General features: G+C 44.3%; 2 protein-coding genes and 1 long non-coding RNA gene across 3 annotated transcripts in view; all 3 read right to left on the bottom strand.

Annotated features, from left to right (window-relative positions):
* Window positions 1-5,069, bottom strand: part of LOC136525157 (uncharacterized) — a 12,650-nt gene extending 7,581 nt beyond the window's left edge. The window contains exons 1-2 of the long non-coding RNA XR_010776440.1: window positions 4,772-5,069; window positions 3,858-3,963 (exon numbers count right to left, since the gene is read on the bottom strand). This is a non-coding gene — a long non-coding RNA (uncharacterized lncRNA). The remainder of the gene's footprint in view (window positions 1-3,857; window positions 3,964-4,771) is intronic.
* Window positions 5,070-9,061: 3,992 nt separating this feature from the next.
* Window positions 9,062-12,777, bottom strand: LOC136526349 (uncharacterized). The gene is made up of 4 exons (XM_066519043.1): window positions 10,112-12,777; window positions 9,916-10,036; window positions 9,528-9,848; window positions 9,062-9,472 (listed from the first exon to the last, which is right to left on the bottom strand). Exons 1-4 carry the CDS (start codon window positions 12,646-12,648, stop codon window positions 9,062-9,064), a joined length of 3,390 nt encoding a protein of 1,129 aa, XP_066375140.1. The 5' UTR covers window positions 12,649-12,777.
* A 25,345-nt stretch (window positions 12,778-38,122) lies between these two features.
* On the bottom strand, window positions 38,123-59,896 carry LOC136528975 (two-component response regulator ORR24-like). The gene is made up of 6 exons (XM_066521987.1): window positions 59,823-59,896; window positions 59,605-59,715; window positions 59,344-59,508; window positions 39,874-40,336; window positions 38,623-39,483; window positions 38,123-38,507 (listed from the first exon to the last, which is right to left on the bottom strand). Exons 2-4 carry the CDS (start codon window positions 59,711-59,713, stop codon window positions 39,978-39,980), a joined length of 633 nt encoding a protein of 210 aa, XP_066378084.1. The 5' UTR covers window positions 59,714-59,715; window positions 59,823-59,896; the 3' UTR covers window positions 38,123-38,507; window positions 38,623-39,483; window positions 39,874-39,977.
* Between the last annotated feature and the right edge of the window lie 12,193 nt (window positions 59,897-72,089).

Here is a 72,089-nt window from a genome sequence, read left to right as displayed (position 1 = left end):
GGGTAGGAAGGAGTTTTACCATATGATAATAAACAAAAAGACAGGTGGTAGTGCACCCCCATGGAGCCCCCGAGCAACCCGGGCCGAAAGGGTTCGGGTCGGGGCGCTTTCATAGGAGCAAACATTAAGTAAACAATGGAAAGACTAAATTGTAGGGTGAAGAAACGACGTAGTTGTTCGCTGTTCCAAGTGTTGGTGAGAACATTGCCGTTGTCATCCTTCAGTCGGTAGGCGTCCGGTTGGATCACCTCGATCGCTGTATAGGGACCTTCAGTCATCTGGATCCTTGCCCGCTACACCCCCTTTCTTGGTCGTTGCTTCTTTGCCTTTTCCTTCCTTCGACCTGCCGGCCTATCGCAGAAGGCGCTTGAGGAGCTCGCAGTCCTTGTAGAGATGTTTGACGGGGTAGGAGTGGTTGGTGCATGGGCTCTCCATGAGCTCGTGGAAGTGTTGGGGCTGCTTGCCCGTGTGATCAGCCACGGTGACCAACGCGGAGTTGGTTGGTCAGCGATGATTTTTCTTGTTCTTTTTGCCCCTCTGCTTGGAGGGGCCCTTGTCCTATTCATCACGCTTGGCCTTGCCTTTGTCACGGCCTCCATTGAAGCATTGTGGGAACGGCGCTCTCTGAATGCGCCGGTGAAAGGCCCGTGGTCCCAAGCCATTCAGGCTGGGACTCTGGTCGTCAGGTCGGCGACCGCGCCTAGGGCACGTTTCACCATTCTTCGTGATGGTCCGACTAGGGTCTATGTCGCCTACCGTCGCTGCCGCTCGATGGGCAGCATCAATCATGCCCGGGACTGATGCCGGTTGCTGATGACGCTACGAGCGTCTTGGTTCGACCCAAGCCACTCACGCATAGGCGGCCAGTGCGGAAGCGGGGCCGCCAGGTCATGCTGAGGCATAGATGCGGCCTCCTGTGCCACGTTGGTGGCTGTAGCGATAAGCAGGTGGAGTGGATTCGTCTAGTTGGGCGTCCCCGCTCCCCCGGTGGGGAGAGGAGGCCCGCGAGTCGGTGTCCTATGATGTGGAGCTCTCTGCCTGTTGAATGGACGGGGGTTTCCACCAGTGCTCGGAGGTTCCGGTGGATCGCCCTGTTCCTAGGGGTTGTTTGGCTCGGGAAGGCCACGCAGAAGCATTGCCTGCAAGCGGCGATGGTTCTGGGCAGCCCGAGCAACGATGGGGGAATCATTCCCCCTATCCATGATGTTGCGTCGTCAGGCCGGTTATGCACACGGGGCACAGTGTGGTGCGTCGAGCGCATTGGTGCGGGTGGTGGCTAGTTCTGCCACCATTGTTGTAGCTCCTCGCCATGCTCTCGGGTGGGCGCGAGGGTCCCCGCACGCGGGTCCGGAGGGGTGTGAGTCTACAAGGACTCCGCTACCACCGGTGGCCGTCCCAGAGCATCCGCCATATCGCACTCTTGGGATGGACGGTGGCTAGGCACCACATCTCTGATGCTGGAGCCATCACTCTCAACATCGTCATCCATGAGGTCGAGGAAACTGGTGGGAGCATAGCTCGCCATCCCCATGAATTCGGACGTGAGAGGGGGCAGCGTCGGCATCCTTTGTAGCCCCCAGGCGTATGCGTTCGTGGGGGACGTGAGGTCGTAGGGGAACCGGTTGCATGGCGGTCGTAGCAAGGATAATGTGGTCCCTTCGGATAATCGGCGGAGGATAGTAAATAGCGAGTAAATAACAGTATGCATATTACTCACAGTGGGGTTTGAGCAGAGAGTTTGCTCAGAATGAAGTGCAGACGCCTCATCGTTGAAGTCGTCGTGCGTCCCGGAGCCCATGGAGGGCGGCCCTCCGATGGGCGCCGGAACAAGTGCCTCCTCGCGGAGGAGTAGTACGCCGAGCTGGTCGGCGATGAAATCCAGGCTTCCGAAGAGGAAGGCCTGGGATGGATCGAAGATAGGTGGGACCCACATCCCAATAGGTGGGAGTCTGGGAAACTCTAGTGAGCGAAGCGAGTCGTATCGCTTGAGCCCGCCGTGGAGAGGGTGGTGAAAAAGTGGGCCATCCGATGACCAAAATGTGTTGAACGTACAACATCTTCCCCATGGACAGTGTCAACTGTCGGTGCAGAAAGTGACCAACACATAAATATTTGTAGGTTTGCTGTACGTTTTGATCGGAGGTGGCCTAGCACTCAATGACACAGGGTTTATACTAGTTCAGGCAACGTGCCCTACGTCCAGTTTGAGTCGGTCGGTGACTTTATTCCTAAGCCTAGGTGCTCGAAGTTTACAGTGGGGTTACAAATGAGAAGGAGAAAGATGAGAGGTACAAGAGGTCTAGTCGGACTCTGGTCTGAAGGGCCAAGAGTGACGGGAGCCCCGCTATGTGCTATGTGTTCAAGCGTGTGCTCGGTATAACTTTAGAGTGTCTAAAGTTACAGAGGGTGAATCAATGTAGGTGAACTGAGGGGTATCGCTAGTGGAAGAGAGCGCATCCCCTTTTATAGATGAAGGGGATGGCCTTACAAGTGAGGGGGAGAGAGTACGTATGCTACTAAGTCTTGTTGCCCACGCCATCGGGTATAAGATGATTGTAGGCACCCACAATACTGTTTAATGTCAGATGCACGTGGGAGGTTGCGTTGTCTTCTTTTGGTATTGCAGACGTCGGTGCCCGCCATACTATTGATGCCTAGAGGCATGCAAGGGGTTTTACCGTGCTTGTCTGGTATGGTAGTTGTTGCGGGCGCCCACAACACTGTAGGTCAAATGTTGGTGCCTACAACACTGTTCTGACATGCCTGGAAGTTTATAGGGCAATCCTCTGATATATCCTATCGGTACTATCCCGTAGGTGTACAGGGTATGGCCCCTAGTCTTGCAGTTGACTTGAGTGTCCTGCCTTACCTGCTCCGTCCGATTCCTGGTCCTTACCGAGCGGGCGTCCCCGGTCGTTTGGTCCCAGTCGGCTCTGATTGCGCCAATTGGAGAGGAGCTGTAAGCAGGGGTTCAGCGCATTCCCGGTCGGAGATGCGGGTCGGAGCCGGAAGTGGTGTTTTGGCCAGGCCTTTCATTCGAAGGGGCCGTCCGGAGGCAGGCCGGAGTCGAAAGCGAGGCCTTCTGGTCGGAGAGGCGGGCCAGAGTCAGAAGCGGGCGCTGTTCCTCCTTGGCCAGGCCTTTCGGTTGGAGATTGGATCGTCCTTCTGTCCTGTTTGTTAGGTTTTTTGGCCGGCCTAGGAGTTGCGCGTCATTCGCAACGTTATCTGCTGGGCCGAGCTCTTGCTGGGAAGCCGGTCCATGAGGTATCCCGGGTTTATGAACCCGATAGTAGGGTTCACTATGATGTCTTTCAAAGGTTCGTCTAACAAGTGTAGCCCGCTAAGGATTCCCCATCAACTAGTAAGATCCCTCGCCCAAGGTGTGACTAACAAAAAGACAATGAAACCAAAGTGCACTCCCTTGGTCGGTCTCAGGATCAAACCAATCGAAGCCCCTCTTGCGCCTTTCGGTAAGCTACTATGAGTTAGAAAAGGTCCACATACTTGACTAAAGCCAGAGCCATGTAACACTCATGGTTGTACTATAAGTCCCAAATGATCGCTTACAGATAAGTACTTAGGGAGAGAAACTAAAGCATTTGGAAAGTAGTCAAATACTCTAGCCCCCTTTATCCAAATTGCTAAAAAGCATGTTTTAACGTTTATTGCATATATCATTAGTCAAGTTACAGATCATGGTTATTGAATTAGAGCACTAGCATCATACTACCCAATGCAAATATCCCACAAGTGTCAAGGTACAAGATACAAAAGTTAGGATGTCCTTACGGTGACTAGGTAGACACATGCACATTAATTAAGTGACATTAAAGTGAATGGGTAACAAAGACGATCACATGTTATACTTGGCTTAAAATTCAGATCATCAACAGGTCCTAGCCTTCAAAGAACTTTCTTCTTGATCACCAACTTCTTCTAAATCACCAACGCAAAGCTCATCGACTGGACTTGATCATATAACACCACACAAGCATCCATTCAATCATACACGAAGCAAAACAATAAAACTAAATTAGAATAGTACACCAAACATATTAAACAACAAGTAAAAAAGTTTTAAAGATGTTCTACACGTTGCTACGAATACACAGGCATGAAGAGCACGCTAATCGAAGCTACGGTTCGATCTAAACGACTACCGAAAGATTACTCTATAAGAGAATAAAGAAAACAACTGGCTACATTTATTTGAACTATATAAAAGCATATAGAAGACATTTCAAAGAAATATCCATTTCGAATTAAGTCAATTTACATTTGAAGTTAGAAAACTAAAGTAAATTTAATTATATTTTATTTACATATTTGTTGCGTATTCATGAGCTAGCGATATATTAAACATTGTTACTAACGCGTAGATCTTATCGTTATGAATTAAACGTAACTTGAACGGGTCAAAACGAAATTAAAACGAAGAAACGGTGGAGATCGATCGCTAATTATGGGTGATGTATTTTTATAAAATATTTGGATTTGTTTTTAAAAGAAAACGGCCATAATGCGTGTGTGACGTGACGATGATGAGCAACACTGGGCACGCATGGCCCGGTTGCTCTGCTGGCTCCGCTCGCGCGATGTCGCGCGTTTGCGCGCGTGCGTGCGCGCCGGGGGGCGGGATGCAGGGGCTGGCGTGGTCGTTCAGCAGACTTGGGTCCTGGTGCAGGTGGCGGCGCCATGGACGGGAGCTCGAATCGGACATCGTCGAAAGCATGCATGGGGAGAGACGAGGAAGCTAGCACGGAGAACTCACCTAGGCCCCCCACGAGGACAAGGAGAGACTCGACGACGACGGCGTCTCAGCGGGTGGCAACGGTTGTTGACGACGGAGAACGAACGACGAGGGCATCGGGCTCGGTGAAGCGTAGTTGCGGCGATGGCGTGAGAAAAACAGAGGGCGCGAGATAACGAGAAAACGGCTCCTGCAGCTTCTTCACCTTGGTGGGGGCTCGACAGCGGGCTAGGCAACGGCGGGAAAGCGGCAGGCAGTGCCAACGGCGGCGGCGGCTTTCCTCTGCTTCCGGCGAGATCCCGAGCGATGCTAGGGCTAGCGGGGGCCTGTACGGAGGCGCGTCGGGGTCCACATCTTCTTATAGGAGTGGCTCGGCTTGCGATCCGAGAGAACCGGGATTGGATGCGGTGGATTTCCAACGACGGAGTCCTGTTCCTCCACAGCGAGAGGAAGAAAGCGATGAGCGGCTGACCGGCGGGCTCAGGGTGTCAGCGGGTGAAGGAGCGGGTTCTGGCTGGCAGCGACTGGAGACGTGGGAAGGGAGCGGCTCGGTGGCCTGCTTGGCTGGGCCGAGTAGGCGGAGCTGGGGGGGCCTGCTGCGCGTGCAAGTAAAGGAGGGAGAAGTGGGCCGCTGCGCTGAGAAGCTGACAGAGAGAGTTTAAAAGAAATTCCTTTTCTTCTCTTTTATTTAGAAATCATTTTCAAATCCAAATCAAATAGTTTTGAATTTGCAAGACCACTCATACCATAAACTCATATGCAACAACATGAATGCACAACCAAGTTTCTAAACCCTATGATGAATTTTAATTTAATAAAGTTGTTATTTTTCCTATGTTTCATGAGCATAAAAATATATAATTAAATCATTTTTACTCTATTTCCAAAGGAGCAAAATTTAGGGTGTTACATGCAACGTTCTCTCTACTGATGCCGTCTACGTTCATCACTTCGAGTATTTTCTTTGGAACAGCCTCTGAAATTATATCAACAAAAGATTTATTATTAGAAACAAACTTAACATATTAATTAAGATTCATGTTGATATTAAAAACAATTAAAAGTGAGATCTTACTGTTCATGCCAATATGATTGATGGCATCCACAAACTTGGAGTGTAGATGACTAGACCAACTGGACGCAGGGTCTTTGCCGAGGGACTGAAGCCCTCGGCAAAGGCTCTTCAGCCGTCGGCGAAGGATTTGCCGAGGGCAGCCCTCGGTGAAGAACCCTCGGGAAAAAAACGTCGGCGAAGGACTCTTTGCCGAGGGCCTTTTATCGGGCACTCAGCATAGTATTTGCCGAGGGCTAACGGCGGCCCTCGGCAAAGTAAAGTAGCCGTTAGGTTCGCGGTTATTTTCCACGGTGTCTTTGCCGAGGGCTGACATACAGGCCCTCGGCAAAGAGCTTTTTTTGGAATTTATTTGCCGAGAGCTATACCGCAGGGCCCTCGGCAAAGACCTACTTTTTAATTTTTCCTGGGAATTTCTTTGCCGAGGGCTATGGTGAAGGCCCTCGGCAAAGACCTGTTTTTAATTTTTCCTGGGATTTTCTTTGCCAAGGGCTATGGTCAAGGCCATCGGCAAAGACCAGTGAAAATTTTCAACATTCCACCTGTTTCTTGCTTTCCATGCAGACAAATATATATATATATATATATATATATATATATATATATATATATATATATATATATATATATATATATATATATATATATATATATATATATATTCAACAGCAGAAATATCCCACAAATATCACAATCATCACATATATCTCACAAATATCACATATATCTCACAGATATCACATAGATCATCACATGTATCATCACAAGTCCAAATTCAACAATTCCATAAGTCCACAATCTAACTCAAGTGTCAAGTCCACAAGTTCAAATCCGACTGAGGCTGGCCAACCTCTCCAACCGTCTGGCCTCTGCGTCACCAACCTTCCCAACCGTCTGGCCTCTGCGTCGAGGGTGGTGTAACGAAGCCTCCAGAATCAGGTGACGCACGAGGGGGGTTATTGGAACCCGCCGACTGAGGCTGCACAAACAATTATATGCTTATGTGAGATTGCAGTAATTATTCTAGGACTACAGTTTTAGTATTTAGACAGAAACCTATCAAATTTTTTATAGCTAGTGTTGTCTGGGTTTCTATGTCATACAAGCAAATCAGTAGCTAGTGTTCTCTGGGTTTCTATGTCACACAAGCGAGAAGTGAACTTTAACGCTTACAGGAGTAGCTGCAAACGCGTGCGGCACCTGAGGCGGAGGAGCTGACATCTGCACAGGCACACCCGTCTTCTGCCCAAGAGCTTGCATGATTTGCATCATTTCTGCAATCCTGACCTCCTGGGCCTCCCGAGCGGCCTGCTCAGCCTCCAGCCGAGCAGTGAGGGCCGTGATCTGCGCCGTCTTCTCGTTGTTCTGGGCCTGCAATATTGCACTCCAATATTTCAGTAATGCAAAACTAACTCAAGTGTGAGAATATTAATTTACGACGAGTAAAACAAGAATTACCTCGAGCGCATCGACCCGCTGCAGTGTCGGAGTAGGCCGTGAGCGTATGGGCTGGCTGGAACTCGTGCTCTGTGCTCGGAGCTGGCTCAGAGTGGGAACAGTGGTGGGGTCGATGGCGGCGTTCGCAATCCACGTCCGGCCGTGCTTCCTGCCGCCACCGAGCCTCATGATGGCCTCGGCATCAATGGGCTCGGTGCGGACGTCGTACTCTGGCCCGTGCCGCTGCTGTACCGCCGACGTGTACTCCTGGACTTTAGTGTACACGTTAGGGTCGGAGTATGCCTCGCGAGGGGCAGCCGGGTCCCAGGTGACGTCGCCGGCCACCCTGGTCTGGTGGGACATAGCCCACGCCGTGAACATCGAGACATCCTCGTCCGGGTGCGCAGCCTCCTGCGAGAAAGGCGGCAGGTGGTGAGCAATCAGGCATACGTTAAGCGTGAAACTAAATAGAAGAAAAATCACTTACATATGCCGATTTGAATCCGGGGAGACTCCTGCTGCCTTGATGGTGAGTGGCAGCTGGCCTGAGCATACGCAGTGCCCGCTGAGACTCGTGCTTCTCTATGTAGGCCGGCGTGAACCACCTAGCCACGATCATTGTCCAGGCGTCGGCATGCGCTCGGCACCACCAGGGAATCACCTACATGTCAACGAGTGTTTGACATATATGAAGATGAAATTGAACATATTTAATTCAAAAACAAAACAATATCAATGTTATTCATGTACCTCAAGGTACTGCTCCTGGGTCAGCGTCATCTGTCGAGCCTCCCTCTTGGTGACTGTCATTCTACGAGCCGACGCGTAGTAGTCTATGTGGGCCTGGACGCGCGCCTCGTGAAACATGTCGGTGACATACTTCCTACAGGCTGCATGCGCCACACGATCAGCGAGGCCCTCGGTTCCTTCTTCGGCCCTGAAAAACCTCTGCATAAAAGATGATATATCCAATCGTTATTTGAAAAAAATAGAATTCAATGTGAAGGATTGATTAATGTTGTGCGAGAGGAACTTACCCAAAACTCAGCAAGTATCCGCTCCTGCTTGTTGCGGTACTGGTCGTCCTCGCCCAGGGCGTACCTGTCCCACGTGTAGGCTGGCTCTCGGGCCTCCGACGGCAACTCCACAATGCCGGGGAACCACTTCCGACACAACACACCCAAGACGGTCGCGGGAGAGCGCAGAGGAGTACCTGACAACACCTCCCAAGCCCTGCACAAGTAAGAAGAAAATTTATCAGTTTCTCTTTCGATTTCAAACATATCATATGAAGTAGTTGTGATATCATTTATATTTACTTACTTGGGCGGCACAGGGCGAAGCACTAGACGGTTCTGAGGAAGCGGAAACGAAGGGAGCGTCGCCGGGCCTCGCTGGTAGACACCCGACGCCTCGCCTCCCTCGTCCTCGGGCGCCGCACCCTGCTCCTCCTCGACCTCCTCCTCCTCCTCCGTCGGTGGCACGGGCTCAGGGGGCTGAGTCCGCTGCCTCCTACCACTGCCTCCTGTCGTCTGCCTCCCCCTCCTCCCGCGGCCTCTTGCCGTTGTCCCTCGTCCTCCCGCTGCCTCCTGCAACTGTCCCTCGCCTGCCTCCCCCTCCTCCGGCGGCCTCCTCGCGTAAGTCGAGGGTGTGTCACGTCGTGGCCGGCTACTCGCCATCTTTGATCAATCACCTGCACGCACGAAGAATGAACAAGACTTGTTAGTACACATATTAGAGACTGAAAATAAATAAACAAAATATAAATGAAAATAAATAAACAAGACATAGTATTACATGTATTACGAATAATCTTCATGATTGGGATTATAGGTCTCGTCATCACTGTCAACATTATCCAAATAGGCAACACTATCCGAAGGTTCTATGTTATCGTCCTCGTCACTTGCTACAAGTAATCGCTCAAGCATTTGTATGTCCTTGGCATTTTGCACCACATCTCCATCGTCCTCGTCATCAACTGTTTCGTTGTCTACTTCCATTTCGAGGGCCTCGGGTAGGACTATCTGAAGCGTCCCCGGTAGCCCATCTTCCTGATAGAACTCTCCATCATATGTGTTTGTGTTAAAGTTGTAATCGTCATCGTTAGGGGTTGGTAGTTTGCCGTGTGGAGAAACCTGGTGCACAATAGCCCAACCCTGAAGCTCCTGTTTGGCTTGGTTGGCATATCTCGTGTAATACACCTGCACGGCCTGTTGAGCCACAATGTAGATGTCTTTTCCCTGGATAAACGGAATCTTCTCGCACCTCGACTAGCCCAAGATGAGGGGTCAGTCTCGTTTCGCGAGGATTGAACCAATGGCATTTGAACATGACAGGTTTAAGAGGTTTGTCACCATCAAATTCTAGTTGGTAGATCTCCTCAACTCTTCCATGGTAGTCGAGACCATCAGTGCCAGGCGTACAAACTCCGCTATTTGTGGTTTTCCGATTGGGCCGGGTTTGCTCGTATCTTGTTGTGTGGAAACGATAACCATTCACGTCATATCCGGTAAATGACTTCACCCTAGCTTGGCAGCCGTTCGCAACTTGTTTCAACTCATCACTCATGGACGAATCGGTCTGGGCCTGCAAGCTCAAACATGATAGATCGTTATATTCGAATATCGAATGTACAAGCTAAATTGGACATTACCTTTCGTTTAAACCAAGAAATGAAATCAGGCCTATCCGCTCCCGCGCCCCGCGATAGAAGGGTGTCTTGTTCCTGCGGGGTAGGATCCCTAGGTTCATGCCAGGATTCACGAACAAATTCCCTGTTGGAGCGAGAATCAATAGGGTTGGACGTTGAATAGTAACGGCGTATTGAAACAAGATCATTGAGAACTTACTTGATGAAAGGTTGCACCTCAGTAAGGTTATTCAACACGTATAACATGATACTGCGCCACTCTTTATTTGTCAAGATCATAACGGTCGATCCACTTGTGCTACCGAGTTGTCCTTGGAAAAGGCCGAGGGTCGATTCATTTTCATCAGCATTGTAACGAGGGAGTGGATTTTGATTGCTAGGAAGGTTCGGCTTGTAGTACAGCGTTGTGAAGTTTGCCACCTCCTCCCGCAGGTATGCCTCTGCAACGGAAGCCTCAATTCTGGCTTTATTTGTACATTTCTTGCGAACAGTCTTTAGTCCTCTCTCGACTGGAAAGCACCAACGAAACTGCACAGGCCCCCCCAAACGTACTTCAGTGGGAAGGTGCACGATCAGATGCTGCATCGGCAAGAAAAAGCCGGGTGGGAAGATCTTCTCCAGCTTACAGACCAACACAGGTGCCACCTTTTCCAATTCCATAGCGATGTTCCGAGATATCTCCTTAGCACACAGCAGGCGAAAGAAATAGCTCAACTCTGCCAACACTTTCCAGACATGCTCAGGGACGTAGCCTCGGACCATTGCAGGGAGAAGCCGCTCAATCCATATATGGTAGTCATGACTCTTCATCCCGTTGACTCGCAAAGTGCCTAAGTTCACTCCCCTGCTCAGATTAGCGGCATAGCCATCTGGGAACATCAAGTTCTTGATCCATTGAAGTACTTCCCTCCTGGCATCTATTTTCAAGACGAAATCCACCTTAGGCTTTTTCCACTTCTTGTTTCGACCACTAGGAGGTTGCATCTCTTGTTTTTTCCTATCGCACAACGTCGCCAGGTCCACTCTAGCCTTAACATTGTCCTTAGATTTCTCTGTATTCATGAGAGTTGCCCAAAGTGCCTCGGCGATATTCTTTTCGGTGTGCATTACATCAATGTTATGTGGCAGAAGAAGGTCATCGAAATAGGGTAGCCTGGTCAAGCCGGACTTATGAGTCCACATATGTTCCTCACCATAACCCACAAAACCACCTCCTTCGTTGGGCACGAGAGCATCTATCTGAGCATGAACCTCGGCACCACTCCTAATGTGGGGTTTAGGGTCTGTCACTGCAACACCTTTTGTAAAGTTCTTGATGTCTTGTCTGAATGGATGTTCAGAAGGGAGGAATTGACGATGCTTGTCGAACGACGAATACTTGCCACCCTTTTTCAACCAAATAAACCTCACAGCTTTCTTGCATACTGGGCACGGGAACTTCCCGTGAACACACCAGGCGCAGAATAACCCATACGCCAGGAAATCATGCAGAGAGTAGTGATACCAAACGTACATTTTGAAGCTTGACCTTGTAGCTCGGTCGTATGTCCATACCCCTCCCCAAGCTTTTATCAATTCGTCAATCACAGGCTCCATGAACACTCCCATATTACTTCCTGGGTGTCCAGGAATTATCAACGACAAAAATACGTTCTGTCGTTGGAAGGCGATGCCAGGGGGGAGGTTGAGAGGGATAGTGAACACAGGCCAACATGTGTATGGGGAAGACATCAATCCATAAGGATTGAATCCATCTGTTGCGAAGGCGACACGTACATTCCGAGCCTCAGCTGCTTTCTCAGGATGTCGATCATTAAAGTACTGCCATGCTTCAGCATCGGATGGATGAACCATCTTGTCTGGATTGTACCGCTTGCCATTCTTGTGCCATGTCATCTGTTTCGCAGTTTCCTCGGTCATGAAAAGTCGTTGGATCCTCGCTATGAAAGGAAGGTGACGTAAGACTCTCGCGGGGATCGTAAGCTGCACCTTTTGGCCATCACCAGATACTACCTCTAGGTATCTGGAGGATCCACACTTCGGACAGTACTTTGCATGCTCGTGTTCTTTCCAAAATAGGACACACCCTTTTGGACAACAATGTATCTTATCATATGGCATCTTGAGCGCACGAAGGAGTTTTTCTGACTCGTACAAGTTGGGGGGCAGAATGTGGTTCTTCGGTAGCATGGTGCCAAACACAGTCAACATCTTATCGAAGCCTTCTCGACTCAGGTTTAACTCGGCCTTCAGCCCCATCACACGCCCAATGGCATCCAGCTGAGAAATATTTGTATGCTCGTGAAGGGGTTTAGACGCCGAGTCCAACATTTTGTAGAAGGCTTCTACGTTTGCCTCCATCTCCTCCTTGTCACGTCCTTCAGCGAACTGAGCTTGGTGAGCGTCATCTATCATGTCTGCTACCCCAGCATCATCATCAAAAGGCTCGAGACGTGGTCTCACCACCTCCTCTCTGATACGATCGGCTTCACCATGGTAGATCCACCGGTGGTAGCCCGGCGTATAACCATGGTACACAAGATGTTTACCCATGGTCTGCTTGTCCACCCTTCTCCTGTTGTCACAGTGGCTGCACGGACACCAAACTAGAGAATGCCCTTTAGCTACACCCTCGCCAAATGCATGTTTCAAGAAGTCATCTGTCCTCTTCACCCAATCCACGTCGTAATCGTTTCGACTTCTTCGCCCCGTGTACATCCACTGACGGTCCTCCATCCTTTGACAAATACATCACCGAGTAACGTAACCATCAACTGCACCTAGCCGGTGTTCCTACTGTCTAATAGGTGAGGATAGATCCTAATCCCACCCGCGTATGCGTAGATGAGGTCAGTTTCCATGCTCCGCTCCTATCCGAGACAGAATTTCGGCAGCACCTCTCCGATGTTCTCCCAATACACGTCCTGCAAAGAAGTTTGTGTATTCGGAGAACAATGGGGAGGTGCTGCCGAAATTCTGGCTCGGATCGGAGCGGAGCATGGAAACTGACCTCATCTACGCATACGCGGGCTGTCCAAAAAACGTGGACAATCCGAAACAGATACGGTCAGATACACACAGTGATCTGCATGCCTCCAACCGTATCTCTTTCGGACGGGAGACGCCTAACTGGTTTACGCAGTCTACGACAAAGATACAGGAGTAGAGGTTGTTTATACCTAAGGTGGCGGTGGAGACAGGGTAGCGGGGCAGTGGCGAGTCGGGGCAGTGGAGAGTCGCAGCGCCGACGAGGACAATCGACTACTCTGAAGCTCCTTTGACGTCCTTTGCTCTGCAAAAAAAAAGGGTATAAGTTAAAAATTTCGGCAGAACCTCCCCTGTACGGGGAGGTTTCCAAAACCTGCAAAAAAAATCGGCTCGATGGCCAACACCCACATTCACGACCCAATGACCTACAAGGAGTAGAGTTATAGATTATGCACTCTGCAAAAATAAGATATTATCTTTATACACAAGGCAGCCAGATCAGTACTTGCAGGACACAACTATAAAATCTGTACAGACCTCTTGCACTCGTTTTGATGTAAATTAGAGACAAATAGGAACAAACAACATGAGGGACGGTATGTGTACTTGCAGTTCCCAGTTAGCTACTACAGAATGTATTTGGAATAAAGGGAAATGGAAAGAAATTCAAAGGAATTGAATGTAGCAAGAGACAACTACTTGTAAAATCCACCAAGAGACATTGTCAGTGTGGTCTGCTTAGTCTGGACTATGGAAAACAGACATTGGCCCATTATTTTACTTCGAACTCTTTTCATTTCACTTCAAGTCTGATACTTCTTAGATAAAGATATGTTGGTACAGATATTTTTGCAAGTCATTCATTTTTCATTCCTTTCTTTCCTTGTTAAATTGATCAGATACTACCTTAACTTGTTAAGATCTTTTGCTATCTTAAGATTGGTAACAGGAAAAAGAAAAAAACAGTTGCACAAATGACTTTTTTTCATCCTATTTGATTATCTGTTAACAACACTAGTGTTAGTGTGACCAGCATCTGTAAATCCTACAAAAGGAGCAACTACTTTTGTTTCTTGTAGTTCAAGAGCCAACTGAGTAAGATATCGAAGTACTACTATAGCTGCTGCTTTAGCTGAGCACAAGCATATCCATAATATTGCATAAATGATAGATGCAAATATTTGCACACAATTACCCTTGCGATACTTCCCTGCAAGCATATTAGGAACCGTTGCTGTAAATTGGAGTGTATGGAGCAAAAAAGGGAGTTTTGTAATTAACAATGTGCCGTTACTCGCAAAAAAAGGGAGGGAAAAGCTACACATAACATCAGTCTGAAATTAGACTGGCCGGGCAAGCAGTAACGTGAGGAAACACAAAAAAACAGGAGCAACTAAAGGCTATTGCTGCACAATAGAAGCATGCACAAATGAGACGCAAAGGCAAAGCAAGATATACCTACAAAAGGGAGAAACCTGAACTGTTGGCCCCCATCTGTAGGTACAGTAGCAGCACCTGAAATCTGAGGGCAGGAGGATGGTGAAGATGACAATGAAGTTTTGACACGCTCACAATTGCAGATTCTACCTACTTGGCCAACAGCTAAAAAGCCAAATGAAAAATATCAGACTTACTTTTTAAAAAAAGGGCCCGCCCTTCATCAGACTTACTTTTTAAGATAGAACAAATTAATTTATGCCACTATAACAGTAATTAAGAAAACAAAAACAAAGAGGAGGGCAAATAAAATGCAGTTGGCTGCTGCTTCAGGTCACAAGCATGTGCTAATATGCAGTTGGCTGCTGCTTCAAGTCACAAGCATGTGCGGCAGGGTAACAGGTATATGTGAAAGTTTGTTAAATACTCGACAGCGGAGAACGGTCAGCTGCCAAGCATAGAACCAGAGATGATGCACAATTAAGTTGATAAGTATGTCATCGCCGTGATGTAATCACAAGCTATTGGTGAGTCGTGCAAGCAATACATGAAAGGGAAAGCTAGCAGTCATAATTTGCAGCATGGAAGACACAATGAAGGTGAACAGAGTTCGGACCAAATAATCACAGCAGGAAGCTTATACTACCTGAATAAGGCGAAGGGGACAGGGGGTCTCAGATCCAGCCAACAGACATGGATGGTATGGAAGATTCGGGCATGATCTGAAATTTGTGAGGAGCATGGTTAGACTAAGAAGAACCTTTGTGTGTAGCAGAAGGGTAAATAGGCAAACTGGACCCGTTATGAACAGGCGGCTCACCGTGGAGTCGATGTACTCCACGAACGGCTCCCAGTACCTGTGGTAGAGCTGCTGCGACCAGTCGTGCGGCGGCCTCGGCGTGCACACGCTGTATATCTTCCTGCGTCAAGGGGACGAGAAATGTAGATCAGAGCCGGATCGAGATGGGAAACCCTAGAGCTGCCGCGAAGGAGATGGCGGAGGCGAGGAGACGCCGGTTGACGCACCGAGGACGGCGGCACCGTGCGCGTAGAGCACTGCGAGGAGCAAGATCCGGGAGGGAGAGGGTGCGGAGGGCGAGATACTGCGGTGGGGCGAGCGGAGGCGGCGATGCGGCTGTGGGGCGACGGGCCGCCGCCGTCCGCGCCGAGCACTGTGAGGGTCGCGAGGCTCCGCGCCCAGGACGATGTGCCGGCCCGTGGGCTGCAAAGGCGGACGTGGTGCTTGGCAGCAGTAACCTCGCCGGGGGCGGGGGCGGCTGCGGCGCTCGGTGGGGGTGGGCACGGTGCGGAGGAGGGACGAGAAGCGTCGGAGAAGGAGCAGAGAGTGGGGAAGGAAAAGCAGAAGCTGGAGTATTTTTTTTAATTTTCTTTGCCGAGGGCCATTGGCCCCATGCCCTCGGCAAAGATCCCCTTTGCCGAGGGCCAGGCTAAGCCCTCGGCAAATTTTTTTTTTTTGGTTTTTTGAACTCAGTTTTTTGGTGGTGCTATAATACATTATTTAAAACTCAATTTTAAAATTTGGGTCAATTTTGACTTTTTTTTGATATATTTCCCTAATTTATTTCTTTTCGTTGATTTTTTTTGAATATTTCAAATTTGAACTGCAGGTGGATGGAATAATGCAATTTAGTGATTCAAAAAATGTTATTCATGGTATTTGGTGTATGTTGAGTCCCTATCCACGAACTCGCATCAAATTTCGGGCATCTTCTTCACGTAACATGACGAGAAACTTGTCGAAAAAGTGTTTTTAAATTATATAAAATACATACGAAGTCCAAAAATCACGAAACTTGTCGAGGTGTCATGTTATCGCATGTGTAGGCTGTGGTAAAAAATTGAGAAGATTTCGAGCGAGTTGCGACGTCGGATGCCTGAAACCCAGACATCTCCACATGAGGGGGACTAAATGTGATGTGGATATGTCTGGGTTTCAGGCATCCGACGTCGCAACTCGCTCGAAACCTTCTCAATTTTTTACCACAGCCTACACATGTGATAACATGACATCTCGCCAAGTTTCGTGATTTTCGGACTTCGTATGGATTTTATATAATTTTAAAACACTTTCCCGGCAAGTCGGTCGCCATGTTACGCGAACAAGATGCATGAAAATTTGATGCGAGCTCGTGGATAGGGACTCAACATGCACCAATTAACATGAATAACATTTTTCGAAACACTACATTGCAATATTCCATGCACCTGCAGTTCAAATTTGACATATTCAAAAAAAATCAAAGAATCGAAATAAATTAAGGAAATATACAAAACAAAATCAAAATTGGCCTAAATTTTAAAATTGAGTTCAAAACAATGTATTGTAGCACCACAAAAAAACTGGGCTAAAAAAACCAAAAAAAAAATTGCCGAGGGCTCTTTGCCGAGGGCCTGACCCGTGGCCCTCGGCAAAGAATTTTAAAAATAAAAATAAAAAATCTTTGCCGAGGGCCTGGTCTAGGGGCCCTCGGCAAAGACTTAAAAAAAAATTGCCGAACCTTTGCCGAGGGCCTAACGGGTGGCCCTCGGCAAAGTTTGACGGGAAATGGCCGCCGTGACCAAACGGGCCTACTTTGCCGAGGGCATCTTTGCCGAGGGCCTAGGCCCTCGGCAAAGATTTGATTTGCCGTGGGCCTGTCTTTGCCGAGGGCCGTACCCTCGGCAAAGACCTCTTTGCCGAGGGCCGTTCTTTGCCGAGGGCTCCTGTGTCTGGCCCTCGGCAAAGAGTCTCTTTGCCGAGTGCCCGATATTTGGCCCTCGGTAAAGCCTCAGGCCCTCGGCAAAGTACGTGTTTCCAGTAGTGACTCGACCCTTTGCTTTTTCTGGGTCGATTTGTCCTCATCTATTCAGCACCATCTCCATCTTTTTTGTTCTTCTTCCAATCTTCCTAGTGTGCTTTGCATCATCCTTTTCACCATTCTCATCATCCACATACTGCACCATTTGACAAGGATTATCACTTTCACCGCTGACTTTGTTCCTTGGATTACTCTTGCTCTTCCTCACCACATGCATCCATATGTTCCTGACCTTTTCAGGACATACTGGCTTTACCATATAGTCACAAAGCTCCATGCTTTATCGCCTTCACCATAGTCTCCATCTCATCATTCACAGATAGCACTACATGACATGAGGTGAACATAAAATATTAGTTATGAAATGCACATGTCAATAAGCTTGATAAACTAGACATCAAATACTTATGTATCCTTCATGTAATTCATTGGACACATTGTTCTCTTTTCATTTTCATTAACTTATTTTTGAAAAAAAAATGTATGACACACATGTTTCAATCATGGTCACATTTTTTCAAATAATTTGATAAGAGAAACTTAACAAATCTATTATGTAATAGTTATTCTCTTGATCACCAACAGTTTGATGACCAACAGTACCACCTTTAGGGAGATTTCTAGTTGTACCCCCACCATTTGGCATTTGGGTTAGTCTGACAAAATTACATGTCTTAAGGTTAGACAATGTAGGTCTAGTGCTTAAAGAACTACCTGGAGCAAAGTTGTTAATTGGCATCACTGTAGAGCTTCTGTTGCTTCCAAAGTTGAATGGTGCTAGGGTTGCCTGCTCATTTACCATTGGTGTTGTTGTCCCAATGACTCCTGCCATTTGGTTTAATACTCATTTCTAGAAGTTGGAACACTGTGAGAAGAGGCTACTAGTCTTGGCAACTAGTTCATGAAGATCACTACCGGACAACCTCTCTTTGCCGAGTGCCTACGACACTCGGCAAAGCCCGAAATACACTCGGCAAAGGCTTTGTCGAGTGCCGCACTCGGCAAAAAATTAATCGGCAAAAAAGCCTTTGCCGAGTGCTTTTTGTCGGGCACTCGGCAAGCCTTTGCCGAGTGCCGGAAAAGCACTCGGCAAAGATTTACACTCAGCAAAATGAAAATGCAAAAAAACCCCAAAAATAATAGCAAATTTTTTTTGGGGGGGGGGGGGGGAGGCCGCCACCGGCCAGTGCCCCGTCCGTCTCCATCGAAGTCGCTGCATTTTTTGCGCAAAATTCAAGGCTAACGCGGCCGGTGGGATTCGAACTCACGACCTCTCCCTCGCGTGTCAGCTACTCTACCACTGCACTACACTGTCACTTATGACTAGATTCCGTTATCTATCCTCATATATTATACTAAACCGAGAGTAAATTGCTTGTTTGAGGCCATAACGAATTCAAATCAAAACGTGGTCAACTACAAAGTTTCATAACTTTTTGAGATCTACAATTTTCATTTAGGAAGTTTTTCCATCCAAGGTCGTTTGAAAAATTCAAATTTCAAATTTGAGAGATTCAAATGTAGTTTTGCATGATAAGATGATTTCAAATCAAAAAGTTGTCAACTACATAGTTTCATAACTTTTGGAGATCTACAATTTTTATTTAGGAAGTTTTTCTATCCGAGGCCTTTTGAAAAATTCAAATTTTCAAATTTTCAAATTCAAACGACGTTTTTGCATGACAAGATGATTTCAAATCAAAATGTTGCCAACTACAAAATTTCATAACTTCTCAAGATATACAAAGTTTATTTTGGTCATTTATTCATCCGACATAGTGGTAGTAATATTGTTCACAAATCTTATATATCTCTCTTCTACTTTCATGAAACTAATATAAGAGATATGAGAGAGATGTAGATTTTATGAACAACGTTATTGTCACTTTGTCAAATGAAGAAATGACCAAAATAAACTTTGTAGATCTTGAGAAGTTATACAACTTTGTAGTTGAAAAGTTTTTCATTTGAATTCATTTAGGGCCTCAAAAATTGCTTTGAAAAAATGATTTGCCGAGGGCCAAAAAATGGCAGTCGGCAAAATACATTTTTGCCGAGTGCCAGAAAATGGCAGTCGGCAAAATACATCTTTGCCGAGTGCCAGAAAAAAGGCACTCGGCAAAGACGTATTTTGCCGAGTACCGAAAAATGGCACTCGGCAAAATACATCTTTGCCGAGTGCCGAAAAAAACACTCGGCAAAGCCATCTTTATCAAGTGTTTTTTTTTTGCCGAGTGTATTTTATTTGGCACTCGGCAAAGACCTTCTTTGCCGAGTGCCCGATAAAATACACTCGGCAAAGCTTCCGGCACTCGGCAAAGTGCCGGTTTCGGTGGTGGATGTTGTTTCTTTCCGATGGACCAATAGACATTCCAACATTTTGACCAATTTCATGGAAACTGGACGACACACCAGTTGTCCAAGAGTTGCAAGAGTTTCTAAATCTGGTAAACTAGTGAGGCTCCCTGGCAACTTGGTTGAACATGCCAACAAAAGATGACTGAATCTGAATTGAAGGTTGGTTCATCAACTCAGGTGACTATAATGGTAAGGACTCGAAGGAGCCACTTGGTCAGTAGACGATGATTGAATTTGAACTGAAGGGTGGTTTGCCAACTCAGGAGACTACAATGGTACATGACAAGCTGACATCTCACCACCTGGTATTTCTTCAAAGAAGTTGTCAGGGATCAAATGGAATACCTTTGTTTGACCCCAAAATACTGGCACGCAATTTGCTTGCATAGGAGATGCCAGAACGAGATGAAGGAAAGCTCATGCTTGTGCCAATGGTGGATGCTCATTTGAAATGTTTGTAGATGAACATTATATTCTAGTACACTCATGTTGCTATCAACGCCATTCAGCCATGCTTGTTGTTCATCCACAAATGCTGAGTACTTGAGTGTGCCCTCTTTCCAGTTTTTCAAGTACATACGATACTTCTGAAATCACAAGATAGACAAGTACATTTGTTAAGGAAAAAATGACACAAACAAAAGCTGAAAATGTTTTGTTGTTTGATTAACTCTTGAAATGTAGGTTTGTGGTTCTCCACACATGCCAAAACTCAACATATGTGTGTATGGCAGTAGAACTATTTATGTGGTGCACACAAAAGTTCCATGAGAATGTTGCAAAAACAAGTTCTGGTGACAAACGTAAATATTAAGTTTGAGACGGCAATTGGGCAGGAGCGAGTGTTATACAAATATATTTAATAATAAGATAGTGGATAAGAACTCAAACATAGGAATCAAGCATAAGAGTATAAACAAAACCTGCAGATGACTTGCAACATTCTGTCTACTGATACCGTCCACATTCATTGCTTCAAATATTTTCTTGGGAACAGCCTCTAAAATTATATCAACAAAAGATTTATTACTCGAAACAAACTTAACATATTAATTAAGCTTCATGGTGATAGAAAAATAATGAAAAGTAAGATCTTACTATCCATGCTAATGTGATTGATGGCATCCACAATCTTGGAGTGTAGCTGACTAGACCACTTGACCCTTTACTTTTTCTGGGTTGATATGTCCTCATCCTTTTCAGCACCATCTCCATCTTTTTTGTTCTTCTTCCAATGCTTCCTGGTGTGCTTTGCATCATCCTTTTCACCATTCTCATCATCCACAGATTGCACCATTTGACTAGGATTATCATTTCTGCTATTGACTTTGTTCCTTGGATTACTCTTGCTCTTCCTCACCACATGCATCCATATGTTCCTGACCATTTCAGGGCATACTAGCTTTACCATATAATCACAAGCTCCATTCTTTATCGCCGTCACCATAGTCTCCATCTCATCATTCGCAAATAGCACCACATGACATGAGGTGAACATAAAATATTAGTTATGAAATGCACATGTCAATATGCTTGGTAGAGTAGACGCCAAATACTTATGTATCCTTGGTGTTATTCATGTGACACATTGTCCTCTTTTCATTTGATAAGAGAAATTTGACAAATCTATTATGTAATAGTTATTCCCCTCATCCTCATCATGAAATCAAAATTACCTGTTACAAACCAACAGAGTAATGAGTGGAGCTATAAACCAAAATGTGTAACATACATAAGTACGGAATGATAAAACTCAGTAGAATTTATGAAAGAACTGTAGTGTATGACAAGTACAAACTAGAAAATTAAGTAGACAGCTCGAGAAATAGGTAGTTCATTGTTGTTCTCTTGATCACCAACAGCTTGTTGACAAACCGTGCCAGCTTTTGGGAGATTGCCAATTGCATCACCACCATTTGGCATCTAGGTCGACATGATAGAATTGCATATGTTAAGGTTGGACAGATTAGTTTTGATGCTTGAAGAACTACCAAGAGCAGAGTTGCCAGTTGGCATCATGGTAGAGCTTATGTTGCTTCCAAAGTTGAATGGTGCCACTATTGTCTGCTCACTTAAACTTACCATTAGTGCGGTTGTCCCCTCCAGTCGGTTAGAATGAGGCCAACCAACTTCTATTGAAAGGCCCAAATGGGCAATATATAGGTGTGTACATATATGCAAAGAAGCCCTCCAAGTAGAGGGAAAATAGAAATACATCTATACATCTAACACTCCCCCTCAAACTCATGGTGTTTCTACAACACTGAGTGCCATCAGCGGTTTGAACAAAAATGAGTGGATTGGGAGAAGACATAGAGGAGAAGTGGGTCAAATCGGGTGCCATATGAAAAGAGGCACCAGAGTCAAGGAACCATGGGAATGATATACATAACGGAGGAGGAGGAGGAGCGGAACTAGAAGCCTGAGCAGTAGTCCCATGAGCGGAGGTCTGAGCTACAGTAGTAAGGCGACGAAACAGGGCGAGAACCTCCTGTTCCACTGTGGACACAGAACGAGTGCCCTGCTAAGTAGAGGAAAGCAGAGCCATGAGAGTAGCACCTACCATGACACCCTAGTCGGTCGCGCTGCTTCTTGCAACAATCCTTCTCATGGCCATAGAGCTTGCAGTAGCCACACTGAACACCTGAAGGTGCCCCTATCACCACAAGAGAGGGCTAGGATGGAGGTAGGGAGACCTGGGGAGGTGTGGCCACCAGGACATGACTCACACCTTCAGCTCGAAGACGTGTCTCCTCGGCTCATAGCTCACGCATCACCTCTGAGAGTGATCACTACTACAGAAAGATAATCACTGTCGGTTCTAGAACCCCCTTTACCGATGGTTTTGGCCTCCGTTGGAGTAAGTCAACAATGATAGTCAGACTTATCACCGTCGGTTGCTCGCTGACGGAGGTATTATTCATCGCTACCGGATCAGCATACGATCCGACGGTGCTGGCATTTTCTTCACTGTTGTGTTAGATCACGGTCCGGTGGCACTTGGTCATGTACAACCATCGGTGTTATGGATGATTCTATGGTGATGACATGGACACCAACATTGGTTTGGCATGCCACCCAGCGAAGATGACCGAGGCATCATCGTCGGCCAGTGTTATTATCCGGCGCTGATGTAGGTAGGAGCAATCCGGTCACCCGTTCGATTCGGCGGTGTTGATGTGGACAACAACATTGGTTTGGCGTACCACCCGGCGAAGATGACCAAGGCATCACCGTCGGTCGGTGTTATGATCTGGCACTGGTGTACTAAGGAGCACAGTTGGTCGCCCATTCGATCCAGCGGTGTTGATGGCGGTACCAATGCCGGTCTGGCGTACTATGCGGCGGTGAAGCCCTCTCCATCACCACCGTGCTATACAGCGGTGTTGTTACTATCATCACCACTGGTTGATTCCATATCACCAACGATTTTGATAGGTTCACTGGTACTGCATTTTCTAGAATAAATTGTAATAATAATAGAAATATTATTTTGATTATACGAGACCCCAGGTCGTATACATATATACATCACTACCAAGACAGTTCCATAAAACACATCCATCCACAAGAATGACATAGTTCCACCATAAAACACATACGACATTGGTCTCCATCAAGATTCACAACTAGGTCCATAATGAAACTACCAAGGTGTTCTTGCAACCCAAGTGTAGTCAGTCAACACCGTTGTACCTTGACTAGAGTTTATGCAATACAAGAAACACAATTAAGACATGCATTTGCTATAGATTCAAAATTAGGTCAGTGAATTGACTAAGGGGGAACAAGATAAGAGCCGGAGTAGCCATATATATCTTGGATGAGGGTGGTAATGTAATGCAGGACATACCATATTAATCCAGCGCCCAAGTGTTGTGTTGCGATCAAATAGGCATCCTATGCATGCATAGTGAAGAAAAAATTCTAAAGCGATCAATATTGCTTTGCTCTTTTTGTTGTAATTCTCAAAGGCCCTGTGTGACAAGCTCATCATGAGAGTGACATATAATGATCAGAGCTAATAATAATCTAACATTTGGCCCAACATGGGATAGTAGTAGCTACCTAGCTTGTCTTACTCATTCAGCGTGACAAATGTTGGATATTGGTCTCGTGGTATCCTTGGAGAGCCAAAAACGGTGAGAGTGCATTCCTATAAGATTATGTCAAAATGGACATATATAATGGTTCCTGCATTAACAATGTCCCATGGAAAATAGCTGGGCTAAACCACTCAACATGTAATGTGTACTACAAAATGGGGCATTTGCAAAAAAACTTACATGGCATTTTGTTGGCTACAAGTATGGAGGATTTCTGACTTGTTAAATAGCAAGCCCTTTGTCAATTCATCAAAAACAACAATCACTGACCCGATTTAAGAACCCCATCTCAACCTGCATTTGAGTATGTTGAACCTATAAAACAATTAAATGTGTAGCTAGACACATTCACCTTGGTGTTCACATAAATGCATCTATATATACTAAGAAACTAAAATGGTCGATCCATCACCTAATATTCCTGCCAAGGGTGAACATTTTGTAAAATTGTTACAACTTCTACTAGATCCATGACACCAATTGCCTCCACGGGTTATCTGACATTGTGTTCACTAACCATGGGCGCTTGCACAACACTCAGGATATAAGATTATTCCCAGAAATAGCTGCTACGGATATGCACATGGATTACCATCCTTGTCATTTGACTCTAGGTTGAGTGTGATGATTCCAGCAAAACCATCAGCCACTGCTACTTCATTCGCAATGTACATCGTCCCCTAATTCGGTAGAATAAGTACTAACAAAAAACAATGTGCACGGGGTCAACATGTTCCGTGTATGAACTCTCTCTGTCGACGAACAAGCTAAGTACTACAACAGACCATATATACAGTTTTAGAATACACCACCTACATGTACTGAAGTTTTTAACCCAAAATTAACAACAATTAGAGAACATCCACAACATTCAAAAGGGAAATTAAAATAAAATCCACAATTCCAAAGATAATTAATTTTGATTTCATCAGAGGTACACTGCAGGACATCGGGTGGGTATCCGGACGTGACTGCCATGAGGTCACGCCAGCGGATGGGAGGACCCCAGCGAGAGGTGAGGTCGATGCCTCGTGGCCTCAGGTTCTACATGCTCTTGTCCACTGCTCACCATCGAGCTACCCCTCCACCCCACCCGCTCTCTGCAATCCCTCACGCTCATAGCACTGTTCATCGGAGGCCCTTCCACAGCGGATGGGAGGACCCCTAGAGAGAGAAGAGGTCAACGCCCCACGCCCTTAGGTTCTAGATGCTCCTGTCCACCGCTCGTCGTCGAGTTGCCCCTCCACCCCGCTCGCTCTCCACCATCCTTTGCGCTCGTAGCACAGGTCACTGAAGGCCCTTGTGACAACAGATAGGAGGACCCCTAGCGAGAGCCGAGGTCGATGCCCCATGGCCTTAGGGGTAGCTCGACGGTGAGCGGGGATGGGAGCATCTCAAACCTAAGGAGAGCATTTCTCCTAAGGGTAGGACAGGGAAAGGAAATTTTGGGGGAGGCATTTCCCCACCCACCCGAGTGTTATTTTATACCTGCTGAATATCACCGCCAGTGCGTCAGAGTAGCCGGCATAGGTAGTTTATCATCACCACCGTTTCGTAGCTGCTCGGCGGTGTTGTTTCATTTCCATGGCCGCCGAATGCAACATATAATTGCATCAAGAACCGTATGATCTAGCGAAGACGATAGACATGGAAGAGCATACACCATAGCATAGACACGGTGCTAGGTCTGTTTTGATGTTGGAGCATGAGAAAAGACAAAAATGTCCTTCCAGTTTGCAATGGTACAATACAACAGTAAAATCGGTTATTGGTTGTTATTCTATAATAGTCGTGGCTTTCTTCCCCTTTGTGCTAGGGTATCTTGCCCCTAACACCAAGCACTGCTCTTGTCCCCCTGCTCCTCTCCTCTTTGTTCCCCTACTTCTGGTAACACCATGTCTCGTCAGATGGATTGCTCGTCATCACAGAGCCGACATCCTCGGAGGCCACCGTATGCAGAAGAAGATGTTGTGGGAAGAGATGGGCCTCCCTCTAATTATTTGCGACAAGTGTTGGATGGAGAGGGTGATTGAGCTTCAGTCGAAGACTGACACTAATCCAGGTTGTATGTTCTTCAAATGCCTAAGGAACAATCCTTGGGTAAGCATCTGCTCATATCTTGTTTTGGTTGGATGCAGTCACAGATTGGATCTAGATTTTTTAGTGCATCTATTTTTTTTTGTTTCCCTTGATTTTGTACAGGTTTGACCAATATGCAAGTTTTATGAATGGCAATGAGACTATCTAATTGTTTCCCTTGATTTTGTACAGGTCTGACCTATATGCAAGTTTTATGAATGGCAATGAGACTATCTAAAAAAACTGGTGAAAATGGGTAGGGTTGTGATTCAACCAGAATTTGGACAAGCAGATTCTCTAGATTCTCATGTGGGAATTAGGGAAAATGAAGAAGCAAATTCAACAATACAGAGATTGGTGCCTACTGAGGCAAACATAGTGCAATCCTTGCTTATAATTGTTAGGCTTTTCACACTAGTAGTTGGTGCTGCTGTTGTGGTTGCAGAAATGTATCTTTTCAAATAGTGTTATATTTGTACTTGTTATGATCTTCATCTATGGTTACAGAGGAGCAAAACTTAGTAGTTGAACCATGTTTATTCATGATTAATGTATTATTTCTGGGTCTAGGCTAATTAACTCAACCTTGTTTGTTGATGTTCATTTTGTTGTGCTCAAGGATTGATGTAATCTCAAGGCATGTTGTTTGTTGGTGTTCAATGTGTTGTGCTCAAGGATTGATGTAATCTCAAGGCGCTGCTTGTTGATGTTCAATGTGTTGCATTGAAGGATTGATGTAATCTCATGGGCAAATAGTGTGTTGAAGGATATATGGATCCTGTGGACCGATAGCTTCCAAGAGAAGTTTGTTTGTTTTTTTAGTAAATAGGAGCGGCTTGCACCCCTACTGAACTTTCCTGTTTGGTTGCTAGCTACACTTTGCCACACTTCACCTTAGCCAAGTTTGACCAAGTTGGCAATTGTTGGTTTTGAACTAAGGTTAGGCATGATTCTTTTGGGCTCCACGTGTCATAGAGTAAATAAGTGTGGCAAGATTCCCTTAGGCATGGCAAAGTGTGGCAATCAATTTGCTAGCCACACTTTTTGTGGCTTGCCACACTTGGCTAAGGTTAGTTGTGGTAGACTATGGCTAAGAACCAAACATGCCTAATTACAAAAAGGTGAAAATCAGGGAAGGGGGGTTAAGACACAAAGAAGCAAACAAAAAAGATCAGTTCAATTACAATCTTTTCTCTAGCCATGAGTTAATAAAAGAAAACTTTGCTGACAAAGATGACTTCATTTCGTTCATTTTAGAAAATCCAAGCCATTAACATGAACAAATCCATGAATTCAACACATTGTTATCAAATATGTCTTCATTTCATTCTTTCCAAAAGCTCCAAGCTACTAGATTACAAAAGTAGCACACATTGGTATTAGATTACCAAGTAATTACACTAAACTCACTAGATTTAGTATTTTTTTCCTTCTAGCAACTACATTAAGGTCTTTCCAAAATGCTCCAGCCACTAATCCACGAAGTTAAGACATTGATTGGGGATTTTTTTCCACCCTCCAAGCTTACTAGATTAGACTGTATTTAGAACTAACTTATTAGATTAGACTGCACAAAAGTACCAAACATAACTACTTCATTTCGAACTAATTAAAACTAACTTACAGATTAGACTACACAGTAGGACTACCTATATCAAACTAATCCAAATCCTTGGCACTGGAGGATCAGCATTCCTTCTTGTGCCTCTTTGGTGGAGGCACGGCCTCATCACCACTGTCCCCACCGTCGTTGTTATCCCCAATGTCGTCGTTGTCATCACCACCACTATTGTCCCCTCTGCTGCCATTGTCGGCGGGGATGCTGTTATCGATGGTGCCGCTGTTGTTGTTGCCTTCATCATCATCGTCCTCATCCTCGTCCTCATCCTCTCCCTCTTCCTCCTCTTCATCCTTCTCCTTGTCCTCCTCCATCATCTCTAGCTCTTCACCAAAGAGGGAGTAGAGTTCGTCGTTCGACCACCCCTTGTCAGAGTCGTAGTAGCTTCTTATGTCACTCTCTGATGAGAGGAGCGGCGGCGGTGAGTGTTCCTCACTAGAGGAGTCATCCCACGGTGGCAAAAAGTCAGTCGTCGCTGGTGGAGTGTCAGTGAAGAAGATTGTGTGGAGGAGATTGGGGTTTCCTCTACACTATGACAGAGGAGTTTTGGGTTTTCACAGTGGTGTGTGGTGGAAGATGAGTGATGCCAATTAAATAATCAGGTGAACATTGAAGGGAAGCAATGCACCTTGTGAACTGCAATTGCCCCCTCCTCGGCTAGTGTCACCTACGAAACCCAAGCATGTCGAATTGGGCTCCACCGTTAAGATCGAGTTGAACGTACCACACACAGTGGTATAGTGTGCTTACAAGCCATATTATACGTCTCTCACTATATAGTAGCACCGGATCACTTTGTCAAAGCAATCTGAAGCAGGACGACATGATCACCGGACGGTACGCACTGGGAAAGTGAAACGGTGAATACAACGATGAATGTTCTGAGGACGTTTTGCATACAACCTTGGTAAATTCAACTTACTGCACCATCTTTGGATCAAAACATATTCCATGGTGTACAATCATTTTTATGCGTCCATTAATGTGAATGTACAATGGTTGTTGTCCGTCATGTAACGAGCAGCGGGACACGACCAATTCAACTTGCATGTATAATTCAACTTGGATTGAACTCCTTATTCTCCTATGAAACATACTATATCCAACATGTATGAGTCAAGGACAATGCAGCTATAAGAACTACGTTATGTGCAAAGCAATGTGGAAAGCAAAGACAATGATGATGCCAAAGGTAGCTAAACATTCATTCCAGTGGGAATTGAGTGAAGCTCATACCGGATAATACTCCGATGAGTTAGCACTTCATCACCATATCATATGGCAGAGAAGTCCTTTGTATTTCCCTAGGAACACGTGTAGGCTGGAACTAGCATGGAGGCATGAAATATGGCAGGCACCCTGTCGTACTACAAGCACGTGCTCATAGCGACCACATTGATATTTGTATGAATTTTTCAAAAATAATTTTTCAAAAATAAGTTTCCATGTTTCCACCTAGTAGGTGGTTTTCACCACATATTTCTTTGTACTTATGTTGCTTATATTGCTTATATTTCTATTACTAAATTATTAATTCCACAAGACTTATAATATATGTTTACCGCTGAATTATGTACTCTCATGCTTAGATGTAATCTTTCATTTCATTTTGTCGTCTCTTTGTTTTTTATTTTCCACCGCCGAGGGGAGTTAGTCACCATTAGTACACCTTAGGATACGCGTATTGACATGCGCTACTGCCTTCGCTGGTAGCTAGTGCGTCTGTCATTCGCCTTTGTTTTTCCTCAACTTGAGTCAGCCGATTTAGTGGATTACTAAGTCCAAATCCATCAGCCAATTCAGTACGAAGTAGACTCAAACCGAGTCGAACATCACACAATAATATCGATAAATTGCATTACATTTGAATATTACGAGATGTGCAATAACAAAGACCTATTGAGTTAGGGATTTCCCCATATCCGACTGCAACTCAGCTCTACGATGGGGAGCATCCTAGTGAAGCTTCCAATAACATCCCACTAGGAGTAGAAAGGGCCATGAGGAGACCAACCCGCACTAGAAACCAAGTGAAAGAGAGGAACAACCAATGCAGAATGATAGCCAAGCTGCTGAATTGATATGCTAGGCTGAGCAGGGCACATTTTCGGTCCATGAAAACCACTTGTCACATGAACACCATTGCAGAATACCCCACTCAATGAGGTCCACCGCCGGTGTACTCCAAGGTTTTGACCCTGCAAGATCTGATCACGGACTGCTATAAGTAGCTGTAACAGACCATGGAAGCATTCATCCCTATCTTCGTGAAACTTCCACTAACATCGAGGACAAGCAGACATAGCCATGCATAGGTGTTGGTGCAAGCTGATCTTGAAGGCCTTCTCCCAGCGGCGCCAGAGTCGATGGAGGACGAGCGAAGCCATGGTGACATGATACTATATGTGCAACTCTAGGTTTTCTCTGGTTTGTCTGATGCTAAGGGAGGAAGAAGGTTTGGAGTGAGCTTGAGAGGCCCCCCTTAGCTTGCCTTAAAAAGCCCCACGTCTCACAAGCGGGGAAGGAAACAGTGAACTCCGTGACTTAAGCGGTCACCTATGCGGGTCACGGGTGAGACACAGTGGGAAAGACAAGGCGGAGCATCCATTTTATTCGCTAGCACATTTGATTCCCTAGCACATTTGATTCCATGGCATATTTCATCCTCATCTATAGCGGGACGCACAATATCTAGCAGACCAAAGGAGGAGCGCATGGGTACATGGGAAGTCAGAGTGCTTGGTGAAGATTCCGTTACCCGAATACCCTCGCACATGTAAACGTATGATACGCCAAATGTTCAAAACAAGTCACTGTTAGTTACTAGGAGAACTAGTGTTGTTTGATCTAATAGCACACATGTACACCATTTTATATGCCTGCTTAACTAAACCGATGACAATTAGTTACTACGAAAACCAGTTCCATATGATCTTATGCAACCATCGATTGCTAACCTTGTTTATTGAAAAATGGATATGTTACTGGAAACTAGGACAGTATGGCATCATCTACATGGCTGAACACTTGATAAGAGATATATGTTGATTCCCTGCCACATTTGTTGATTCCCTGGCAAATTCGATTCCCTAGCATAATTGTTCATCATATATAGCAGGACGCACAATATCTGGCGGACCAAAGGTGGTGTGCATGAATACATGGGCAGTCAGATTCATTGGTGAATAGATTCCATTACACGAATACCCTCGCACATATACCACGTCAGCTGCGATGCTAGTTAAAAACAAGTCACCGTTACTTACTATGATAACCAGTGTCGTTTTAATTTTGATCTAATTGCACATATTTCACCATTTGATACGGCAGTTTACCTAGATCGATCACCGTGAGATGATACTACGGAAACCAGTGTCATCTGATCTAATTGTGCACAAGTAAACCGTCACTCGTTCTACCCAATTGTAACTAAAAAATGTTAGATTAAGTATGAAATAAAATAGAACTGAGTCGAATATTCAACAATAAAGTCGTTAAAGGAACTCTTTATTGATAAATCCAACAATACTTCTAGATGTATAATAACAAAGACCTTATGAGTATGGGGGGTAACCCATACCCAACTACATAGGAGAATTGGGATGGGGAAGCAGAGCAACAAGGATACCTATTCCCAACATCTGGATTGCATTCGTGAGCCAGAACTACTCGTCGTCGAGATGCTCGGGCCCTTGCTGCAGTGAAAGCTTTGGAAGATCCACTGATGCTAGGGCAAACGAGAGGTATCGTTCTGCCATGGCCCTTGTTTATCTAGATTGCATTAGCGAGCCAGAACCATAACATTCACGCAACATCCTCTAACACCCAGGATGAGCGGACATAGCCACGCCCAGGTGATGGTGGAAGCTGATCTTGAAGGCCTTCTTCTAGCGGCGCCGAAGTCGATGGAGGACTAGGGTAGCCATGGCAATGGGAGACTAGGAGCAACTGAAGGGTTTCTCTGGTTTGTCTGATGGTAAGGGAGGAAGAAGGTTGGGATCGGAGTGTGCTTAAGAGGCTCACCTTACCTTTGCTTAAATAGTCCCACCTCAAGACACGAGCAGGGAAGAACCATCAAGATTTGTGACTTGCGCGGTCACCAACGCGGGTCATGAGCGACGGCGCGGCAAAGATGATGAGTCATGGAGAACTAGGCGGTTTACATTCACTTGCACATTTCATACTCATCTATAAAGGCCAGCCTCAATGGGACTTTCATTTTCATTAAATAGGTATGATTAGCAACAATCTAAGTCATGAAATTAAATATCTATGAAACTATAGAATGAACATTCAACAATAAAGTCATTTGAATTAGTTTGCTAACCCCTTAATTTGCCCTTTAACCATTGTCCAAAGTTTTCTCTGTGTTCCTTTGCCTAGACCATTTGATACGGATGTTTACCTAGACCGATCATCATTAGATACTACGGAAACCAGTGTCATCTGATCTAATTGCATGCATAATTGTTTAAAACTGAAATGTGTCAAACTGCAGGTACATTTTTTATAGATGGGATGTCTAGGTGGTAAGTGTAACGAATTTAGAAAGGAATCGTATTTGCTACCCCGCCTTAGCCTTCACTTTTATAGAAGGATAGGCGAGCTGTGTCATGATAACATGGCAATCGTGCGCCTTCATTAAGTTCAGGTTGCATTTCAAATCTTTAATGTTCGCTGGCCTCCTAATGTTTGAGCAGTAGCCAGTAGGCACGTTGAGTTCATGGAAGAAACTTAAGAGATTCTTTTTCTCCTTTGTTTCCAAGGTCCATGAGGCTACTCGAAGTTTATTTGTCCCACCAGGTTGAAGTTCAGGATGTAGCTCTGGCCTGACATTTATCTCTTACAGGTCTAAATGAGTGTTAAGTGAATCTTTCCCCTTGCCCTTTGCGTCCATTAAGGTACCGAGCAGGCTTTTGGTCATGTTTTTAGTTATGCGCATCCCATCAAGTGTGTGGCAAAGATGCAAGAACTGCCAATAAGGCAGATCCTAGAATATCGATTTCTTTTTTAACATAGAGGACCTCAGTGCCTGTATGCTTCCTTTTCCCTTTCTAAGGTCAGTTTGTTCACTTTTGTTAAGGTCTGCTTCCCATTTAGAGTCTAAGGAGTCGAGCGATCCTCAATATTGCCATTAAAGGATTTCTTGTTCCTACGGTGCGGATGCTCCATGGTTAGGAACCGACGCTGACCCATGTACACCATCTTCTTACTATTGTTCAGCCATGTAGCATCCATGCCCTCCATGCAAACCACACATCCTTTGTATCATTTCGTAACTTGTCCAGACATGCAACCAAGGCCCGGTAGGTCATTGATTGTTATGAAATGCACCGTTCTCAGATAAAAGTGTTCTTTCTTGTACTCGTCCCACACCTTGACCCCCTTTGATGTCCACATTTCCATTAGCTCATCCACCACTGGTTGTAAATAGACATCAATATTATTGCCAAGTTGCTATGGCCCTTGGATCAATAACAACATCATAATGTAGGTGTGCTTCATACACAACCAAAGCGGAAGGTTGTATATGCAAAGTCACAGGGCAGGTGATGTGATTGCTGCTGACCATGTTAAAAGGATTTATCCCGTCGGTACTCAACCCGAACCTTGTGTTCCTTATTTCCCTTTTAAATGTCTTGTAGCTAGAATCAATAGCCTCCACTGTGATCCATCGGCTGGGTGTCTGAGCTTTCCATCATTCACACGCTTTTCGACATGCCACCTCAACAGTTGTGCTGCTTTTTTGTTCGCAAATAATCTCTTTAGGCGTGGAATTATAGGGAAATACCACACAACCTTCTTGGGTGGTCTTTTGTTCTGGTCAACTATCATCGCCTGAGCAAAGTCTGACTTGTAGCGTGAGGTTTCGCACACCAGACACTGATCCAACTCTGCATATTTGCCCTAGTACAATATGCAATCATTGAAGCACGCATGAATCTTTTGTACTTCCAGGCCTAATGGATAGATCATTTGCTTCGCCTGATATGTGTTTTCCGGCAACTCATTTAGCCGTGGAATCATCTTGCTCTTCAAATGAGTTAGCAAAACATCGAATCCTTTGTCCGACAGACCATTCCTTGATTTCATCTCAAGTGGCAAAAGGTTAGCTTCTAACTTAGTGATAGAAGAACCATTGAACAGTGGTGTTTTTGCATCCTTTCTCATTTGCTCCAACTTCTTCAAATTTCTTTCAACAAGGAACTCTGGCTACCCATCACATATCATCTTGTCTAGAGCATTAAGCACTTTAGTATTCAACAAAGTGTCATGGCCTATTTCATTGATGGTTTCCTGCATGGTTTCACTCACTGGTTCATGAATGGTTGCCTACACGGTATCACTAACTGTTTCATGGATGGTTTCCTACAAGGTTTCATTCACTGCAGTCTCCGACAAGGGTCCTTGGATGGTTTCCTCAAGTAAGTTGTCACCCAGCTCGCCATGCATGTTCCAAACCTTATAGTTTTTCATGAAACCCCTACTTAGCAGATGATATCGTATCTGCTCGACGTCGCGGATCCTATATGCCTTTTCATTCTTCCATGAACGTGGCAGTCACAGTTTCCAAGTACATCCATCCACGATCCATCTATGAATAACACACAACTTTAGTGTCATAGGTCAACTATAGTCATTCAATTTAATACAAGCAAACTAGAGGATACATACTGACTGTACCGTAGGGTAATTTGGTGTGCACACAACAATCAACAATCAGAAGAAATCAATAAGCACTCCCTTAGGAAGAAGGATAATTTTTTGTCACAATTTAACCACAGGGTCCGCATTCACAAAAGAGTCAATGCCTTCCACAAAAGGGGCAGCAAGTACATCCATCCACACGATCCATCTGTGATTAAAACAATACAACTTTAGTGATCGACATAGGTGAACTAACTAATGTGTCATTCAATTTAATACAATCAAAACTATAGGATACATACTAACTGTAGGGTAATTTGGTGTGCGCGCAACAATCAAGAATAAGAGAAGCTGCCTCCCAAATCAAGAAGCAGTACAACGAAGAACGATGATTTTTGGACACAATTTAACCACATGATTGAACTAAGGTAGCTACACGAAAAGGGTTGTTAATTACTTACCACCCAATATAGAACATCCTTCAAAAATCAACATCCTTCACTAGCGTGGCGGTCGCCAAAAATGGTGGGGGAGCCGTGGCTGAAGAAAAGTTAACTGAGTGAAGAAGAAGAAGAGGGAAATGGTATTTTTCACTGCTCTTGCAACCATTTATCGCCGTCGGGCTAACTAGACAGCCGGTGGTGATACCCATTTTTACCACCGGATCATAGACTATGGTATTCAGTGTCCAAAAAAATGGCGGTAAAACTTTCTTATCATCGCCAGCATGAAAGGGCGGGAAGACGTCTTCAATTATTGCGATTTCCACCACCGGATCATATGATCAACTGACAGTGCTAGATAAAGGTCACCGCCGGATCTTACGGTGGAGCGCCCATCCATCTTGCCATCAGCGGTGAAAACTTATTATCTCTGACACCTTCTCTGCAAGTCGCACATCGGATCAACGGTTGGCGGTGATAAGTGTTCTACCGACGGTTCGGAGTACGACACGGTGGTAAATCCTGGCAATTTGCTCACCGCCGGTTATTCGGTCAAAAGGGGCCCATTAGCCCATAAGTCGGCGGTGATACACGCCACCGCCGGTTGTCACAAAACCATTGGTGAAAGTCATGGCGGTGATTAAAGTTTCTGTAGTAGTGGATGGGCACAGAGGATGAGTCAGCAACTGTGCCCAAATAGTCTTGAGCTCAAGGTGAAGCCGTTAAAGAAACTCGTGAAGACGAAGTATGTCTCTCTGGTCCTGGTGACGGTCACAACACCGACAAGTACCACCACCACATAACTCAGCACCCACGACATCAAGGCGATGCCAGATAGCTATCATCTGAAGTTGGAAGTCCTCTACTGTAGAGTCAAGCTGACTGAGCGCCTGAGCCTCCTCAACAAAAGCAAGATACATCGCTTCGTTATGGATCTCGTAACTACGATGAAGGTGATCCCACATAAGGTGTGAAGTGGCAATGCCTCTGAGGGACAATGAGAGATCGACCTCCATGCTCGCAAGTAAAATGGCCTTAGCACATCTTTTTCTCACGCCCAAGCGTCATAGACACTGAGATCAGACAAGTAGCTCTCCATCTCAACCTCAAAGGCCTCAAGTAAAGCACTCTTGGCGTGAGCAGCAGCATTCGGCGAGTAGGTACGCGGCATGGGAAGAACGGGATGTGAAGAACAAATCCGCGCCCCCATGAGGTAGCCCCACAGCTGTTGTCCACCCACGTGGATCTCCATATGGAAAACAAACTCTCCCCAATTGGTGCCATTGAAGATGACAGGGCACCGGGGGATAGGAACAGCACCATGCACCCGGGGTAGTGTTATCCTAAACGTTAAATGGTAAACAGTCGGTCACCTACCGTTTAACTCATTATTCGGGACAAAACGGGTGTTTAAACAGGAAAACGACCGTTTAAACGGTCAAAACAATCGATTAAACAGAAACGGTGTACCACCTTGTAGCGTTTAAACGGTGTGTAAACGGGCTAAATGGTCGTTTAGGCGAACAGTGCACAGGGACGCCATGCAAGGAGGTAGCGGCTGTTTTTTTATTTTTCTTTTTTTTCGGAATGGAAAGCAGCGGAGGGAAATGCCGTGCTGGCACAATTGCGTGAACGCAAGCACGTGGCTGCGCAGGCGCGGGGGGCCGCGCGAGAGCAGGCAAGAGGGGCTGTACGGGCACCTGCGGTAGGTCGCATGGGCACGAGCGGGAGGGGCGCGGGCCGGAGGCCGTGTGGGAGCGAGCGGGGTCACTCGGGAGGCTGCGGGCACAGGCTGGAGGCCGCGCAGGTGGCGTGGCGTGGGACCGCGCGGGTGGGGTTGGCAGATCGCTGGTGGCTCAACAAGTCTTGACAATTGGCTGACAATGATGTTATTCGTTCCATCATTTTGACCAATATGAGGGAAACTCGATGGCACACCAGTTCTCCAAGAGCTAGTGGAGTTGATAAGTATAGTAAACTGGTGAGGCTCCTTGGAAACCTACTTAAATCGACCAGCAGAAGATAGCTGAATCTTAATTAAAGTCTGGTTCTCCAAATCAGGAGACTACAACAGTAAATGATTGGAAGGTGCCACTTGGTTGAATAGGATAGCAGAAGATAGCTGAATCTTAATTAAAGTCTGCGAAGATGATCAAAGCCTGTTCGGCTTCAGCTTGTTTCAGTTTGTTTCAGCTTATTCTCTCTCACAGAACACTATTGAATCATCCGAAATTAGTCGAAATCATCCGAAAGTGGATCAGCCGAACAAGGCCATGCCATCTCACCATCTACTATTTCTTCAAAGTCATCCACATCAGAAGGAATACTTGTGTTTGATTTTGTTCCTTGGTGAAATTTTAGGGTCAAAATGATTTTGTTCCTTGGTGAAATTTCCATGCAAAAAAATGGTGGGTGAGTTTGAGCCAGGGCTTTACTGATGACTGGAATATCCATCTCCAGGCCGATGAGCTCGAGGAGCTTGAAGTCGTTAATGCCGTCAGGCATGAACAAGTCACTGATAACAAGGTCGAACTGGTCACTCATGTCCTTTCTCACTCTGAGCATGTCCAGCGCCATGGATGTGTCAGTCACCATTGTCTCTGCATAGGACCACAAGCATTCAAGCAAAAATGAAAAGAAATCACCCGAAATATTCAACATCTGGCCTTGAGCACAATGGAATCAAGGGAAATAAACACTCAAAGGTGTTGTAGTTGCAAAGCTTTAGCATTCTGTTTATGATAACAAGGTTGATGTAGACGTCATCGACAGCGATCACGCGCAGTCCAGGTATGAAAATTGTCGTGTACATCTCTTCCCCCATCAAAAAACATGATCAACGCCATGAAATAAATCATAGACCACAAAAACTCCCTCTTGAAAAACAACACACAACCCAAAGAGACTCAACCTTTCTTACCTGCTGCCATTGTTTTCCTGCAAGAACCTCCTGGAGCAACGAGTGGATAGGGAAGAAGTAGGGAGCGAGCAGAATTCGAGGTGGAGAGGAATGCAATGAAGGGGGTGGGGATTTATAGCAGGTGACTGGGGCACAAGGGCGGATTCAAGACCCTGTTCATCCTTGTTCTGAATTTCCCTCCCATTAATTTCAGATACAGATATGATAGTCAGGTTAGTAGGGGTGGACAAGTGGTACACCCACACTTCCTACCAAACTTAATTCTGCCAAGTTAGAAGCTACAATAGATATAGGAGAGTTAGAGAACCTGGATGACTACAGTACGTAAACATGGGATTCCACTGAAGATGTTCCACTCACAGCCTTCTTCCTACTACCAATAGTAAATTATGTACATACCGCATGGAACCATGGATCTGTAAGAAGATAAGCCACATAGATGCAGAAACATCTACCTTGCATAGGAATTAAACTATAGGGCAAACTACAAGTTTCCACATAAGAAAGTATCGCCATTATTGAATAAATCCTGCTGTGAGAAAAGTTTGAGTTAGATAAAGCTCACTTAAGTGCTCATAATTTTCAAATGTAAAGCCTATTGTGACCTAAGCAAACAAGAAAACTATGAGAAGGTTCATACTTTTTAACAGTCGCCCAAAAATTCATCTATGTCATCACTGGCTATATTTTGTGCCTCACTTGTTCCCGAAAGGAGTTCATCGTTATTATTCACACAATCACCAATACTGATCAATCTGACATTACCTAGTTTATGATAGATCCCAAGGAACCAACAAAGGATCCCTAAGAGCAGCAATGTGATTCTATATGAAAACAAATATATTGACCCAAACTCAGAACCAGAGATTGTACAAGAGTTAGCAGGGAAGGTAGACCCACACCTCCCTCCAAACTTAATCCCCAAGTTGAAAGCTATAGCAGATGCAAGAGCTAATCTTCATAACTACACTACATGACACGTGATTCCACTGAAGATGAACTGCACCTAACTAGCCTACAACAAATAGCACAACTTTGCTCATACAACATGCAAGGACCATGTATTTGTCAGAAGATGGCCAACATAATTCCAAAAACATCTTCCTCCCACTGAATTTACAGTCACGGAGCAAACTCCATGTTCCCATTTAAGAAAGCATCACCATTCTTGAGTAAATCCTGTTGTGAGAAAACAAGTTGAGTTAGATAAACCTCACTTAAGTATAGTCATCCATTCCACATGTAAAGCCTATTGTGAAATAAATAGACAGGAAAAAATAAGAAAAGATCTTACATGTATATCCCACTTGTCCAAAAAGGCATCTATTTCATCAATGGCTTCAATTGGTGCCTCGCTTGTTCCTGTGCTATTCACTTGATCACCAATAGGATGTGGATCAATGTTACCACCTTCAGTGAGATTGCCAGTTGCACCCCCACCATTAGGCATTTGAACTGGCACGACAGAATTGCTAATCTGTGGCTGGCTTGTTCCCACGACGAATCCATTGTTGTTCTCTTGATCACCAATAGCTTGCTGACCAACAGTGCCAACTTCTGAGGGACTGCCAGTTGCACCACAACCATTTGGCATCTGGGTCAACATGATAGAATTGCATATCTTAAGGTTAGACAATGCAGGCCTGGTGCTCAAAGAACTACCTAGAGCAGAGCTGCTAGTTGGCATCACTGTAGAGCTTGTGTTGTTTCCAAAGTCAAATGTTGTCATTGCTATCTGCTCACTGAAACCTACCATTGGTGTGTTTGTCCCAAAAGTTTGAACCTGGCGAGAGAATCCTGGTTTTGCAACAATATCTTCAGGCAAATCGACACCAGAGCCAATTGGATCCATGTCCTGCAGAGGAATCCCCAACAAGTTTCTCTGGGGGCTCATGAGCTCAACTATCTTAGTGGCCAGCACATTGTGTGTTTCAGATCCAGATAGAGAGTACATCCTTGCAAAAGGGTTGCTTGAGCTCGAAGCACCAACCAAGAGAGGGGATGTCTCGCATCTACCAAATTCCTGGTGATTTTCTGGTATACTCATGTTGCTATTAGCATGTGGCCCGCCATTCAACCATGCTTGTTCACCCCAAAATCGATTTGAGTGACTGAGTGTGCCCTCATTCAGCTTTCTCAAGTAGATTCGATACTTCTGAAATTACAAGATAGACAAGTACATTTCATTTAAGGAAAAAATGGCAAAGACATAATGAACTGAAAATGATTTGTCATTTAATTAACTCTAGTAATATATGTGTTAATGTTGCTGAGGGTTCATGGTTCTGCTCACATGCCATCCAAAACTTAATCTATGTGTTTATGCCACTAGAACTTTTATGTGTGACACATAGATGTTCCACAAGAAGTGTCACACACGCAAGTTCCATGAGAAGTGATCAAACACAAGTTCCGGCGGCATAAACACAAATTGGGTTTGAGATGGCAATTGGGCAGAAATACATGTTTGATCAAAATATATATTTAATAATAAGATAGTGGATAAACTCAAAACAAGTGAACGAAGCATGAGTAGAAACAAAACCTGCAGATGACTTGCAACACTCTCTCTACTGATGTTGTCCACATTCATCACTTCTAGAATTTTCTTTGGAACAGCCTCTGAAATTAAAATAACAAAAGATTTTGTTACTGTAAAAAAATGGAATAAGTAAGCTCCATGTTGATAGAAAAGCAATGAATCCTTTGCTTCTTCTGGGTCAATTTGTCCTTGTCCTTGTCAGCATCATCTCTAACTTTTTTGCTCTTCTTTGAATGCTTCCCGGTGTGGTTTGCACCATCCTTCTCAGCATTATCGTCATCCCCATATTGCAATTTCTGACCAGCATCATCATTGACATTGCTGATTTTGTTCCTTGAATTCTTCCCCACCACATGCATCCATATGTTCCTAACATGCTCAAGGCGCACTGGCTTCACGAAATAGTCACAAGCCCCATGCTTTATCCCTGTTACCATAGTCTCCATCTCGTCGTTAGCAGATAGCACTGCATAACATAAGATTAATTATGAATTCACACATCAATAATAAGCTCAATAGACTGGACAAAAAATACTCAAGTGGAATTTGTCTTATTGAGTTGACACATTTCCCCCTTTTGTTTTATTTAGATTCTTTTAGAAGAATAAATGTGTCGCACACACTGCAAAATGGCAAGTCTCAACCATGGTCACTTATTTGTTTCAAAGCTTTTAATAGGAGAAACTATACAAAGTTATCATAATTGGACTTATTCGCCCCTACATCCTCATGAAACAAACGCTAGCTATTACAACCAACAATAATTAGCATAATTGCAAACCACAAAGTTCAATTGTTATAATACGTAACATATAAATTAAAAATGACAAAACTAAGTGGTCAGCTTGACACTAGCCAGCTAGCACTTACAAACAAACAGTAAGATACAAAGCTACAAACAACAAAAACTCAATTCCATGCAGCACATACGAGAAAACCATGACATCTAGAAATGGCAGAATTGACTGACCAACATAACGATCACTGGACTTCTCTATTCAATGTTGTTATTGACAGCTTTGAACTCAGAGAAATTGACTTGAGTGGTCGACAATTCTCATGGGTGAATTCCCTACCAAATCCAAATTATGAAAAGTTAGAGTACTTATGATGACAGATTGGGAATTTAAATATGCGTTGGTGTCGGTACATGCTCTAGATAGAGGTGTATTTGACCACACGCCTCTGTTGCTTGATACTAGCATGCCGGCCTACACGAGGCACCAAAAACAATACAAAATGGAATTGAGTTGGTTCACTAGTGATGATTTTTATAACCAGGTCCTAGAAATCTCTGGGATAAACCGGTCCAAGGAAGTAATTCAGTTCAACATTGGAATAATAAGATGAGTGCATTACGGCGATATCTTCGGGGATGGGCGGCCCATACCAATGGTACCTACAAGCTATAGAAAGCTAGTTTACAAGACACAATTAATAATTTAGATTTTGCCGCTGAGGCTCTTGATTTGACAAATTTTTAGCTTGAACTTTGGCACTATAACTTTAACACCGAAAGTTTAAGAAGCAAATCGAATCTAGCAATATAGACCAATTTGCCTATTAAATGTTAGCTTCAAAATTTTCACAAAAGTGGCTACTAATAGAATCAACTCTACCACATGCATCTTCAGTCCATCTCAGACAGCTTTCATGCGAGGGCGTAACATCCTTGATGGAGTTGTCATGTTACATGAGATTGTTCATGAGCTACATTGCAGACATCGGAATGGAGTGATATTGAAAATAAACTTTGAGAAAGCATATGACAAAGGGAAGTGGCCATTTTTGTTTCAAACACTGCAAATGAAAGGATTTTCACCTAAGTGGATATCTTGGGTTGAGTCTTTCGTTTCGGGTGGATTGGTGGAAGTGTGGCAATCAATGACAATGATGATGTCGGACATTTTTTTCCAAACGAAAAAAGTCCTTCGACAAGGAGATTCTCTCTCTCCATTACTTTTCAACATTGACGCTGATATGTTAGCAATTCTGATTAATTGAGCCAAAGAGGATGGGATGATAAGTGGAGTAGTGCCACATCTTGTTGATGATGGCTTATCTATTCTACAACATGCAGATAAGTGGAGTAGAGCTTAAAAATTAGATTACTTTCGGTCCAGATTTTTATTGGCAAAGTGATGATCAGAGAAGAAAGTATCATCGCGTGAAATGGAACATTTTGTGTCAACCTAGAGACTAAAGGGGAATAGGAATTCATGATTTAAATATTAAGAATGTTGTTGTCCTCAGCAAATGGTTGTTCAAGCTACTAACAACTGATGGAACATGGCAACAAATTCTATGCAATAAATATTTTGGATCTAAACCGCTTTCACAGGTCTATTGGAGAAATGGGGACTAACATTTTGGGCCAATCTCATGAAGGTTAAACAATATATTCTTCGTTTTGGTCCCTTCATAATCAAAGATGGCTCACAAGTTAGATTTTGGGAAGACGGATGGTTCGGCAATGTGACACTGTTATGGTGGCTGTTATGGCTGCTAGGATTGCGAGGGAGAGAGAGGGCCGGCCGGGAGCCTTGCCCACGGTCGAGCAAGAGAGAAGGCTTTTCCCTCTTAATTCTTGCTTATCTCTATCCGAGTTATTACAGCCATTAAATAGGCAACCTGGCCTCAAACCGAGTGGTTGGCGTCATCCCTTGCCCAGTCCCATGCTCCAACGCATGCCTAGTCTTCTCCTCCTAAATTGCCTAGTCTTCTCCTAAATTTAGGCCATGCACAGTCTTCCCTTTTCTAGTCTCGTGCTCCACCGCATGCTGCCTCCTTGCCCAGTCTTGGACATGCAGTGATCACACGCCTCTAACACTACACCCCTCTTGGACAAGCAGCTCATCCTTGAGCTGCAACCTACTCGACACAAACCTAACACCTATAAACAAGCCTTTTACATCTCGGATCACTTTATTATTCTTAACCTAAAATGGATTGGGACTCTTTATTTTTGCTGCCTCCCGAACATAAAGTGGACACCATCCGCACACCAGAGCTACACATGTACAACCACCAGGATCCCATGGACACCATCAGGACGAAGGGGGCGCATGTGGATGGCCACCTGGAAGTGGTCGCAGCAGCGACCAGCGGAGGCGCCCTCGTGGAGGTCGGTGGCGGAATGCGGTAGCACTACGCAGTGTGCTCCCGCGTGTGACCCCATGTCTTCTCCCCGCTGGATGGCTGCTGGTCTGCACCGCACAGAGAAAAGCGGAGATCTTTTGATGGAAAACGACGAGGAGGGGTGCGCCTCCCCAACCGCCACCGCCGCAGACTTTGATTTCGCCGCCCGTGGGGAAAACAACAAGCCTGCCACCCATGGGGGAAACCGCATGCCCAAGATCCCCAATGCAACAGATGAGATCGAGGTCCTCCGAGCAGCGGAGCGCAACTTGGAGGAGCTGCGAAGGGGTGCAGGGCTGAATTAGCTGCACATCGCGCATCTCCTGCCCCCATCGACGCGCTAGGAGGCCACACGCAGCAGCCTACAGCCGCACTACCGCCGACACCTGGCGGGTAAGCATCTTCCCCGCCGGTGCCTTCATGATGTCTGTCGACTGCTCGATCTCTCGCCCTTGACTGGCATCTACTGGGCGCTCGTTATGGAGACGGATGTCGTCCCATAGCCTGGCCAGCCGTAGCTGTAGGGGAACCCTGGTGGCATGGTGGTGGTGGTGGTCACCGATTGTCGGGCTTCCATGGCCTCTAGACGTGCCCAGAGAGACGCCATCTGCTGGGTGAGGTCGGCCAGTTCCTTGGCGATGGGATCTAGCGCCGGCGGCGGCGAGTTGCCCTCCTCAGAACCTAGCATCTCCGATACCAGATGTTATGGTGGCTGTTACGGCTGCTGGGATTGCGAGGGAGAGAGAGGGCTGGTCGGGGGCCTTGCCCACGGCCGAGTAAGAGAGAACGCTTTTCCTTCTTAATTCTTGCTTATCTCTATCTGAGTTATTACAGCCATTAAATAGGCAACCTGGCCTCAAACCGAGTGGTTGGCGTCATCCCTTGCCCAGTCTCACGCTCCAACGCATGCCTAGTCTTCTCGTCCTAAATTGCCTAGTCTTCTCCTAAATTTAGGCCATGCACAGTCTTCAGTCTTGGACATGCAGTGATCACACACCTCTAACAGACACTACGTGAATAGTACCCTTGTTTATACAACATAGTTAGACACAAACAGGCCACCGTGACATATGTTCTAAGTTCCTCACCTCCCAATTTTTCTTGGCCGCCACAGTGGCATATGTTCCGCACTAGTAGAGAACAGACCTTTGATCCTCGGTCAAAATGGGCTCTAGTCCTGGAATTTTTGGCGCTCGGGACTAGAAATACCTTTAGTCCCGGTTGGTGGCTCCAACCAGGACTAAATGTCCCTGCCCAATGGCTACTGCGCCAGACAGAGGTGGCAGGGACCTTTAGTCCTGGTTGGAGCCACCAACCGGGACTAAAGGTATACTTTTACTCCCGGTTGGTGGCTCCAACCGGGAGTAAAGGTCTACTCCCGGGCCGTGGCTGCGCCCGGGGTTGGAAAGTTACCTTTAGTCCCGGTTGGAGCCACCAACCGGGACTAAAGGTCCCCCTTTATATTCCGGCCGTCTCCTTCCTCCCCGAGCGCGAGCTCAGCACATTTTGAAGCTCACTGCAGTAGTGTTCTTGCTTCCTCCCTCCCTCCATTGTTCCTCCATCCATTCTTCGATTCCTCCGTCGATTTCTTCGATTTCTCCGTCGATTCTTCAGTTGTAAAGGTTACAAATCTCATACTCTCATTTTTCACCATTGTCTTATCTCATTTTGTTCACTATATATATATGGTTCTTTATTGTGGTTTTTTTCATTTGTAAGCAATTTGAGCTTAAAATCACTTCAAACTTGCATATTTACATGAAAGAAGGTTAAAGTAGCTAGTTGAACTTGCGGACCGTGTTCATCTCGGCGACCATGTTCTCTGCCGAGCGGTAACGGACGTCAAGGAGGAGCTTTGATTCTATGAGGGAGAGCGGCAACGGTCGTGGAAGACCGTGTTCCCTTCCTCGTAGAATCGGAGCTCTTCCATGGCAAGTACGGTGCCGTCCGGTGGAGAAATGCTCGCCGAGATGATCACGTAAGCAAGTTCAACTAGTACGGATGGTTATTTATTCATATGTCCCGATATCGTCGCAGTAGTCTGTCAATCACCGTACTTTTTATTTTAACTTTTTATGAAATAAAAACTTAGAAAATAGTTAGAAAATTATAGAAAATCCGTACTAGTTGAACTTGCGGACCGTGTTCAGTTCGGCGAGCATGTTCTCTGTCGAGCGGTAACGGACATCAAGGAGGAGCTTTGATTCTACGAGGGAGAGCGACAACGGTCGTGGGAGACCGTGTTCCCTTCCTCGTAGAATCAGAGCTCTTCCTTGACCAAGTACGGTGCTGTCCGGTGGAGAAATGCTCGCCGAGATGATCACGTAAGCAAGTTCAACTAGTACGGATGGTTATTTATTCACATGTCCCGATATTGTCGCAGTAGTCTGTCAATCACCATACTTTTTATTTTAACTTTTTATGAAATGAAAAACTTAGAAAATAGTTAGAAAATTATAGAAAATCCGTACTAGTTGAACTAGCGGACCGTGTTCATGTCGGCGAGCATGTTCTCTGCCGAACGGTAACGAACGTCAAGGAGGAGCTTTGATTCTACGAGGGAGAGCAACAACAGTCGTGGAAGACCATGTTCCCTTCCTCGTAGAATCGAAGCTCTTCCTTGACCAAGTACGGTGCCGTCCGGTGGAGAAATGCTCGCCGAGATGATCACGTAAGCAAGTTCAACTAGTACGGATGGTTATTTATTCACATGTCCCGATATCGTCGCAGTAGTCTGTCAATCACCGTACTTTTTATTTTAACTTTTTATGAAATCAAAAACTTAGAAAATAGTTAGAAAATTATAGAAAATCCGTACTAGTTGAACTAGTGGACCGTGTTCATTTCGGCGAGCATGTTCTCTGCGGAGCGGTAACGGACGTCAAGGAGGAGCTTTGATTCTACGAGGGAGAGCGGCAACGGTCGTGGAAGACCGTGTTCCCTTCCTCATAGAATTAGAGCTCTTCCGTGGCCAAGTACGGTGCCGTCCGGTGGAGAAATGCTCGCCGAGATGATCACGTAAGCAAGGTCAACTAGTACGGATGGTTATTTATTCACACGTCCCGATATCGTCGTAGTAGTCTGTTATGTGTGTACACTCCCATTCTTCTGTTAATTTGCAGAAATATCATGTGAATTACTTACCTACCGCAGTAAAAGATGAGAACACAATGACCATTAAAAATATCATTGTTTAGAGATCTAGATAATTTTATAGTTTCTTAATTTTATTTGTTTATAAAAGGAGAAATTTATAGTGTATTAAAAAATGAGTATAGAGAGTAGATGGCAACTGCTTCGGGGTCCTCGGCCTCTCATGGGTTTCCAAAGCGACTTAGGCCGGGCCTCCCTCTCATTCCATGCGGCAAGTGTCATGATGAGACGAAGATTGTGATGGAGTACCGAGTGAAGAAGGAGGGTCCCAACAAGGATCGTATCTTCTACAAGTGTCCGGATCGCAATGTGAGTTATTTTATCGTATTTAATGATTATGGTTAGTTTATACCTATTTTCATGATGGTTGTGATTAAAGTTCTAATTTTTTGTTTTAATTTCAGTGGGATGGCAGTGGACGATGTTCAGGCTTCTACTGGGAGGAAGAGTATGTTGAACTCGTGTAAAAATATCTTGCACAACAGGCAGATACGGCGGCTAATGAGGCAGTGATCCAGCTGAAGAAGCCCAAAGATGTTGCACAATCGGGGGATCTGTCTGTTTTAGTTGAGATTGGTCGTGAAATCCTAGTGCTACTGAAATGTATTTTAGCTTTAGTTCTTTTAGTGGTAGTTGGGATTGTCTACATTGTAGCGATGCTTTCATAAATTTGTATCTTTTGTGGTGGCATGCATGTTGTATAAATAATTAATTATGATCTAGGTTTTAATATGGTATTTATGTCATGTAATGCAGATGAGCCGTCATTGGATGTATAATGCTAATCGCCGCTCCCAAGAGTTCATTGACGGCGTGCATTCTTTGTTACGTGCGGCCGAGGCAAACAAACACGACGGTTTCATGTGCTGCCCATGTGCCATATGTAAGAATATGGTGGAATATCCTTGCTCAAGGACTCTTCATTCACACTTGTTCAAGTCGGGTTTCATGCCAAACTATATTTGTTGGACAAAGCATGGAGAAACCGGTGTTGTAATGGAAGAAGGTGAAGAAGAACAATGGGACGACAATGATATTATTCCCGATGGTGCGTGCTTCAATGATACTGTAATGGGAGAAGCCGAAGAAGAGGTAGCCGCAGAAGATGAGCCGGCTGATGATCTTTCTCAGGTCATTCGTGACGCACAAAGAGAATGTGAAAGTGAAAAGGAGAAGATCAAGTTCAAGCAGATGCTAGAAGATCACAAGAAATTGTTGTACCCAACTTGTGATGTAGGGCAGAAAAAGTTAGGAACCACACTAGAATTGTTGCAATGGAAGGCAAAGAATGGTGTATCTGACAAGGGATTTAGAGAGTTACTAAAAATCCAAAAAAAGATGCTTCCGAAGGACAATGAATTGCCCGCCACTACCTATGAAGCAAAACAAGTTGTCTATCCTATGGGGCTAGAAATAGAGAAGATACATGCATGTCCTAATGACTGCATCCTATACCGTGGCAAAGAGTACGAGAAATTGGATGCATGCCCGGTATGCCATGCGTCGCGGTATAAGATCAGGCGAGATGACCCTAGTGATATTGAGGGCGAACGTCCGCGGAAGAAAATCCCTTCCAAGGTTATGTGGTATGCTCCTATAATACCACGCTTGAAACGTCTATTCAGAAACAAAGAGCATGCAAAATTGTTGTGATGGCACAAAGAAGATCGTAAGGTAGACAATATGTTGAGACACCCTGCTGATGGGTCCCAGTGGAGAGCAATCGACAGAGAATTCCCAAAGTTTGCAAATGACGCAAGAAACTTAAGGTTTGCTTTAAGTACAGATGGTATCAATCCTTTTGGAGAGCAGAACAGTAGTCATAGCACTTGGCCTGTTACTCTAAGTATCTACAACATTCCTCCTTGGTTATGCATGAAGCGAAAGTTCATTATGATGCCTGTGCTCATCCAAGGCCCGAAGCAACCTGGCAATGACATCAATGTGTACCTGAGACCACTTATTGACGAACTTCTCATTTTGTGGAATAAAGAAGGTGTACGTGTGTGGGATGAGTACAAACAGGAACACTTTGATCTGCGAGCATTGTTGTTCGTAACAATCAATGATTGGCCTGCTCTAAGTAATCTTTCAGGACAGTCAAATAAGGGATATAATGCATGCACACACTGCTTCGGTGATATTAGAGGTGTATTCTTAAAAAAATGTCGAAAGGTCGTGTACCTTGGCCATCATCGATTTCTTCCTGCAAATCACCCCGTAAGAAAGAAAGGCAAGCATTTTAAAGGGAAGGCAGACCACCTGACCAAGCCTCGCAACCGAACCGGTGAGGATGTACTCGATATGGTCAATGATGTGAAAGTCGTCTTTGGAAAAGGACATGGAAGCCAACCTGTTCTGAACAACGCTAACGGTCACGCACCCATGTGGAAGAAGAAGTCTATATTTTGGGACCTACCCTATTGGCAAGTCCTAGAGGTCCACGGCTCGATCAACGTGATGCACCTGACGAAGAATCTTTGTGTGAACCTGCTAGGCTTTATGGGTGTGTATGGAAAGCCTAAGGACACATTTGAAGCAAGACAGGACCTGCGTTGTTTGAGAGAAAGAGACAACCTGCATCCAGAGAAGACAGATGATGGACGCCATTACTTACGTCCTGCTAGCTACACTCTAAGCAAAGAGGAGAAGGAAATCATGTTTGAATGCTTAAACAACATCAAGGTACCATCTGGATTCTCCTCGAATATAAAGGGTATTATAAATGTGTCAGAGAAGAAATTCTGTAACTTAAAGTCCCATGACTGTCATGTTCTCATGACGCAATTACTTCCAGTTGCATTAAGAGGAATTCTACCTCCAAATGTACGTCTAGCCACCATGAAGCTATGTGCATTCCTCAATGCAATTTCTCAGAAGGCAATTGATCCAACTGATCTAGCTAAACTACAGAATGATGTGGTTCAATGTCTCGTCAGCTTTGAGTTGGTGTTCCCTCCTTCCTTCTTTGATATTATGACACACCTCCTAGTTCACCTAGTCAAGGAGATTTTCACTCTCGATCCTGTGTTCCTACATAACATGTTCCCCTTAGAGAGATTCATGGGAGTCCTGAAGAAATATGTTCACAACCGTGCTCGCCTAGAAGGAAGCATCGCCAAGGGCTATGGAATAGAAGAGGTCATTGAGTTCTGTGTTGACTTTATTCCCGACCTTGACTCCCTTCATATATTGGTACGGATGATTATTATTTCAATAAAGCGCACTACACAGTTCTACAGAACTCCTCTTTGGTAGATCCGTATATTGAGACACACAAGGATCTCTTACGATCCGAGTTTCCAGGGAAGACTGAAGCTTGGATTATGCGTAAGCACATGAAAACTTTCGGCGGTTGGTTGCGAAAAAAATGTCAAGGTGATGAGAGCATCCATGAGCAACTGTATTTATTGGCTATGCAACCATCATGACATATCATCACATACAAATGGTACGAGATAAATGGGAACATATTCTACATAGTAGCCCAAGATAAAAGGAGTACCAACCAAAACAGTGGTGTCCGCATAGATGCCACAGACCCGAATGGGAATAAGCAGACATATTATGGACGCATAGATGAAATATGGGAACTAGAATATGCACCTACTTTGAAGATCCCATTGTTCAAGTGCCAATGGGTCAAGGTGACCGGAGGTGGGGTAACAGTAGACAACGAGTATGGAATGACAACAGTAGACCTTAGTAATATTGGGTACAAAGATGAACCATTCGTCCTTGCCAAGGATGTGAATCAGGTGTTCTATGTCAATGATATGTCTACCAAACCAAAAAGAGGAAAAAACGATAATGACTCAACCAAAGAGCCAAAGCGCCACATAGTTCTTTCAGGGAAAAGAGTCATCGTGGGAATTGAGGACAAGTCGGACATGTCAGAAGATTATGAAAAGGATGACCGAATTCCGCCATTCAAAGTGAACAAAGACCCTAGCATCTTGGTAAATGATGAGGACACTCCATGGTTACGACGCGATCATAACCAAGGGACATACGTAAAGAAGAAGTTCACTGCTGTGCCCACTTGATGATATAGTGATTTAATGTAGTGTGTGTTTGAGATATTATGTAATAATTGTGAATTCAGATGTTATTATGTCATGTTTCAAATTAAATCAATGCTTGATTTGGTGGGATTTCTCTCTCAAAAAGGTAAATTAGGATATTGAGTGATGAAAAATTAAAATATTAACATTAAAATGATATGAAAACAAATTTCCTGTCCAAAACCAATAGTTTTAATCATTTTAAATCAATGCCTTTTATTTAATTTACTATGTATTTAACAAAAACTATTACATTTCTATTGTATTTAACAAGACTATTGCTTAAAACAGGCGGGAAACGAAACTGCAGGCCACCTTTACTCCCGGGTGGGAAGCCCACCCGGGAGTAAAGGTGGGCTGCAGTTTTGTGGCCCGCCAAAAAAAAAACCTTTACTCCTGGTGCGTGTTACCAACCGGGAGTAAAGGTATACCTTTACTCCCGGTTGGTAAGACGCACCGGGGGTAAAGGACCTTTACTCCCGGTGGGGGGATGGCACCGGGAGTAAAGGGGTATGGCCTATATATACCAGGGCCATCTTCTTCCTTGCGTTCTTCATCGATTCCTCTCCCCTGCGCCCACGCCACACCGAGGACGCCGCCGCCACCCCGCCCGACGCCGGTCGTCACCACCGCCTCACGCGCGTCCGCGGTCCCCACGCCACCCCGCGCGCCAACGACCTCGCTGCTGCTGCCCGCCCCAGCCCAACACGTGCCAGCCGCTGCTTGGTAAGTTTTGGTAAGTTAATTTCATCATTAGCGCCGATGACCTCGCTGCTGATGCGATCTTGAATGTGTTTCGTCATTAGCGCCGATGACCTCGCTGCTGATGCGATCTTGAATGTGTTTCGTCATTAGCGCCGACGACCTCGCCAGCCACTGCTTGGTGTTGTAAAAATGTGTACCACGCGCCGACGACCTCGCTGCTGATGCGATCTTGAATGTGTTTCGTCATTAGCGCCGACGACCTTGCTGCTGATGCGATCTTGAATGTGTTTCGTCATTAGCGCCGACGACCTCGCCAGCCGCTGCTTGATGTTGTAAAAATGTGTACCGCGCGCCGACGACCTCGCTGCTCTGCTGCTGCTGATACGACCTCGCTGCTTGGATGTGTACTGTGTTGTAAAAATGTTAAGTTCGTCGTCCACGGGTGTGCACAAGCAGCTGTTGTCGGCCACCAGGCCATTCCTTAACGACGACGACAAGCGTAGTCTTCGTCATTAGCGCGTGTAACCGACGCGTGTCATCCAGCAACACCAACGAAAACGGCAAATTAAGCGTACAATGATACAGTGGCTAGTCACCATTTATCTTTAAAAATAGTTACAGATATTACGATTGATGTTTCAAGTTACCACCATAAATCGATTTATAAAGACGGTTGGTATATCACCCTGAAATCGATTTGTAGACATAGTTGGTAATAATGTGACCGGTCTCAAAAAGAAATACAGCGCAATGAAGTTCATAACCTTTCAAGTTAGATTAAGAACTTTCTATTGAAGTTGTTGAGCTAGAAGACATGTACAACCTTTACTTGATATTTTCAATTAAAATAGTATATGGCCCCAAAATTATGCTTTAAATTTTTTAGTTTTTCAAATTCAATTTTAAAATGTACATTCTTGCTGCCGAATAGATCTGAAACGTAGAAATTTGTTCTCCTAAACTGAAAACATTTCTCTTTTGAAAGTAGAACATTGTTTCATGAATCTAGAACATTGTCTTTGCTCAATACAAGAATTTTTTCTATCTTCATAGATCAATGTTTGTTAACGAAATTTTATCCAAATATATTCATGTAGGGTCTTTTTTTTGAAGGATTTGTTGTAGGATATATAATGCTCAAATAGGAACTCAATTTGGATACCCAGTTTGTAAACTAAGCGTTTTTTAGTTTATAAAAAATATCACATGTGATGATGTAAGCAGTTTTGGTTGGACTTGCATGCATGGCTAAAGATAATTTGGGCCACAAGAAAGAAAAGTCCAAAAAGAAGATAAATTCTTATCATTTCGGAAATAGTAATGGTTATATTAGCAATAAGACACATATACTTACATTTCATAATGACTTATACTTACATTATCAGCATAGAATTTTCTCATATGATGAATGACTACATGGTTCACATGGTACATAGGATCACAACATCACGCACCGACACCGCCCCAGCCCGCCTCACGTCGTCGTCGTCAGCACGCCGGCCCGCCTCACGTCGTCGTCGTCAGCACACCGGCCACCGCGCTGACACGTATATATACATCATTTGTATTCATATGCATGTATATATACGTCACGGAGCACCGCTGCCCTCGTTCGCCCATGCGTTTCTATGTATACGGCGGAGCACCGCCGCCCTCGTTCACCCATGTGTACAGACATATATACGGCGGAGTGGAGCACCGCCACTCTTGTCACACCGCCCTCTCTCGCGACCTAGTCGATCAACATTCGTATTATCGTTATCGTTAACGCTAAACAATCACACCAGGGCGAACCACGCTGTTGATGTCACCAACGTGGTTCGCCCTAGTCATCGACGCAATTCGCCCTCGGCCGTTTATGTATAGCCCTAATTCGCCTTAGTACCGACGCAGTTCGCCCTAGTGTGGCGAATTGCGTCCGTGACCGAGGGGCAATATTTAATAATGCATATTGTTCATAGATTTTACGCATGTAAGCAAAGATTTGACGTACTATATATTGGTTTTGTTTTTTGAAGGTAGATGGCCGACCCGAGAAACATGGATGAGGAGGAGTTGATGATGAATTTGATCAACACTGGCACTCAAGTTGCCGGCGATGATGGTGCTAAAAATAACGTGCAAGAGGATGCAGATGACGGGAGTCAGTACTTAGCTCTTGAACAAAATGAGCAACAACATATTGGCCAAGTATATATTTTTTATTATTAGCTATATATATTATCATATGTCTTATGTGTGCTCATGACATTAAAAATAATGTTTATGTTTTGTAGCCCTCTGGATCGACATCAACAACTACAACGAAGAGTAAAAATGTTCGAGGTCCCAAAAAGCCATTGGAGGGCCGCTTCATCATCTCGGAGTTCAATGTGGATATAGGAGAACCGAGGGGGCCGAATAAAATGAAATTTGTACACCATTGTGGTTACCTTGTATGGGACCAGCTCCCGATTAGTACCCGTGAATGGAAGAAGAAGACCAATGCTCCTCATATCAGTTTTGTCTCTGATCGTGACAAGACGTTAATTTGGAAAGATGTCTTGGTACATTTCACGCTCCAAACAGATGGTTATGATGATATAATTGATGGTGATGAATTGAAGGAGCGAGTTAGGGATTGGGCAATGAAGAAGATGGCCACCCAGTTTCAGACTTGGAAGAAACACCTATACACGACGTATGTCAAGAAGAACATAGCACCAGATTTTACTGTCTCAGGCCCGATCTCAAAGCAGAGGCCCTATTGGGATGAGTTTGTACAGTACAAGACTTCAGAAGAGGGTGTGAGTCGGGTGATAAAGAACCAACGTAATGCCCAATAGAAGACATACCACCATAACTTGGGATCAGGTGGCTACCCAACTGCCATTAAGAAGTGGAACAAAATGGAAGCAGACCTTCTTGCCAAGGGTATCAGACCAGAATCACTCGAGTGGGGAGAACGTGTAAAGAATTGGTTTTTCGCTCATGGGGGAACACTAGACCAGGAGACAGGGAAGTGCGTTTATGGCGCAAGACTGCAAGAAGCAGCAGAAAGATTGTTTTATGCTCAGAGAGCTACTGCTAGTGGTGCGTTCAGGCCCAACAGAGAGAAGGATGAGCTGACATACGCCATCGGGACTATTGAACATGGTGGCCGAACTAGAGGCAAAGGAAGTGTCTCGTGGGAGCATGGATTCCCTCAGGACAGACCTTCCTACAGAAGCCGCTAGAGAAAGAAGGAAGAAGAGGCACAGCGGCTCCAGAGGTTGGAGGAAGCGGTGCGTGAAGCACAGGAGCGGGGAAAAAACCTTGAAGCGAGAATGCAGGAGGAAATCAGAAGGCAAGTGCAAATAGCAGTGAGTGCAAGCAAGCAGGCATCAGAGCTAGGAATCAACATTAGCCAATCTATTTAGTTGAAAAGCAGTTGCGCTTCCACAGAGATACCAAATCAAGGGGACACAGGACTGCGCTTCCCTGTGGATGATGTCACTGAACCTTGTACAACGTGTGAGCTACACATTCCGAAGGGGAATTCCACAATCAAGGTGGCTATCGGTCTTGTTAATCTTATCGACCGAGCCAAGACACCAAGGATTCATGGGAATATAATCCAAGAAGGATATGCTACCATCTCGGTAGATAAAGTTGAAAAAGGTTTTAGTGATTTGCCTCTTGACATTCCTGGAGGTGATGGCGAGAAGACTCTAGGAGAAGCGGAGAAGACATTCATTCTATGGCGCAAGCGCTACATTATCATTCCAGGGATGTCGGCTCCACCTCCTCCTGAACTACCTCACCATAGGTACGTGCGGATGAAAACACTACATCATTAATTTGTATTGGCTTAAATAATTAACAATCTGCTCATAATAATATGTCATTCCTTTTTTTGTAGCAGATCCTCCCCCAACCTAAATCCAATTGTTCAATCGCCAGATCATCATAGTGCTCTGTACGATGACATTGTGTTGGAAGGCAAGGCTGCATCCACACCATCTCCAAGGAGGTCTCCAACGCCGCAGCCGCCACCTCCAAGGAGGTCTCCAACGCCGCTACCAACACCTCCAAGGAGGTCTCCAACGCCTCCCCCACCCTCGCCTACCAAGAAGCCTAGCAAGAGGCTAGCCCCTCAAACGAAGAATCAGTCCCCGCCTGCAAAGAAAGCCACCGTGAAACCAAGGGCTATTCCCAAAATAATATCTGAAGAGAAGGAAGAAGGAACTGATGCATATAAAAAAGATATGTCTAGATTCTATGACAAACTTAAAAAGAAGCAAGAAGCAAGGAAAAACCCGGAGAAACCGTACTTCTTCGTAGCTCCAGATATTCTAAGAAAAAGGGTGGCTTCTTACCAGCAACAACAGCGGGAATCTCGTAAGCCGTCCAAATCAACGTTATCGGACTATGACCGCACTCTCACCAAGTCAATTGAGGCGGCACAGAAAAAGAAGCGGGCAGGGAAAGGAGTTGCCCAACTCGGACAACAAGCGCACCAATCAGTCCCCCGCTAGTTGTTGGTAATGAATATGGTTCGAATTTAGGATTAATGCATCAGGCAAACATACCTCCGGATGTCGATTTGGATCACCTTGGTGAATTTATTGATGAGCCTGGTCTCGACCTTTACCAGATGTTTGGTGATGGAAACATTGAGAGTGCGGCGGAGGTTGATATTTGGAAGAAAAAATTTGTACTAGGCCAGAGTCTATACAACCCTCAAGCCTTATTTGATCTGGGGACGCAAATGTACCTGCTAAACAAGTGGTACATGCAGGCGTCTACCGGTGGAGACTTCTGCGTTGGTGTCAGAATTAGAGACGAACATTGGTTCCGTGGCGATGATGTTATGTATGTTGACTTTGCAGAATTTCATCAACTATGCCACCTGACCTCTCTGGACAAAGTTATCATTAGCTGCTATTGCCTGTAAGTAATAATTCTTTCGATCTATTATTAAACTCATCATATGTGTGTATATGCATATAAATTATCCTAACAAGTACTATATATATGTAGATTTACAATGACAGAACTCAGAAAGGAAGGCTGCAATGAAATTGGTTTTATTGATCCCCATATAATATTCAAAGACCCAATTACTCCAAAGACTAATTGGAAGTCTGAGTCAGAGAGTAACCTCATGAACTTCTTAGTGAACCAACGCCACAAGAAGGATATACTCTTTCCCTATAACTTCAAGTGAGTGTTAATAATGTCGATCATCCTTAATGGCTCATATGTTGATTCTAGTTAATTAATGAGTGTTATGCGTTATATCCTATAAACACATACAGCAATCACTGGATATTGATGGACATCGATCTGGTGAAAAGTCACTTGATAATCTATGACTCGATGAGAAAACTACAACAAGACTACCAAGATATGATAGATATTATCCAGAGGTAATTTCGGGATCTCTAGCAACTATATATATACACAAACATGATGATTAACTATATCTAATGACGTGACAAATTTTTTATTGGGCAGTGTTTGGAAAACCTTTATTGAGAAGCAACACATGGAAAAATGCAAAGCGCCACTGAATGTAATCCCTTTGAAAGTAAGTCCCCTGAATCGCATCATCTTTATTAATTAAACATATAGCTTTCACCGGATCACCAGATTGGATGACAAATCTTTTTCTCGTAAAGTGGTGTCTGAGGCAGGAACAGGGGAACAACTACGGTGGTTACTATGTTTACAAGTTTATCAAGGTGGTCTTCCAAAGAACTCCTACAGAGAGACTCAAATTACGTTAAAAATATACTATATATTCATTTAATTATTATTATTGATTGTGTTACTATGTCTTTATATATATATATATATGTACATATATTAATTTATTTTCCTTTAATTCAAACCTGTAGACTCGATGGTTGGAGGAAAAGGTCATACCGCAAGACCAAATCAAAGCAATTCAAGAGTCTATAGCCAAATTTTTTAATGAGCAGGTCATCGATTCCAAGGGCGAGTTCTACTTCGACCCAACACTACCATGGAAGCCAAGCTAGAGGATGAGAGAAAACTTGTTATATCACAACAACTGTAATGCAATCTTTTTGTAATATATGCACATGAAATAATATAATGTAAAATACGCATATGCATGCATGCATGTAAATATATATATATGATGCATGCATGCATATATATATTTTTTTTCTATGCTTGAATTGTGTGATTTAATACGTTCATTGTGCTTGAACCGAAACATACTATACGCGCGTATAAATATATAATTAGCAGCGTACAATACGACTTCAAAAACAAAAAAAGAAAAGAAAAGAAAAAAGAAAAAAAAACCTTTAGTCCCTGTTCGTATTACCAACCGGGACTAAAGGTGCCGGCCATCGTGGCATGTCAGGAGGCACCTTTAGTCCCGGCCGGTTGGTGTTACCCACCGGGACTAAAGGTCCTCCTTTAGTCCCGGTTTCTGACCCGGGACTAAAGGACCCCCCTTTAGTCCCGGATGCTTGCTCCCGGGTGGGGAACCGGGACTAGAGGGGGTTCCTCACCGGGAGTAAAGCTCGGTTCTCTACCAGTGCCGAGTTCCTCACCTCCCAATTTTTCTTGGTGCAGGGATTTAATAGGACCTAAGTTAGCAGCATGGAACAATTTGTTATCACGTATTGCTAATATTACTTTGACACAAGAAAAAGATGAGTTTCATTGCTAATATTACTTTGACACAAGAACAAGATGAGTTTCACTGGAATCTATCAAATGGACATTTCTCGGCAAAATCCCTCTATATGGCACTTATCCACTTAGATGTTCCCAATATTAATAAGAGAATATGGAAATTAAAGGCCCCTTTAAGAATGAAACAATTAAGCATCTGTTTTTCGAGTGTCAATTTGTTCGTGCAGTCTGGGCTGTTGTGCAAGCAGCTACAGGTCTTCCTCAACCTTGTAGTGTATCCAACATGTTCGGAAATTGGTTACGTCATTTAAGTAAGGACTTCAAGCCGCTAGTCCTGTTGGGAGCAGGTGTCATTTGTTGGTCGCTTTGGTTATACAGGAATGATATAATTTTTTAAAGAAAAGGTGTTTCTTCTCCTGTGCAGGTTATCTTCTCAACTATACATTGGTTTCGTACCTTGGGCTATACTACAGAGACCGACTTTCCAGGATTTGGTTGTGGTGGTCTGTCTACAATTAGCGCAGGTGGCCAAGGAATGTTTTTTTCCCAGGCACATGGGTGGCGATCTAGCCTACGCATTGATTGATACTAGTGTGTCGAACTTCCTTGAAACATAATAGGTTGTGTGCATTCTAATATGCAGAGGCCAGGAGTGTTTTCATGCATGAGGATTGTATCAACTTGATGTAATGAGCTTGAAACATAATAAAAGCTTCCTTTATCGAAAAAACTTACCAACATGACACGGAATAAACGGCAAATGACAGAAGTCGACATGGACATGTATAAAACTAAAAGAGCCAACATTAAATGGTCAAATCGTCACTATCTAATGCTTAGGAACAAGCAATAACATAAAATTACAAAGGAAAAACAATCAATTGCATGTAGGCTTATGAAAAACTATAATGCACATGAAACTACACCTACAAGCAAAAAAACAAAGTGGTCATCTCAATACCATCTAGCCCTATGAATATACAGTTACATGTAAAAGTACAAATGACAAAACCCAATTTTCGCATAGAGCTGTATCAAAATACAAATGGCAAAATTAAGTAGTCAACTCAAGTACAGCTAGTGTTTTTTTTTGAGGCATTAGCATAAAAATGACAAAAAAAAGTAGTCAACTCAATTATTACACATTTAAAACTAAAAATGGCAATATCAATTGTTCAACTCGACACCATCTAGATAAGAAAAAATAGGGTACTATTCAAAGTTACTTGAACAAAAAAGAGAAATCTTGGGAGCAAATTGTACCATATATGAAACTAAAAATGACAACATTAAGTGGTCAACTCAACACCATGCGGTTCTTATGAACAAGCAGTGATGCTGTACAAAAGTACAATAGACAAAATTCAGTTTCATGTAGAGCTCATAACATATGAAACTACAAATGGCAAAATAAAGTAGTTGGCTCGTCTACACCTAGCACTTAGAAGCAAACAGTTGGATACAAAGTAGAAAAAAAAACCACTAGTTATTATTAGCTTGTTTGCAACTGAAGATATGCATCCCAAAATCAGGTTTATGATTCGAATGCAACCATTATTAATTGCTATCCTAGTAACCAACCAGGACCTGAATATTTATAACAATCACTGCACTGGAAAAAAAATAATCATAATAATCAACAGATTTATGTCATATTGCATACCAATGGATCGATGTATATACGGTCTATTCAGTGCGTCCATCAAAAATCATATCCAAAGCAACTAGTACATATCCATGCACAAAAATGGTGGGTGAGTTTGAGCAGGGGCTTTACTGATGACTGGGATATCCATCTCCAGGCTGATGAGCTCGAGGAGCTTGAAGCCATTAATGCCGTCAGGCATGAAAACGTCACTGATAACCAGGCCGAACTGGTCTTTCCTGTCCTTCCTCGCTCTGAGCATGTCCAGCGCCGTGGAAGCATCGGTCACCGTTGTCACTGCATAGCAACACAAGCATTCGAACAAAAATGAAAAGAAATCACCGTTGAGCCCTTGACCTGATCACAGTGGAATCGGAGGAAATAAACACTCACCGTTGTTGTAGTTGCACAACTTTAGCACTCTCTTTAGTACAGCGAGGTTGATGCGGTCATCATCTACAGCGAGCACGCGCAGTCCAGCTAAGAACTTGGCCGCGTCCATCTCTTCCCCCATCAAAAAAACGAGCAGATCAACACCATGAAAGAAACAGCGGACCACAAAAACTCCCCGCGAGAACAGAGGAAAACACCCCGCAGTCGACCTTTCTTACCTGCTGCAATTGCTTTCCTGCAAGAACCTTCTGGAGCAACAGGCGGATAGTGAAGAAACAAGGAGCGAGCAGAATTCGAGGTGGAGCATGGAGAGGAATGCAGTGAGGGGGGTGGGGATTTATAGCAGAGGATTGGGGGGACACGGGCGGATTCGAAAGCCTGTTCATCCTTCTGAATTTCCCTCCCATTAATTGCTACCTTCGGTTACTATCTGCTTCCATCTCTAGCCTGTTGGCTTTGCTCGTCCCTTCTGTGAGCTTATAGATATAGATATTCAGTTTCTAATGAATGAAACCACTCGAGAATCTCCCATGGTTTCAACTGGTTTTGAAACAAAAGTCAGCGGAACAAAAAGAAAAGGAGGGAAAATCGTGAAAATGTTTTTTCCCATGAAGTTTAGACCCATACCAGGACAGGAGCATGAAAATGAAAGAGCCAGCGGCGATTGCAAGCCGCGTCGGAGAAGATGAACAGGCGGCGGCGTGTTTCCATGAGGCCGTTATGCTGTCGTTGAAGGGTTTTCACCTTCCACGTCTTTGCAAATAGCTGGCTGGGCCTGGGCCTGGGCCTTATCCTCTAGTAGTTCATTAGCAGATAGGCGAGCCCAACCGGCATACTTGTCACTGTTGCGAATCTAAAATAAATAAATAATAAATAAACTTGTCACTGTTGCTGCCATCTAGTTCACCCTAACGGTAGCTAGCAGCTGCACTGAACGAAATAATGTTCAGCCTTATATGCGCATCCTTACCCTTTTTTTCTTTTGCACAAAAATAATACGAGTTAGAATGACTTGCATCTAATAATGATAGATATGAAGCCTGATTTTAAGATGTACTAGATCTAGCTTGTTGGTCTTCCTTTCGTATGTATGTTTTTGCACAATACTAAGAGGCTAAAATTAACCAAATAGCAATTCCAACTCTATACATATGCAAGTTCATAATAGAGCATGTAAGATCATGGCATAGTTAGAAAAAAAAAGTAAAAGGAAAAGAGATATCTTGAAGACCTTAATTAAATGGTTCAAAACATTAACTTGATTAGGACGAAGAGAGTAGTTTGTGACAACTCACAAACTTTGCCAACCATTTGCTTCGCTAATATTTATTGCTCTCTACATCCTTTTTAATTAAATGCATATAATATATCATATATATCTTTATTGAGAGCTAAGACAACAACATTAAAAAAAATAATAGGAAAGATACATCTTGAAGATTGTAAAATTTCAAGCACATTTAATAGGAGAGGACGAAAAAATAGTTGGTGAGAACTTTCAAACATTTCCAGACATTGGCTCCATGAAAACTTATTGCTTCTTTGTCCATTTCCATTGATTGCAAATAATATACAATGCATCATATATTTCTTTAAGAGTTAAGACTATACTATGCAATGGAGCACATTGGAATTAAATATATATGCAAGGTCTATGGGTCTTACAACATCAATAACCAAACCTTTTTAGTTGCATATGAACTGTGAGAAGATATAGTGGAGTTTATATGTGACTTCCTTGAATCATATTGTGACTTCCTACTCTTATTTCTAATGTGAAATGTGTTTTCCCAATATTGATTGGGAAAAAAACAATGACCGAGTAGAAAATCTAGGAACCTAATTTTTTGGTTAGTGTAGCTTTTGTCAACATTTCGGATATTGATCTTGAAAGACTAAATTTAAAGAAACCAAAATCATTGGACCAAAAAACCAGTCTAGACTAAATTCCTTGCCCTAGTAGCAATAACAAAGAAGGATGGCAGAGCTAGATGTTGCAGATTTGTGTGCCAATGGTGGTATCTTGAAGTCTCTCTCTTTGTTTTATTTTTTTCATTCATATGCAAAATCATTTTTCTTTTTCCTCATGCTTTGTAGTCTATTTGAAATTATGGGGTCCCTTTCTAAAAATCCTTGTTCATAATGTATTCATCCCTAGATTAGTATCTGATCGTACATTCATAGTGTAGCATCTTAACTATAAGAGAGAGTTTGCATGGTGTTACACATCTTCATTAAGTAGGCATGCCAGTGGCCACTAGCACAATAAGGGGTATAGCATGGGTACCCAATCTATATGTAATTGGGTTCTGATAATCCATTCTTTATCTTCATTTTGTCAATAAGATGAGTTCCAAGGAAAGTTTGAGTACTTAAGTTACTCAACTATCTTTACTAAAAGTTTTTAGATGCTTTTGGTATCACCATGCAGTGTTTGCACTTCAAGACGTGGCAAAATAATTCTATTGTTGATCCTAGATCCTAGAGGGAGAAACGACCATTGTATTTCCTATAGGACTCACAAGTTTTAATTAAAAACTAGCGGCTACTCCTGTCTACATCCAAATAGGATATGATATAGCGATTTTCACCACTGCCTCAAACGACACTGCTCCCGTCTACATCCAAACCGGTAGTGAAACATCTTTCCCCCACCAGTTTGTAAGTGCATGGTGTAGTGGACGAAACCACAAAGGTTTTCACCGCCGGATGATATGACGACCCAATGATGAAAAAAATTCACTACCAGATTTTCACCCCACTGAGCCCCACTGGCCTTTGAACTGGCGGGGAAACATTATCTCCACCAGTTCTATAGAAAACAACAACGAGGAAAATGCCAGCGGTGAAAATAGTTTCTGTAATGGTCCAAGCACCTGTCACACAAAGTTTACAGCCAATATTCTTCCAATCTCACACAATATGGAGACTAATCATTGGTACTATCAAGAAGGTTCATGACCAAGAACCATGACTATGTGGATAGTTTTATCTTGTACATAGGGCACAACATAACTCATATGATATGGACAAATATAGCCATGGATGTGATCGAGCTAACTTAATGAGCTCTAGGTCAACTAGCACCTATTAAAGGCAAGCATTCCCTAATGAATCTACCAGATGTTTAACTAGGGATGTAAGCAGTTGCCTCACACACAAAGCTCATTCCACAAAGTTATTTGGATCCATATCATAGGCTTATATACACATTTACATGTACTAACCGGATTAAGTACTTTGTAATACTCGTGTCCCAGTCATCCATTCCACAATAGCCTATAAGGCCTACCATTGTAGGCCATGTAGGTTTTCACAATAAGTTGGTAACACTAAGCTGGGGTGCCTCGAATAAACCACTCCATTTGTGAAAATGGTTGGATTATTACCTGTTATAGGACCATACTGCCAAGTCTACCTAAGCACGATACACAGATCACTTTATCGCATATAAAACTCATTCATAACTATATCACATAGCATATTGGGTGCCTTACTTGCCTCCTTTATTGGGAAAAAAACACAGAGAGGTCGCTTTACTAGCTCTTTATTTTTTTTATTTTCATACATCAAGACATACACGTACAGTTTACTTAGGTCAAAATAATTTTCTATGAGGCAAGGAATATAGACCCTCTATAAGGAGATCTCGCACATTTCCAAGGTGAGTGAGGTAACTAGCGCTGGCATACTAATCTCAAGGAATAAACCAACCATTATAAAAAGTTGGAGATATTTAATGTTTCAAGGGAATGTGGCATTTCAATAGCTAAAAAAACATGGTTTAGTCCAAATAGCACATACATATCTCATATTTGAAATACTTTTGAAAATAGCATCCAATAATAGTCAAATATGAACTTTCAATTGCCACGGTTTTAGCACTCGACTCGAACATGATCACTGATTTGGTCAGGACTTTCCTTGGTTCATGCCCCTCCACTAGCCTTAGAAATCAAAGTCTTTAGAATCAATCACAACTCCATCAAATTCTATATATTTTCATCTACAATAACTGGAAAGAGATCAAAGGAATAGGATTAACAAGAAAGAGAAAGTGTCGACACAGAATTTCGTCCTGTGCCGAGGACACACGCAGCAAGCCGGAAGGGTCCGCTCGATGGAGCAGATCCGCCTAGCTTCAGCGCAGGGGTAGTCAATCCTGCGCAATCCTCCCGAGGCGTGCCAGTCAATTTGACCCTACAATTGACAAGGAGAGAAAGTTCATCAGTAATTAAGTACGGAACTTGCCGGTGTTGCCAGACAGTTCCGAAAGTACGGCTGTGAGAGCCGATATGGAAGGAAATCGGCTAAATAGCCAATTCCAGTATATTCATGAGAATAAGTCAGTTAGAGCTTATGGGGTTGTATAAGAAGAATCGGTTATCATTCAGAATAAACATCATTTAAACATCTATTAATTAATGGCAATAAGATATCAATGATGATCGGTCCATACTGAGCCAATGATTACAAGTAACCGAACTCCTGTTTATGTAAAGAAACAATTCAACATCACTTAACCATCTAATAAAGATAAATCTAATGAACATGTTAGATCTCATCTATCGCCATGACCAGTGGGGCATGAGGCAGAATCATGCATGCCGTAGAAACGACAATAGACTCGACGACCCTAACTCATTACTAATATCAGTGAGGCATAAGGCAGAATCATGCAGGTCGTAATACAATAACAAGATCATGGGGCTAACATATCTTTCAACTTATCTCTACTTCAACGATCTCGTAATGTGAGCTGTTCGTGAAAGCATTCGATATCGGCTAAATAGACGATTCAGGCATAGCGCACAGTTAAGGTCATGCATTCTCAGGAACGGATCTATCAACTAACGATGCCCACTCCACGGTGCTAACAGTGGGATGAGAGGCAGAATCTCACATGCCGTGATAACGAGCCATGGAACGGTTCTCGCTAACCAATAGATCCACTCAAGATCGAACATGCCTTAACCGCACACTATGCACGATTAAGATTGATATAAAACAGCCAATAAAAACATAACTCATCGTTTAAGATGTAGATTAGATCAGTTTGAGATTAGCAAACGATGGGTTAAATAAAATATAAGGCCAATCCAAATCAATCTCAATCGGGCAGAGTGATATTGCTGTAATTAGATAAACAATGAAAGCAATAAGCAATATCGGTAACTTAATGAATCTACCAAAGACTGTCATTCAAAGATAGAGCCGATAACTTGACCTCGATCTAGTTCAAGCAGTGGGGTGTGAGGCAGAATCACATAGGCCATACTTGAACTAGGAAAGAATCGATAACTAGCCTATACCAAAGTCACAGTGGGGCTCGACCGGATCGATGCAGCCATACGAAGAGAGGTATAAACCATGACGGTACTTACAGACAAGCAGTGGAGGTCGACCGGATCGATGCAGCCGTACTCGCTGAAGAACTCGCCGAGATCTACTCTACTCCTACTCCTAAGGGGTGGCCGGAGCCGAAAAAAGTAATTGACTTGTATTTGATTGATTGGTTGTCGCTTACAATAGCCGGGGTTTGGTATTTATACCCGAAGCCTAAACATGAATCCTACTCAAGCACGATTTGTTACAGACTTTGGCATGAAAACATTCCTAATTTAAGATAACTTAGACTCTAATCTTTCCCTTTTGTAGAGTCCAACACGTTTTCGTCCTGGCGTCGAGCGTAGCCTCTGTCGTTATCTGCTGGCGCTGTCGAAGAAAGCCGATTCCTAGATTTTGCATCTGAATCAGCTTTTTCTGATCCGCCCGCAACTGATCCATTGATGATACGATCCTATAAGCTTCTGGGTCCCTATGATTTTTCAAATATTGGTGTAAACACATGCCCCCCAATTTTGGGATAAAAGTAATTTTATTCCAAAATTATCCTGTCTGCATCCCTGATTGATCCACAGTCACGGGTAGAGAACCTTGATCTAGGGTCCACTGTTTGTCGCCGCTTGTGTCCATTCACGAGCCTATGCCTCAAAACTTTTTACAAGAGCATCACTATTTCATGGGTGTTTGGATTCATCTTCCCGGGTCGACTATAAAACGCTTATCTGACCCTAGCGAGAGCAACTCAGCACTTCAACCATGTTTTCCTTCTATCCGTCTTTTCGAGTGCTCTCGACTCCGCTGGACCCTCCATGGTCTATCCTTTTGTTATGATAATCTCGAGCGGTTAGAAGAATTCTTGTGCATGGGGTGATTGTGTCACTTGTTCTAGCGTCTCGTTGAGCAAGAAGACCAGCCATCGCGGTTAGAAGAATTCTTGTGATATCACCTGAATCTTCTCTCCATGCCCACAAAGTTGTTTTAGTGTTTTGTGAAGGCTAAAATATGTGGACACCTTCCCCTTATTTGTTCCATCAAATGCCTATCGAGAAAGCCACAAGCTTCTTTCCAGCGGTCTCCCAGTCACCGAGGAATTAGCTGGGTATCTGCTAGGTAGGTGACTCTTCCCTTTCTCTCGCACAATCTTATCAATGGACCGATGTGACTTGGTTCACGATGACCCTTGGCCTTATGGGGATCCGGACTCCCTTCAATCCAAAGAAGCCTTGGTGGGTAGATCTCTAGTCAATGTATATTCTTTGTATCCATCCCACGATGCTTTGTAATTTGGGGAAGCGATAAGTTTGAATCTGTTATTTCTTCGTTATCCGTCTCCTGAACTTCTGGAGTTCCGATCCGCTTTCGTTTATGATTTCAATTTCATATCTCCTAGCGAAATCTATCTTCTCGCCTTCCTAGGCTATATAAACGGGCCTTGGCAGTGGATCCAAGTATAACTCACTTTGCCTCAAACCCTCTGCACCCTTAGAATAGTTCCTGCTTTTTTGTAGGTCAGAGATCATGGAGAACAGCAAGAGGTCCCCTGAGAATGTCTTCATCGGATCTGCATCATCGCGCCAGTGCCTTTGTCGTCAGGAGGGCATATCCCACAATGCCTCCGCTGCCTTAGGGAACAGGGCTGACTCCGTTTGGCCTTCAAGGCCTTCCTCATCGACGACTTGCCGCCAGCCCCCTTGCCATCAGATGAGGTGGATTGATAATGACGATCTGCTTGCCTCCATTGATCGACATGGCCAGAGTCTCGCTGAGTGTCTATCCCTCATGGAATCGGCCCTGGCCATGGTTCGATGTCGATCACCTCCTGTGGTCAATTCAGTGGAGGATAGGTTGGCTAAGGCCGAGGCCAGAATTGCAGGTGAGATACCTGTCGTAACCTCTGCTTCTTTTCAATTTTGTCTCTGAGACTCTGATCACCTCCCCTTTAAATCTTTTAGATCCATCTGCTCAACTAGAGACCCTTCGATCAGCTGCGGATCATCCAGCGGGATTTGTCAATGCCAGGGGCGCCGTTCCGGTGGTTCATTTGCATGACATCCCAAATCGTGTTAGGGAGGTTGCTCTCCATGGCGTTCGTCATGGCGCTGCCACGGCATTGGCTGCTGCCCAAGCCCGTTCAGGCCAAAATCTTTAGCTTCTTCCCCATGGTTTCCTAGACATAGCATACCCTAGGGAGCAGGAGCGCTTGGTCGAGGATTTCATGAGTGTCGCCAATTCTGTAGCTTTTAATACCTTGGCCGATGACACAGTAGGTAAGGTTTTCCTCGGCCCGTAGTTTATAATAGGCGATATTTAGCAGATAATTTTCCTGTCTTGGCACTATGCGCATCACTTTTGTTTATGCTTGCTTTTTTGGCTAAAGAGCCAATTTAATATAGCCGATCCAGGCCCTTGGTTTAACCAAGTCTGAAAACACGGCTTTTATTAAGAGAACCCTTCGATTTCCTGCCTTTCAGTTGCTCAGTGCTGTATTTCTACCGACATTAGTGAAGTGGTGCTTCGCCTTCCATTAATTGTTGTTGCCTTTTACACATCCCGAGGTGCCCGTCCCTTCGCTTCAGGTCTTCAAATACCAGTTGGTGGTTTTGGCCTCGAATATATCCTTACTCGCAACTGTTTCTTTGCTCTTCTCCGCCTATCGAAACCCTATAGTGGTTCTCTTTCTCCCTTTTGTAGATCCAATTGTTCTTCCATGGCTGGCGAAGATAATCGAGGTAAGCGCGCGGCGGAGGAAATTCCAGAGGAGAGTATGCCAATGAACCAGCGTCTCCGACGCATGAGGTGAGATCAACATTTCTTGTTCACGATGATGAATAATTCTGACTTGCCTACAGGTTTGTTGTAAATGATAGCCTTCGTCCTCTCTCAAGGGTCGGCGGGCCCTCTGACGCTGCATCTTCTGTGCCGGCCTCATCGTCGGATTCTTCCGATTCCTACAACGGCGATGATGCCCGACGCTATCTTCACGAGTGGAGGATGGCTCAAAACTGTTATTCCGAGGTGACTTGGGAGAACGGCCAACTAGAGATTCGCCTCGGGGTTTCCTAGGCCGCCCTTCACGCAGCTGAGGAGGAGGCCAGCGCCATCCAAGCGCGGCTGGCCGAATCCGATGCCATGGTGGCGGGTAAGATGAATCCCATGAAGGCTTTTACTCTAACTTCCATTATCTTCATCTTGACCGTCTTCTTGTTCTCATGATTGTCAGCCCTGACAGCACAGTTGGAATCTCTCCAACTGGCGGTGAACGCAGCCATAGACGTTGTCAATGCCCGGGGTTCCTCCATCGACGCTCGTCTCTAAGACGTCCCAGTCCGCGTTTGGGAGATCGCCCTCCATGACGTCCATCATGGTGCGGCAGTGGCGCTGACCGCGGCACAAGTCCAAACTGGGTATGAGCTTCACGCCATGGAAATAGGTTTCCCAATGGGCGACGGCCCTGAGGAGCATGAGGACCTGCTTGATGAATTCACCGTGGCAGTGGAGGCCATAGTAGACATCACATCCGCTCAGGATGTGGTGAACAAGGTCTTTGATTAGTTTGTACTTAGGGTAATCTGATGAACAACGACTCCTGTTCTTTCCGTGGATGCACCTCGGTACAATGCTCTTGTGTATGACTATTTCTATCTTTTGTTTTTTGCTCTATAGGTGATACATATCGTATCGGCTTTTATTGCCTTTGAAGATTTTCTATTTTTGAACTAGAGGTGATACCCTTACGGTACCGGCTATTAGAGCCGAGAATGAATCGGCTATCGAATGTTGCCTAGATGCCAGGATAACGTCCGGTAGAACTTTCAATATCAAAGATTAGACGAGTAATCAACCTAGGTCAAGCGCCCTATTAAGTGAAACAGAACTTCTCTTAAGAAATCCACTAACTCTGAATCACACTTACACTTTAACTCAGCATTCACATACGTCGGCCTAAACCCATCTCCAAGACTTAATGCTCATTTTCCTTCTATCCAATGGCCGACGTGAAGCTATGACTTTCCTACTAAAACAAACTCTCAGAGTTGATCGCTTGCATCGGCTGTTGGCTTTCATTGCTGATCTTAATGAAGCCTTCTTCCCATGACTTGCTAGAAAAACACTCGAAATATCCTAGTTCCCAAAAGACTAGATCGGCTGTTGCGATGCTTACGGACTCATCAGCATGAACCAGTTCGACATCATCTCCATGTCATTGAATCAAACACTAATGCATGGTCGATAATATGCAGCAATTCGCATGAATCCAATCATGACCGAGGAGTAAACTGTATGATCCTTTCCCATCAATGACAAAGAACATGGTGAGCAGAGTTTTACTCTCGATTGTCAGTTCGATGTTTATTGCCCCTTGGGTCTTGGATGTATTTCCTCTAAAGTCTCTAAGCATCATATCAGTCTCAAGCCAATCTCCTAGTCCCTTGCCAAGCTTATAGAAAGTGGTGTATGGCATAAGATTGACAGAAGCACCTCCGTCCACCAACATCTTGTTCATCGGCTTCCCATCAACAAAACCTTTCATGTATAAAGCCTTTAAGTGCCAATGCTTGACTGGCTTATCAAATATTGCTTGCTGCACAACTATTAACTTGGCAACCATCTCTTCATACTCTGACTCGTTGTAGTCTGAATAAACTTCCTGATCTGTCGGAGCTCTGAATTCTGATGGTAACAGAAAAGCCATTTGGATATTATCCGATGGCTGCTTCTTATCAGCTATCTGCTTGGTATGCCATACTTGGGTTTTACTGGGTGCCTGAGCCTGTTCCATCTCTCTGTTCCTTAGGCGCTGCACCCTCCTCTTTTGGCTTCTCGTCAAATCTCCAGGGCACTATTGTCCTTCCTGCCACGTGTATATTCTTTCAGTGCCTTCCTCTTCATGATCAGTCCAGCTCTGTCCAATGACTCTTTTCCCCAATGGATCATGAATACTTTTGTTTTTTAAGCGCTGATCCATGTTGTTATAATGATATGCATCCTGAGCATGGATAGACCGGTGGTTGGTTCGAGATTGCCTATACTCCCGATATTGATTGCTACATTCTGGACAGTCGTGTCTGGTAGGCAACTTCAAACCTTCATTCTAGCAATGTCTAAAGAAGGGACAATTCCAATGTAATTCAACTTGTTCCCTTTCATACTTCTCTTCTTCTAATTGATGCTGGTATGCTCGATCTTTTAACCAACACTGATAATCCTTTTCCTTTTGTCGATGCCATTTATTCAACAGAATTCGAGATGTGACCCATGGCTTTGACGTCTCTGCTTTCGACATCTTCCCCTGCTCGTATCGGCTCTTTTGTTCGGCATGGCATCTTCTAATCTCTCTGTACTCATCAGTCGATATTTGTATTTCAGGATCGACTGTTCTAGCTTCTCTCGATTTGGTCGATGTTAGGACCTTGGTTTTTCCTTTGAATAGCCCAGCATCAACCATGTTCTAATCTTCTAGGAAAGGATTATCATCGACTTTCATCTTTCGAGGTGTATCGAATTTGAGCCTCCCTTGCTGAATAGCTCTCTGTATATGCTGCCTGAAGATTCTGCATTCATTCATGGAATGAGAAGTAGCATTATGGAATTTGCAGAACTTCTTATTCTTCAACTGATTAGGAGGCAACATGACATGACCATTGGGCAACTTGATCTACCCCTTCTCAAGCAAGAAATCAAAGAGCTTGTCTGATTTGGTAACATAAAAGTCATAACTCTCCTCAACTCCTCTTCCCCAAGGATTTGGCACCATCACTGTCTTCTTGTCCCAATTCCATTCAGCTACAGCAACCTCTTCTTCTTCATCTCCATAGCCGTCATCGACTGAATACGGATCGTAAGCTTCAGCCACTGAAGTACTCTTCTAGAATCGAGTATCTCTACGTATGCTCTAGAATTGGCTATTAAGTGCTGCCACTCATTGAGCCAATTGACCCAAGTTGTCAAATTCCTGTCCCAGCAGTTTCTCTTTCCACATCGGCAGCATTCCTTGGACGGCTAAAGCAACTAACTAATCATCGGCCAAGCTCAATGAGAAACATAGATTCTTAGTCTCTCGGAATCTCTGAAGAAATTCAGTGCCTGATTCATTAGTCCTTTGTCTTATGGTTGTCAAATCGGTTATTTTCTTCTCTCCAGTCCTAGTGTAAAAATATATATGAAACTTCTTCTCCAGGTCAGCCTAATTGGCAATGGAGTTGACTGGTAGTGACGAGAACCAAGTGAAGGCTGGCCCTGACAGGGACAAGGAGAAGAAATGAACTCGATGGGCATCCTCAACTGATGCTTCGCCCAATTATGTAAGATACCGACTGACATGTTCTATTGTGCTTGTACCGTCTTGACTAGTGAACTTGGCGAATTCCGGGAGCCTGTAATTTGTAGGGAGGGCGACCAAATCATACCATTCTAGATATGGGCGTTTGTATGAAAAAGTCATTCCTTTTGGCTTTAGACCGAACTGATTCTTCATCATCTCGGTCACCTTGAGTAGCAACTCGTCAGCTTGCAGATTCAGATTTCTCGGTACTTGCTGACCCATCTATGGATTGAAATCCTACGTGCCTTGATATCCTAGATTTGGTATCATGTGGAGGGTGTTATAATCTATGCCATAATGATAGCCTTGTGGAATATCAATCTGTTGGGTCCTTTGCTAGCTTGCTGCTTGAAGTCTCTGATTATAGATATAAGGATCTATATCTCAACAGATCCTCTGAACGGATGGTGCTATCTTCTGAGCCGACGACGGTATGTGGCCTGATGTGCCAAAATTGATCATCTGGTTTTGACTTTGCCCCATCGGCTACTGCACACGCTGTACTAATGGTCCAAGATTGTACTGTATTTGATTTGTAGCATGCCGGTGTTTCGGACCGGGGGGTCCTCAACCAACCAGTGAATTTGAACTACGTGCCCCTAATCCCAGATGGTGATGCAACGAGACACAAGGTTTATACTGGTTCAGGCAATCGATGCCCTACGTCCAGTCTGAGAGATCGATCTTGTATTCCTTGCACCGAAGTGCTTGTAGTAGGGGGTTACAAGCTAGGGGAGAGAGGGAACTAGTCCCAGGTCTCGGCAAGGTGTCATGTGGGCCGTCTGAGACGTTGCTCTCAGGCGGCTAGGATGTGTGC

Source organism: Miscanthus floridulus, chromosome 19, assembly GCF_019320115.1.
Source record: "Miscanthus floridulus cultivar M001 chromosome 19, ASM1932011v1, whole genome shotgun sequence".
NCBI classification, from domain to species: domain Eukaryota; kingdom Viridiplantae; phylum Streptophyta; class Magnoliopsida; order Poales; family Poaceae; genus Miscanthus; species Miscanthus floridulus.
The sequence above is the reverse complement of the archived record's forward strand: the minus strand, read 5'-3'. Positions and strand labels throughout refer to the sequence as shown.

What these genes read in the sequence shown, in the direction of transcription:
- LOC136528975 (XM_066521987.1), bottom strand. Translation starts at nt 59,713, where the DNA reads ATGGACGCGGCCAAGTTCTTAGCTGGACTGCGCGTGCTCGCTGTAGAT. An exon ending in GTTGTGCAACTACAACAACG is followed by an intron (nt 59,509 to 59,604) that starts GTGAGTGTTTAT and finishes GTTGCTATGCAG; the next exon opens with TGACAACGGTGACCGATGCT. An exon ending in GATGGATATCCCAGTCATCA is followed by an intron (nt 40,337 to 59,343) that starts GTAAAGCCCCTG and finishes TATGTTATGCAG; the next exon opens with TGCTATCTGCTAACGACGAG.
- LOC136526349 (XM_066519043.1), bottom strand. Translation starts at nt 12,648, where the DNA reads ATGGAGGACCGTCAGTGGATGTACACGGGGCGAAGAAGTCGAAACGAT. An exon ending in GAGGTGCAACCTTTCATCAA is followed by an intron (nt 10,037 to 10,111) that starts GTAAGTTCTCAA and finishes TCGCTCCAACAG; the next exon opens with GGAATTTGTTCGTGAATCCT. An exon ending in TTTCTTGGTTTAAACGAAAG is followed by an intron (nt 9,849 to 9,915) that starts GTAATGTCCAAT and finishes TTGAGCTTGCAG; the next exon opens with GCCCAGACCGATTCGTCCAT.